The 72,089-nt window shown below is 43.3% G+C and overlaps 1 protein-coding gene, 1 long non-coding RNA gene and 1 other non-coding gene across 4 annotated transcripts; 2 read left to right on the top strand and 1 right to left on the bottom strand.

Moving 5' to 3' along the window:
- Window positions 1-37,628: 37,628 nt before the first annotated feature.
- Window positions 37,629-49,452, bottom strand: LOC106581346 (galactose-3-O-sulfotransferase 2). Its single transcript, XM_014163348.2, has 4 exons — window positions 49,246-49,452; window positions 42,583-42,693; window positions 39,549-40,353; window positions 37,629-39,194 (listed from the first exon to the last, which is right to left on the bottom strand). The coding sequence occupies exons 1-4, from the start codon at window positions 49,317-49,319 to the stop codon at window positions 38,166-38,168; spliced, it is 2,019 nt and encodes a 672-aa protein (XP_014018823.2). The 5' UTR covers window positions 49,320-49,452; the 3' UTR covers window positions 37,629-38,165.
- Window positions 49,453-49,547: 95 nt separating this feature from the next.
- Window positions 49,548-50,705, top strand: LOC106581347 (uncharacterized). Of its 2 annotated transcripts, none has more exons than XR_001323082.2 (3): window positions 49,548-49,622; window positions 50,236-50,347; window positions 50,475-50,705. It is a non-coding gene; the product is annotated as an uncharacterized lncRNA (long non-coding RNA). The 2 variants fall into 2 exon arrangements; XR_001323081.2 differs by having other exon boundaries at window positions 49,560-49,711.
- Window positions 50,706-68,285: 17,580 nt separating this feature from the next.
- On the top strand, window positions 68,286-68,358 carry trnaa-ugc (transfer RNA alanine (anticodon UGC)). Its single transcript has one exon. It is a non-coding gene; the product is annotated as a tRNA-Ala (tRNA).
- The last annotated feature ends 3,731 nt before the right edge of the window (window positions 68,359-72,089 follow it).

The raw sequence follows: 72,089 nt of genomic DNA, 5'->3' as shown, positions 1-72,089 counted from the left end.
ATAATTTATCTGTCAATCAGCATCATCCAGAGACACCTGAAACCCCACCTCTTTAAGGAATACCTGGGATAGGATAAAGTAATTCTTCTACCCCCCCCCCTAAAAGATTTAGATGCACTATTGTAAAGTGGTTGTTCCACTGGATATCATAAGGTGAATGCACCAATTTGTAAGTCGCTCTGGATAAGAGCGTCTGCTAAATGACTTAAATGTAAATGTAAATGTCGCTCAGTCGAGCAGTGAATTTCAAACACATTTTCAACCACAAAGACCAGGGAGTTTTTCCAGTGCCTCGCAAAGAAGGGCACCTATTGGTAGATTGGTAAAAAATCTAAAAGCAGAAGCAAGATGATATTGAATTTGCCTGAGTGGCCAAGTTACAGTTTTGACTTAAATCAGCTTGAAAATCTATGGCAAGATTTGAAAATGCTTGTCTAGCAATGATCAACAACCAACTTGACAGAGCTTGAAGAATGTTATAAAATATAATGTGCATATATTGTACAATCCAGGTGTGATTCTAACATGTATTGACTCAGGTGTGAATTAGATGTTTCTGTATTTAATTTTTTATAAATTAGCAAACATTCTAAAAACATGTTTTCACTTTGGCATTATTCGGTATTGTGTGTAGATGGGTGAGGGGAAAAACATCTATGTGATTCATTTTTCATTTAGGCACTGTATATTACATTAGCAATGAGTTGTTACTTCATACATTGATCTTTACATAAATTAGTGTGTCCATCATCCATACATGCATCAATCAATAAAATAAAACATAGTGTATATGCACAGAAACATGATCAAATATACACACTGCCCTCGTGTGGTGGAATCGAGATGCAACACCCTGACTGTCTCTTCAGTGGCGTTGCAGTGAGGTTGTGTCAGAAAGAAAAAGAAAAGCGCTAAAATGTGTGTGTGTGTGTGTGTGTGTGTGTGTGTGTGTGCGTGCATGCCTGTGTGTGTGTGCCTGTGTGTGTGTGTGCTTGCATGTTTGAGAGAGACACTAAAATATGTGTGTGCGTGTGTGTATTTTTGGATTTACTATCCTTGTGGGGAACAGAAGTCCTCACAAGTGTAGTAAAACAAGGAAATTTCGACAGGTCCCTACAAGGAAAAAGGCTATTTTAGGCTTAGTGGTTAGGTTCAGGGTTAGGGTTACAAATAGGGTTAGATTTAGGTTTAGGGTTAGGGGTTAAGGTTAGGGTTAAGGGTTCAGGATTAGGGAAAATAGGATTTTAAATCAATCAATTAATTGCTTGGTCCCATAAAGGATGGTAAAAAAAATGTGTGTGTGTGTGTACTGTAGCTCATCCCCTGTGTGTGTGTGTGTGTGCGTATGTGTGTGTGTGTGTGTGTGTGTGTGTGTATGTGTGTATGTGTGTGTGTGTGTGTATTTGTGTACTGTAGCTCATCCCCTGTCTGTGTGTGTGTGTGTGTGTGTGTGTGTGTGTGTGTGTGTGTGTGTGTGTGTGTGTGTGTGTGTTGTGTATGTGTATGTGTGTGTATTTGTGTACTGTAGCTCATCCCCTGTGTGTGTGTGTGTGTGTGTGTGTGTGTGTGTGTGTGTGTGTGTGTGTGTGTGTGTGTGTGTGTGTGTGTGTGTGTGTGTGTGTGTGTGTGTACTGTAGCTCATCCCCTGTGTGTGTGTGTGTGTGTGTGTGTGTGTGTGTGTGTGTGTGTGTGTGTGTGTGTGTGTGTGTGTGTATTTGTGTATTTGTGTACTGTAGCTCATCCCCTGTGTGTGTGTGTGTGTGTGTGTGTGTGTGTGTGTGTGTGTGTGTGTGTGTGTGTGTATTTGTGTATTTGTGTACTGTAGCTCATCGTGTGTGTGTGTGTGTGTGTGTGTGTGTGTGTGTGTGTGTGTGTGTGTGTGTGTGTGTGTGTGTGTGTGTGTGTGTGTGTGTGTGTGTGTGTGTGTGTGTGTGTGTATTTGTGTACTGTAACTCTTCCCTGGCCTACCTCAGACAGGTATATGTCCTCATCACTCAGTGCTGAGTCGACACAAATGTGTCAGATTCATCTTCCCCCTACATAAAGCTGTCTTCAGGGGACGGGCCCTGTCTCTATACCCTACACCAGACAGCTGACTGTCTGCAGGCGGTTGGCCTCAGCCCTGTAAATATACACCCTTCTTAAAGGGAAACTTCGGAATTTCCCCAGAGTCAGAGGAATTCATGGATACCATTTTTATGTCTCTATGTCCAGTATGAAGGAAGTTAGAGGTAGTTTTGAGAGCCAATGCTAACTAGCATTAGCAATATCACTGGAAGTCTATGGGTATCTACTAGCATGCTAGTGCATACCCATAGACTTCCAGTTCTGGACACAGAGACATAAAAATGGTATCCACGAGTAAACACAACATGCAGCATGCATATAAACATGCATATAAACACAACATGCAGCAATTTCAAAGATTTTACTGAGTTACAGTTCACAGGAAATCAGTCAATTGAAATACATTCATTAGGCCCTAATCTATGGATTTCACAAGACTGCGAATAAAGATTTGCATCTGTTGGTCACGGATATCATTACAAAAAAAGATTGGGGCTTGGAAATCCGGTCAGTATCTGGTGTGACCATCATTTGCCTCATGCAGCGTGATACATCACCTTCGCATAGAGTTAATCAGGTTGTTGACTGTGGGCTGTGGAATGTTGTCCCACTCCTCTTCAATGGCTGTGTGAAGTTGCTGGATATTGGCGGGAACTGGAACAATCTATCACACACGTCGATCCAAAGCATCCCAAACATGCTCAATGGGTGACATGTCTGGTGAGTATGCAAGCCACGGAAGAACTGGGACATTTTCAGTTCCCAGGACTTGTGTACAGATCCTTGCGATATGGGGCTGTGCATTATCATGCTGAAACATGAGGTGATGGCGGTGGCTGAATGGCACAACATTGGGCCTCAGGATCTCATCAAGGTATCTCTGTGCATTGAAATTGCCATCGATAAAATACATTTGTGTTTGTTGTCCGTAACTTATGCCTGCCCATTCCATAACCCCACCGCCAACACGACGGCATACACACACATGTCTGAGGATGTGAGGCCGGTGGGACGTACTGCCAATTTCTCTAAAACGACGTGCGAGGCGGCTTGTACTGTAGAGACATTAACATTAAATTATCTGGCAACAGCTCTGGTGGACATTCCTGCAGTCAGCATGCCAATTGCACGCTCCTTCAAAACTTGAGACATCTGTGGCATTGTGTTGTGTGACAAAACTGCACATTTTAGTTTGGCCTTTTATTGTATAATATGGGGCACCTGTATAATGATCATGCTGTTATATCAGCTTCTTGATATTCCACACCTGCCAGGTGCATGGATTATCTTGGCAAAGGACAAATGCTCACTAACAGGGATGTAAACAAATTTGTGCACACAATTTGAGAGAAATAAGATTTTTGTGCATATGGAACTGTGATCTTTAATTTTAGCTCATGAAACACTTTACATGTTGTGTTTATATTTTTGTTCAGGGCCTCATTGCCAAAATCCCAAAGTATCCCTTTAACATCCTACACCAGTCTTCCCTCTTCTACCACTGTCTCAGCTGACACCCTGAACCAGACTCCTACCGTTCTGTCTCAACTGACACCCTGCACCTGGCTCCTACTGTTCTCTGTCTCAGCCTACATCTGTCCATATCACTCTCTTGGCTATCTATCTCTCTGTCTGCCTGTCTGTTGCTTTCTTCTGTCAATCTCTCTGTCTGCCTGTCTGTTGGTCTCTTCTGTCAATCTCTCTGTCAACTGTCTGTTGGTCTCTTCTGTCAATCTCTCTGTCAACTGTCTGTTGGTCTCTTCTGTCAATCTCTCTGTCAACTGTCTGTTGGTCTCTTCTGTCTTTTTCTCTGTCTGCCTTTCTCTCTACAATTAATTAGCTGTGTGTTTGTATGCATGTGTGGTAAGATGCAATGTTCACTAAATCAGGCCTAAAATAATTACTGTAGGTATTACCCCTAGAGAAAGGGTCTTCATTCAATTCATTCTGGTCCTTAGCAGACAGAGAGAAGGACAGCAGCAGCAAAGCTGTGGTAGAATAATGGCAGGAATCATTCTGGGCTGGCAGACACTGGGAGGTTGGAGGAACTCACCTCTTAATCTATACACCCCTAAATCACCCAGCCAGGGAGTGTTCTCCAGGGTTCTACTGTGTGAGCAGAGGATTGAGACTACATAAGAGAAAGAGAGAGGTCACATATTTAACCCAACAGAGAAAATATGTATGCAGACTTTTACACACATGAACCACTGTGTTGATGTAAATTAAAATCTACTGTATATACTGTAGATTATAATAATTATCATGTGCATTATGATCATTATAGAGTAGGAGACAGAGAGGAGAGATGTGAGAAAGACATGGAAACGGAGAGACATGGCAACGGAGAGAGGAGACATTGAGGAGAGATGTGAGAAATACATGGAAACAGAGAAAATATGAGGCAGAGCGGAGAGATGTGAGAAAGACATGGAAACAGAGAGAATATGAGGCAGTTAGAGTAGGATGATAGAGACATTGTCACGCTCTGACCTAGAGAGCTGTTTTTTTCTCTGTTTAGTTAGGTCAGGGTGTGATAGAGGGTGGGCATTCTATGTTTATATTTCTATGTTTTGGCCGGGTATGGTTTCCAATCAGAGGCAGCTGTCTATCGTTGTCTCTGATTGGAAACCATACTTAGGCAGCCTTTTTTCCTGTATGTTGCATGACGGAACTGTTTGCTGTCGTTTTGTTTCTTTTGGATAAGTGTTCGTTTTTCATTAAAATATATTATGAGCACGCAACACGCTGCGCCTTGGTCTCCTCTATATGATGTTTGTGACAGAACTACCCACCACCAAGGGACCAAGCAGCGTGATATGAAGCTATGGACAATTAAGGAGATAAGGAGGAGTATGTCTGGGTTTTGGAGGAGTTAGTGGCAGGAGAGGAGCGCCTCCCAGGGGAACAGGTATTGGACAAGTGTCGTGGCCTACCGGGGAGGAACGCGAGGCACCCCCAAAACATTCTTTTGGGGGGGCACACGGGTAGTTTGGCTGGGCCAGGGGTGAGACCTGAACCAACTACCCGTGCTTATTTTGGTGAGCATATGCCTGCCTCTTGCACTCTCTCTCCAGTGCACCTCCATAGCCTGGTACGTCCTGTGCCTGCTCCTCGCACTCTCCCTCCAGTGTGCCTCCATAGTACAGTACGTTCTGTGCCTGCTACTCGCACTCTCCCTCCAGTGCGCCTCCATAGTCCAGTACGTTCAGTGCCTGCTCCTCGCACTCTTCCTCCAGTAAGCCTCCATAGCCCAGTACGGCCAGTGCCTGCTTTGAGCACTCGGTCCTCAGTGCGTCTCCCTAGTCCGGTGAGACCTGTTCCAGCTCCACGAAGAAAGCCTCCAGTGATAATTGATGGTCTGAAGCCTGTAGAGATGATCCATGGCACAAAGCCTCTAGTGATGATCCATGGCCCAGAGCCTTTAGGGATGTTCCATGGCAAGGAGCCTGCAGAAACGGTCCCTAGTCCAGAACCTACAACGACGCTCTCCAGTCCGGAGCCTCCGGTGACGCTTCTCAGTCCGGAGCCTCCGGTGACGCTTCTCAGTCCGGAGCCTCCAGCGACGCTCCCCAGTCCGGAGCCTCCAGCGACGCTCCTCAGTCCGGAGCCTCCAGCGACGCTTCTCAGTCCGGAGCCTCCAGCGACGCTCCCCAGTCCGGAGCCTCCAGCGACGGTCTGCAGCCCAGAGTCTTCAACGGCGGTCTAAAACCCAGAGTCTTCAACAGCGGTCTGCATTCCAGAGTCTTCAACGGCGATCTGCAGCCCAGAGTCTTCAACGGCGGTCTGCAGCCCAGAGTCTTCAATGGCGGTCTGCAGCCCAGAGTCTTCAGCGGCGGCCTGCAGCCCAGAGTCTTGAGCGGCGGCCTGCAGCCCAGAGTCTTGAGCGGCGGCCTGCAGCCCAGAGTCTTCAGCGGCGGCCTGCAGCCCAGAGTCTTCAATGGCGGTCTGCAGCCCAGAGTCTTCAGCGGCGGCCTGCAGCCCAAAGTCTTCAGCGGCGGCCTGCAGCCCAGAGTCTTCAGCGGTGGCCTGCAGCCCAGAGTCTTCAGCGGCGGCCTGCAGCCCAGAGTCGTCAGTGGCGGTTGGTGTCCCAAAGCCTCCGGCAATGATCCACGGTCTGGTTCCTCCCGACACATAGAAGTGGGGGGATCAGTGGGCGGTGGGGGTGCTACGCCCTGAACCAGAGCTGCCGCCAATTATAGATGCCCACCCGGACCCTCCCCTATAGGTTCAGGAGTCCGCACCTTTGGGGGGGGTACTGTCACGCTCTGACCTAGAGAGCTGTTTTTTCTCTGTTTAGTTAGGTCAGGGTGTGATAGAGGGTTTTCGTTTTTATTTAAAATATATTATGAGCACGCAACACGCTGCGCCTTGGTCTCCTCTATACGACGCCTGTGACAGATGTAACAGTGTAGGTTCGGTCCCTCTCTTCGCCCCAACCTGGGCTCGAACCAGGGACCCTTGCACACATCAACAACTGACACCCACGAAGAATCATTACCCATCGCGCCACAAAAGCCACGGCCCTTGCAACGCAAGGGGAAACCCTACTTCAAGTCTCAGAGCGAGTGACGTCACTGATTGAAATGCTATTAGCGCGCACCACCACTAACTAACTAGCCATTTCACATCGGTTACACTCACCCCCCCTTTGACCTCCTCCTTTTCCGCAGCAACCAATGATCCGGGTCAACAGCATCAATGTAACAGTGTAGGTTCCGTCCCTCTCTTCGCCCCAACCTGGGCTCGAACCAGGGACCCTTGCACACATCAAGAACTGACACCCACGAAGCATCGTTACCCATCGCGCCACAAAAGCTGCGGCCCTTGCAACGCAAGGGGAACAACCACTTCAGGTCTCAGAGTGAGTGACGTCACTGATTGAAACGCTATTAGCGCGCACCACCGCTAACTAACTAGCCATTTCACATCGGTTACACAGACATAAGCAGAGTGAGCAAGGTGTATGATAGAAAAATGGAAAAAGAAGGAGGATGGGGGTTGTAGCCTTGTAGTACAGATGCTATCTTAATTTGACACTGCTTCTCACAGCAGGAAAAGAATCCTGCAGCAACAGGAAATGTGAATTATTATGTGGATTATAATTATTAGACTTTTTTGGATGGGTTGATACATTTTTCGTTAGGGATAGTCTGACATTTTAAAGTGAAAATTACAAACTTTAGAAGCCTTTTTAAACCTTGAATACACTACAATTCGCATTTCCTGCAGCGCAGGAACATTTTCTAAGACAACAGAGTGATCAAATTAGGATATCAGATCTGTTCATGGAGAAATGAAGAAAGCTGAGCAGAGGAGGACTTGTCAAAACAGAAAAAGACAGTGATCTATAAGAGACAGAGAGAGAAAAGACAGAGAGAAGGCTGGTATAATGTGATGTGTTGTGTTGTATCGTCCTCTGACTGGTGTTGACGGGGTGAGAACACCAGGCTCCAATTGATCAATCCTGCCAAGTGTGACAGGAAATATAGAACAGAATGGACACCTCTAACCCCATGACAGAGAAGATGACAAGGTCTCTCTGTCAACAGACAGGACAGTAGGGTGAATGTGTGTATGTGCTCGCGTGCCAGTGTGTGTGTTTGTTTGTCTGCGTATGACTGTGTGCACGTGCAGTATTTGTTTGTGTGTGACCATGTCCGTATCGTAACGGTGTCTGTACACCAATATGTGTGTATATCTCTGTATGTCGCATAATAACATTGTATTTGTGCTGGAGTGGCAGAGTATAATCCCCATGGACCGGTATGCTCCTCCACTCTGCTTTCAATCACCCATTTCACCCCATTTCCATGTCCCTTCCTGCATGGCCACCATTTGGAGAGATGCCGGTGCTTGACAGATGACTCCCCCCCCCCCCGCCTGCCTCCGTAAAGCAGCTGGCGAGGAGAGGGAGACTGCACGGTGGGCTAACGCTAATTTAAAGCTTTCTCCCATCTAAACAGCTGGGGTTAGCAGCCCTGCGGTACGCTACACTAGCTCTATCACTGGGGCTGACAGACTGAGACAGGAACCACAGAATATTCTTCCTCTTAAAATGAAAGGGATGAGAGGAATAGCCTGCTGAAGCGTGCATACTGTGTTGTAAAGAAAAGCTTTAGCCTCACTGTTCCTACGATATACTGTGCTGTTAGAATCTGCTGTGGTATTGACATTGGAAAGCTGTGAAGCTTCATGGGTTAGTGTAATCACAGACATGGGGTTCAACTCATACAGCTAGTGACAGACGACGTGTTTTAGTGGGGTGTTTTAGTTTACTGGGTTGCAAGGGCTTAGATGTCACTTGAACATGGGGGGGTCACAAACAGAAAAGTGTACTAGCTATTTTACAATCGTAATGTTACAATGTAATCAGTTTAATGCAAACAGTGAAGTGGTTGGTGAGTGGTTAATAAAGTAACCAGGTCAGACCTGTATAGAATGGATCCACTGGTCTGTAATGATCCATTATGCTGCAGCAGGTTGAGAGTGAGATAAGTAGTGGGTGGCTGGGTGGGTATCCTGATGCTCGTCAGGTCGCCTTATTATGGTTGGGATCAGAACAGTGTGCAGCTCAGTCCTCAATGCCTCTGCACCTCACATCATCATCATCATCCTCAGCAGCAGCAGCAGCGGATGGTAGGTTGAGGCTGAGCATATAGCTGCTCCATGAGGAAGTGTTTCGCACCCTAAAAAGCACAGCTATTTTAAGCACCACACTCATAAATAATGCAATAATGCAGCTAGGAACCTTTGATCTTGGCTTGTGTTCCCAGGGGACATTATTGTGTGTTACACCAATGGAAAGTTCAGAGATAATAATGTGCAGTTGAAGTGTGGTGTGTGTGTGTGAGAGAGAGAGAGATTGTACGAGTCTCTGTGATGTGGTATATTTGAAAAGAGCATTGTGATGTGTGTGAGTATGTAATTATTATATTGTAATATATGCACTGTATTTCTGAGAGAGTGTATGCACAGCATGTATGTAATGAATATGTAATGGGTGGGTATGTATTGTATGTTTGTGCACGTGTGTGTGTATATATGTGTGTGATGTAAGCAGAGTCCTGGTTAGGTAATGGTAGCTCACTCAGCCGTCAGTTCTCTGGGGAGCAGTTTAATTTAAGTAATTGAATCTACATGCTGTACGCATAACAAGAATAGAGAGAGATAGAGTATGAAATAAAAACCTGACTTGAGAGTGAATTACACTCCCCACCAGTCTTGTCTTTACAAGAGTCCTTAACAGCCTGGCTAGATTGTTCAAGAATGGCAACACACACACACCTCCACCATTTTTCAATTACAGACTTGGCCACGTCCAGTCTCTCACAAAGGAGCCAATTCATCAGTCCATTAGAGAAAGGGCTTCTCTCTCTCTCTCTCTCTCTCTCTCTCTCTCTCTCCTACTGGGCAGCGCCACACCATACACTGACCTCAACACAAAGCAATCAGCCAGAGTACGGAATCAACACTAACCTGAGGGATAAACCCACCTTAACACCGGACTCTAACCTAAAGAGAGAACCCATTAGTGATGTGAACACCACAACACCGGACTATCACCTAAAGAGAGAACCCATTAGTGATGTGAATACAATAGAAGACAGCTATAAACATTGAATAAAAATATCCTTATAACTCAGATTGCCATTGACCATTTTGGCTAAGCCAATTGAATATTTTCCTTAACAATAATCACTCACATCACACTAACCTTGACTATTCAGCTTACGTAACACCACACACTCAAAATATGGACTTATGTGCTTGCCTAAACTCCATATACAGTACCAGTCAAAAGTTTGTACACACCTACTAATTTTTCTTTATTTTTACTATTTTCTACATTGTAGAATAATAGTGAAGACATCAAACTACGAAATAACACATATGGAATCATGTAGTAACCAAAAAAATATGTTATATTTGAGATTCTTCAAAGTCATTTTCGTTAACTACAATCCTCCCTGTATATCCTCCTTAACCACCAACCTCCATGTATATTCTCATTAACCACCAAACTCCATATTAACCACCAAACTCCATATTAAACACCAACCTCCATATCTACCCTCATTAACCACCAACCTCCATATATACCCTCATTAACCACCAACCTCCATGTATACCCTCATTAACCACCAAACTCCATATTAACCACCAACCTCCATATCTACCCTCATTAACCACCAACCTCCATATATACCCTCATTAACCACCAACCTCCATGTATACCCTCATTAACCACCAAACTCCATATTAACCACCAACCTCCATATCTACCCTCATTAACCACCAACCTCCATATATACCGTCATTAACCACCAACCTCCATATATACCCTCATTAACCACCAACCTCCATGTATACCCTCATTAACCACCAAACTCCATATTAACCACCAACCTCCATATATACCCTCATTAACCACCAACCTCCATATATACCCTCATTAACCACCAACCTCCATGTATACCCTCATTAACCACCGACCTCCATGTATACCCTCATTAACCACCAACCTCCATGTATACCCTCATTAACCACCAACCTCCATGTATACCCTCATTAATCACCAACCTCCATGTATATTCTCATTAACCACCAACCTCCATATTAACCACCAACCTCCATATATACCCTCATTAACCAACAACCTCCATGTATACCCTCATTAATCACCAACCTCCATGTATACCCTCATTAACCACCAACCTCCATATTAACCACCAACCTCCATATCTACCCTCATTAACCACCAACCTCCATGTATACCCTCATTAATCACCAACCTCCATGTATATTCTCATTAACCACCAACCTCCATATTAACCACCAACCTCCATATATACCCTCATTAACCAACAACCTCCATGTATACCCTCATTAACCACCAACCTCCATATATACCCTCATTAACCACCAACCTCCATGTATACCCTCATTAACCACCAACCTCCATATTAACCACCAACCTCCATATCTACCCTCATTAACCACCAACCTCCATATATACCCTCATTCACCACCAACCTCCATGTATACCCTCATTAACCACCAACCTCCATGTATACCCTCATTAACCACCAACCTCCATGTATACCCTCATTAACCACCAACCTCCATGTATACCCTCATTAACCACCAACCTCCATCTATACCCTCATTAACCACCAACCTCCATATATACCCTCATTCACCAACAACCTCCTTATCTACCCTCATTAACCACCAACCTCCATATATACCCTCATTCACCAACAACCTCCTTATATACCCTCATTAACCACCAACCTCCATGTATACCCTCATTAACCACCAACCTCCATGTATATGGTCATTAACCACCAACCTTCACATATATCCACATTAACCACAAACCTCCATGAATACTCTCATTAACCACCATAGATGGAGGTTGGTGGTTAATGAGGGTATATATGGAGGTTGTTGGTGAATGAGGGTATAGATGGAGGTTGGTGGTTAATGAGGGTATATAAGGAGGTTGTTGGTGAATGAGGGTATAGATGGAGGTTGGTGGTTAATGAGGGTATATAAGGAGGTTGTTGGTGAATGAGGGTATAGATGGAGGTTGGTAGTTAATGAGGGTATACATGGAGGTTGGTGGTTAATGAGGGTATACATGGAGGTTGGTGGTTAATGAGGGTATACATGGAGGTTGGTGGTTAATGAGGGTATACATGGAGGTTGGTGGTTAATGAGGGTATAGATGGAGGTTGGTGGTTAATGAGGGTATATAAGGAGGTTGCTGGTGAATGAGGGTATAGATGAAGGTTGGTGGTTAATGAGGGTATATAAGGAGGTTGTTGGTGAATGAGGGTATAGATGGAAGTTGGTGGTTAATGAGGGTATACATGGAGGTTGGTGGTTAATGAGGGTATAGATGGAGGTTGGTGGTTAATGAGGGTATACATGGAGGTTGGTGGTTAATGAGGGTATATATGGAGGTTGGTGGTTAACCACCAACTAACATATATCTACACTCATTAACCACCAACCTCCACCTCACTGCCTGCCCTTACTACCTGTGTATACATTCAGACTGCAGAAACACACACACCACACACACACACACACACACACACACACACACACACACACACACACACACACACACACACACACACACACACACACACACACACACACACACACACACACACACACACACACCTCAACCCCCTTCACACATCCTCATTGGATTCCACAGGAGAGCAGATTATCATCTGTGGTCCTGCTGATGCTGTGTTCACTCTCTCCTCTCCATTCGTCCTCTACGTGCTCCGCTCTGGGCAGGTTTCCAGAGGTTTCCAGAGGTGGTGGGAGGACGGGGGGGGGGGGGGGGGTGTTGTCTGAGCCTTCCCCATCTGTGTTTCTCTTTTCTGGGGTTGAGATGCGGCGTCTCTCCCCCTGACCAGCCAGGGCCCTAGTAATGACTGTGTTTACTGCAGTCCAGGGGGGAGCAGATGGCGACAGATGGACCACAGTATCAATCAAGGTGTTGTAGCTACACACGCAGGCAGAGCGTTCTGGACCAGCACGAATGCTATTAAACCCCCTATTATGATAATTGTGTTGTGCGTGAAAATGGAGAGTGGGGAGTAGGGGGATCTGGGCGTTGACACTGGTGGTTACCATACATTGCTGACTGGAGAATCTTAGCATACTGACAATATATGATAATGTGGAGGGTGAGTGTGTGTGTGTGTGTGTGTGTGTGTGTGTGTGTGTGTGTCTGTGTGCGTGTGTGTGTGTGCATGTGTGCTCTCAGTCGCAATTCAATGGCTCAGACATGAGACTATAGGAAATCACGGACTACAAAAAGAAAATCAGCCACGTCACAGACACCGACGTCACGCTTCCAGACAAACTAAACACCTTCTTTGCCTGCTTTGAGGATAATACAGTGCTGCCTGTCGCGGCCCGCTAACAAGGACTGCGCCCCCCCCCCCCAGTCCTTCTCCGTGGCCGACGTGAGTAAAACATTTAAACGTGTTAACCCTCGCAAGGCTGCTGGCCCATACTGCATCCCTAGCTGTATCCTCAGAGCATGTGCAGACCAGCTGGCTGGTGTGTTTACGGACATATTCAATCGCTCCCTATCCTACTCTGCTGTCCCCACATGCTTCAAGACTGCCAAAATTGTTCCTGTACCCAAGAAGGTAAAGATAACTGAACTAAATGACTACCGCCCCGTAGCACTCACGTCTGTCATCATGAAGTGCTTTGAGAGACTAGTCAAGGATCATATCAAATCCAACTTACCGGCCACCCTAGACCCACTTCAGTTTGCGTACCGCCCCAACAGGCCCACAGACGATGCAATCGTCATCACACTGCACCCTGCCCTATCCCATCTGGACAAGAGGAATACCTATGTAAGAATGCTGTTCATTGACTACAGCTCAGCATTCAACACCATAGTCCCTCCAAGTTCATCATCAAGCTGCAGGCCCTGGATCTCAACTCCGCCCTGTGTAATTGGGTCCTGGACTTTCTGACGGGTCGCCCCCAGGTGGTGATGGTAGGAAACAGCATCTCCACTTCGCTGACTCTCAACACTGGGGCCCCACAAGGGTGTGTGCTCAGCTCTCTCCTTTACTCCCTGTTCACCCACGACTGCGTGACCATGCCTCCAACTCAATCATCAAGTTTGCAGACGACACAACAGTAGTGGGCTTGATTACCAACAACGACGAGAGGAAGTGAGGGCACTCGGAGTGTGGTGTCAGGAAAACAACCTCTCAACAAAACAAAAGTGATGATCTTGGACTTCAGGAAACAGCAGAGGGAGCACCCCCCTATCTACATTGAAGGGACAGCAGTGGAGAAGGAGGAAAGTTTCAGGTTCCTCGGCATACACATCACAGACAAACTGAAATGGTCCACCCACACAGACTGAAGAAGAGGCTGAAGAAATTTGGCCTGTCACCCAAAACCCTGACAAACTCTTACAGATGCACAATCAAGAGAATCCTGTTGGGCTGTATCACAATTAATCTCAGTCCTAAATGTACAGTAGGTGTGTAAATCTGCCAATTCATCTTTTTGTAGTTTGAATATTACTATTATTATTATGTCTCAGTTGCCATACCTTACACAGGTTTCCACTGGGTTTGGTTTTCCTTGTACTCCAACCACCTGAAAGCCTTCAAAACACAAACAATCCATTTATTTCATTCAGCAAGCAGTCATGCTGGCAAACCTAATTACCAGAAAACATGCAATGAAAAGAAAATACAGTCGAAAGGAAAAGGTTTTGGTCCAAACAAAAGCTCATGTTGGACGACAATCATCCTCTATACACTTCCATTTCTCTACCTCCCTCTGTGAAGCGCGGAGCAATGAAATATAATCAAACTATTCCAGCCGTTCAGGAGAACTGAATGGCCTTTAAACGTTCCTCAAACTTTCATTACATAAGTGTCTCTTTCAACCCAAACACCGGTGTAGTACCAAAAAACACTCTGCATCTCCAATTTCCCTTAATTAAGCCCCAGCAGTAAACACAAGCACTTCATTTTCCCTCTCCAAAGAGGTAACGGCATGGCCTTGTGAAATTGCCTTCCCGTTGAGATAATGATTTGAGCCCCCCCACCCCCAACCCCCCTCCCTCCCACCCCCCTTCTAAAGTCACACTGATAGCTAATGGCACCCATGAAATACTGTTGTTGTTGTTGCTGTTGTTGGTTTTTCTATTTGGCTGAAATAATTTGCTAAGTACAATAGATCCTCTGTGAGAGTTGATAGTGGCATATGTAAATGACAGTGTGCTGTCACAGCAGCAATATGGTTTGAGACGAGGTGTTGAATAATTCAAATTAGACAGACCTCAGACTATAAACTGACATTTCCAGATGTCCTGCTGGTTTACTGGCCATCCCTGGTCCTAGATACACACACACACACACACACACACACACACACACACACATAGGCACACACCCTTGCAGACAAGAGTTAATCCAACCTTACTCACTATTTTTGTAGGAATGGAGGCAGGGTTTTGCAGCTGAGAGTTTCTTCAGAAGCTGAACCGTGCCCTAGATATAAAACAACCACATGTTACACAGGTCATTTAAATAACTTTAGAATCGATAGCTAGTAACTAGACTGACCACGTAATAGATCACTTAACTGATTTAACAACAAAGACGAAAGCAGAAGATCTTGTGTCCTTTGATATGACTGTGTTCCTCCTGAAGGTGAGGAAAACAGAATTCAATAAGGGATAGAAAAGGTCAATACAGATGTAGGATTTTATTTTGATCACTCTTTTGTTGCTGAGAATGATCCTGCAAAGCAGGAAATGCGAACTTGTATTGTATTTTACTTTTTAAAGTGCTTATAAAGTTTGTAATTTCCACTTTGAAATGTGTATCAACCCTTACAAAAATGTCCATTAATTATAATCCACACAATCCACACATTTCCTGTTGCTGCAGGATTATTTTCCTGCCGTAGCATACTGGCTCAAATTAAGATCCTACATCTGTACTCCACAAAACCCAAAGTAAACTGCTTTAACTACCTTAGCTCTCTCATTACTCTTTCTGTAACAGTAATTTCATTAATATAAAACCGCACCAAACTGAATGAATTTTCCAAATAACATAAAAAGCAGTGGTAAATTCAATAGTGCTTTCCTGAGTTCCACGCCAGAGAATACTGAGTCAGCCTCCAGAACAGTGAATGTGTTTTCCACAGACCTCCTCGGTTTCTGCCTGCTAGCCTGTGGCTACATTATTTTCATTATTAGTTAGCATGATTCTGTTCAATATCGCCATTAAGTAGGCTTCATTGGAGTTTTTATGTTTATTTTATATTTCCCTCCCGGCTTTATATTGACTTAAATAGTTGTGTAAGTAAGTAAATTAGCTATCTGTTGTGTGTTCCAGTGAAAGGGTAGCCTTGGGAGGAAGTAGATAAGTGTCCATTTACATGATCTCAGCAAAGCCAATCAGAGTACAGCCAGTATAGCTGCCCTCAGACAATAAGATGGAAGACAATGGTTCTCCCAAGTTTTAGGGCCGGTTTCCCAGACACAGATTAAGCCCAGTCCATCTAAAGCCTAATGGTATTCTTATGACCTTCTGGATGACCTTAACAATGTTTCAAGCGGTCGGTTTCACTGCCCAGTCTAGAGCTATGACCCACCATGTTGGGAAGTGCTTCTCTGGGGCTCTTAAACATATATAGTGCCCCCTACTGTGTAAAGGACTGTCAACCCGCCAGTTCAACTGTATGACCAGATCCACCCACCTGAAGAAAGCATGCAGACACATCCCTGTGTTGTTGGTTGGGAGCTTGTCCAGGGGCCAATCCCTGAATATCTCAATCTTTTGTAGGAAGTCAAGGAATTCTGGCCCATTGCTACATTCAACACTCACAAAATGTATGTGTCTTTGAAGTCCTTCGGAATGAGGTGAGGACAAAAAGTATTCAGAATAACTCAGTGAGATTTAGTCAGTTATTCATTAATTCATTCAGTCATTCATTCACTCAGTGAGACATTCATTCAGCTGGGGAGACAGTGTTGAGACAGGAGTGAAACAGTGTGAGACTCACCTGACGAGACACCGCCAGCAGCGAGACGGTGTTGTGACAGACCATCATGGCATTCCTCCTTGCACCATTCAAAATGGCCACCTCCTGAAACCATTCCAGTCAGGTTACAATAACAGTGCAATAAGGTTATAATTACGTTTATTATAAGGTTATAAAAATAGTCAATATAATATCATTTTTGGTCAATGTAAAGAGGTGCAGAGGTCATAGTGATAGTAAAACTGACCCCGAAGCTCCTGCCAGTCTTGAGGAAGGCAGCAGTCTTGTGGCTGATCTCTCCTGTGTGCTGGTCCACACACCTCTGAGAGACTGTTTATATTCAGCCATATCTCCAGACCTCTTTCCATGGTTAAATGCGGTGGATTGCGCTTTCAGTTTCACGCGAAAGCTGCCATCCATCCATGGTTTCTGGTTAGGGTAGGTTTTAATGGTCACAGTGGGTACGACATCTCCAATGCACTTCTTTATAAACTCACTCACCGAGCCATCGTATAGGTCAATATTGTCCTCTGAGACTGATCGGAACATATTCCAGTCCGCGTGATCAAAACCATCTTGGAGCGTGGCTTCCGATTGGTCAGACCAGCTTTGAATGGTTCTCGTCACTGATACATCCTGTTTGAGTTTCTGCCTATAAGCGGGATGAGCAAGATGGCTTCGTGGTCGGATTTGCCGAAGGGAGGGCGGGGGAGGGCTTTGTATGCATCGCGGAAGTTAGAGTAGTAGCTGTCGAGAGTATTAGCCCTACGTGTCGTGCAATCAATATGCTGAATAAATTTAGGTAGCACTGTTCTCAAATGTGCTTTGTTAAAACCTCTTACATCTAGGCGTTCCGCTAGCGGAACCCCGTTCCGCCAGCGGAACCCCTAGCCAACAGCCAATGGGATCGCATGGCGCGAAATACAAAAATCTCAAAAATCCAATAATTTCAATTTTTCAAACATACGACTATTTTACACCATTTCAAAGATAATCCTCTCCTGAGTCCAACCACGTTATCCGATTTCAAAAAGGCTTTACAGCGAAAGCAAAACTTTAGATTATGTTAGGAGAGTACATAGACCAAAATAACCACACAGCCATTTTCCAAGCAAGCATATATGTCAATAAAACCCAGAACACAGCTAAATGAAGCACTAACCTTTGATGATCTTCATCAGATGACACTCCTGGGACATTATGTTATACAATACATGTATGTTTTGTTCAATCAAGTTCATATTTATATCCAAAAACAGCTTTTTACATTGGCGCGTGATGTTCAGAAAATGTATTCCCACCAAAAACTTCAGGTGAATTTACAAAAATACTCATCATAAACATTGACAAAATACATAACAATTATTTTAAGAATTATAGATACAGAACTCCTTTTTGCAATCGCTGTGTCAGATTTTAAAATAGCTTTTCAGCGAAAGCACATTTTTCAATATTCTGAGTACATAGCTTGCCATCACGGCGAGCTATTCAGACACCCGCCAAGTTCGGGGCAACCTAAACTCAGAATTAGTATTAGAAATATTGTATTACCTTTGATGATCTTCGTCAGAATGCACTCCCAGGACTGCTACTTCCACAAGAAATGTTGTTTTTGTTCGAAATAATCCATAGTTATGTCCAAATTCCTCTGTTTTGTTCGTGCATTCAGGTCACTATCCAAAGGGTAACGCGCGAGCGTAATTCAAGACACAAAAAGTCAAAATGTTCCATTACCGTACTTAGAAGCATGTCAAACGCTGTTTAACCTCTATGGGCTAGGTGGGACGCTAGCGTCCCCCCCGTGGTGCACTCCATCAACAGCAGGTGCATTTCAAGAGCGGCAAATTTGAAACCAAATAAATGTCAAAATTCAAATTTTTCAAACATACAACTATCTTACACCCTTTGAAAGATAAACATCTCCTTAATCTAACCACGTTGTCCGATTTCAAAAAGGTTTTACGGCGAAAGCATAAAGTTAGATTATGTTAGGAGAGTACATTGACAATAGCTGTGTGTAATGTTTTGTCAATTCAAAGACAGGGTCACCAAAACCATAAAACCAGCTAAAATGATGCACTAACCTTTTACAATCTCCATCAGATGACACTCCTAGGACATTATGTTAGACAATGCATGCATTTTTAGTTCTATCAAGTTCATATTTATATCCAAAAACAGCGTTTTACTATGGCATTGATGTTGAGGAAATCGTTTCCCTCCAATAACCGGCAGTCAAGTCAGCACCACAAATTAAATAATTAAAATTAGAAAACATTGGTAAAATATTATATTGTCATTTAAAGAATTATAGATTTACATCTCTTGAACGCAATCAACTTGCCAGATTTAAAAATAACCTTACTGGGAAATCACACTTTGCAATAATCTGAGCACTGCGCCCAGAAAAATATGCTTTGCTATACAGACAAACGGCCATGTTGGAGAGATCTAAAATCGAAAATACTATGTAAATAATCCATTACCTTTGATTCTCTTCATCAGATGTCACTTCCCGGCTTCCCAGGTCCATAACGAATGTAGTTTTGTTCAAAAAAGCTCATCATTTATATCCAAAAAGATCCGTGTTGTTAGCACATGATCTAAGCCAGCCGGACTTCTCGTCATGAACGAGGGGAAAAAATATATTTACGTTCGTTCAATCATGTCAAACGTTGTATAGCATAAATCATTAGTGCCTTTTTTAACCAGAACATGAATAATATTCAAGGTGGACGAATGCATTCTCTTTTATAACTTATTGGAGTCTAATCAGAGTCTAATCGGCCATCACCGTTCCATGGCTCTTGTTCGGTCAGATCTCACAGTAAAAGACTCAAAACACTTTGTAAAGGCTGGTGACATCTAGTGGAAGCAATAGGAAGTGCCAAAACATTAATCAACCTCTGTGTGTTTCAATGGCATAGGCTTAAAGGTAATTCAACACATCAGGTATCCACTTCCTGTCAGAATATGTCTCAGGGTTTTGCCTGCCAAATGAGTTCTGTTATACTCACAGACACCATTCAAACAGTTTTAGAAACTTTAGGGTGTTTTCTATCCATATATAATAAGTATATGCATATTCTAGTTACTGGGTAGGATTAGTAACCAGATTAAATCGGGTACGTTTTTTTATCCAGCCGTGAAAATACTGCCCCCTAGCCCCAACAGGTTAAAATCAATTTTTATGGTATTTTTTACATAAAATTGCGATAATATTCCAACCGGACAATAGTATATTCATTCAAGGAGGAAAAGAAAAAACAGCGTGCTCGCGGGAACGCACACATCCAATCTCTTTGTCCTCAGGCAGACCACTCAGTAACTGAGCTCCTATACTCTGCCCAGAGACAGGAGAAGTCTCAATCCACTTTCTGAAGGCTTTAGACAGCCAATGGAAGCCTTAGAAAGTGCAACGTAACAGCACAGATACTGTAGCTTCGATAGAGAATCAAAAGAAGAACTACAATTCTCAGACTTTCCACTTCCTGCTTGGAATTTTCTCAGGTTTTTGCCTGCCATATGAGTTCTGTTATACTCACAGACACCATTGTAACAGTTTTAGAAACTTCAGCGTGTTTTCTATCCAAATCTACTAATAATATGCATATTCTCGTTTCTGGGCAAGAGTAGTATCCAGTTTAAATCGGGTATGTTTTTTCATCTGGCCGTGAAAATACTGCCCCCTATCCATATCAGGTTAATATCCCCAGCTAAAATAAATTCAGCCTCCGGATATATAATTTCCAGTTTACATAGAGTCGAGTGAAGTTTCTTTAGGGCCGTCTTGGTGTTCGCTTGAGGGGGGGGGGGTGTACACAGCTGTGACTATAATTGACGAGAATTATCTTGGCAGGTAGAATAGCCGACATTTGATTGTAAGGAATTCTAGGTTGGGTGAGCAGAAGGACTTGAGTTCTTGTATGTTGTGATGATTACGCCAAGAGTTGTTAATCATAAAGCATACACCCTTCCTCTTCCCAGAGAGGTGTTTATCTCTGTTGGCGAGATGCACGGAGAGCCTGTGGCTGAACCAATTCTGAGAACATATCACGAGAGAGCCATGTTTCCGTGAAACAGAGAATGTTACAGTCTCTGATGTCTCTCTGAAAGGCAACCCTCGCTCGACTTTTGTCTACCTTGTTGTCAAGAGACTGGACATTGGCGAGTAGTATACTTGGGAGCGGAGAGCGATGTGCCTGTTTTCGAAGCCTGACCAGAAGACCGCTCCATCTGCCCCCTTCTGCGTTGACGTTGTTTTCGGTCAGCTGCTGGGATTAGATCCATTGTCCTGGGTGGTGTTCCAAAGAGAGGATCTGCTTCTGGAAAGTTGTATTCCTGGTCGTAATGTATTCCTGGTCGTAAGTTGACGTTGCTCTTATAGTTCTTCCCGGCTGTGTGTAATAAGACTTAAGATTTCCTGGGGTAACAATGTAAAAAATAATACATAAAAATACAAAATACTGCATAGTTTCCTAAGAACGCAAAGCGAGGAACCCATCTCTGTCGGTGCCATATCAATCAACAATCAACTATCTGTGTGAAAGAAGGCAAGGGAGAGAGACAGACCAAGAGAAAAACAGAGAAGTGGTTCAAAAACCATGCCTCCATCTTCCCTCCAGATCTTCCATCAGTCCAGAGGGGGGTTACGGTGGTTAAGCTGCCCAGAGAGGGTGAAGCTGTGTGGGGTTGATGTGCTCCAGCACTCATACCTGCTTGCTGGCTCTGTACCAGGACACATCAAACAGCAGGTTGTGGTTCCGGGTAGTAACAGCCCGGGTGGTGAGCTCAGCAAAGGACAGCTTCTCTGCCTGGGACACAGCATAGTCTCTGGGTGGTAATGCACATTTGCAACAGTAAACGCACACATATACAAACATTGCATGAGATTTGATGTGTGTGTGTGTGTGTGTGTGTGTGTGTGTGTGTGTTTGGTTTTACTATCCTTGTGTTTACCAGAAGTCCTCACAAGGATAGTAATACAAGGACAATTCGGACACGTGGGTCGTTCCGTCGGTCCCCACAAGGATATTTTGTGTGTGCGTGTGGTGTGTGTGTGTGGTGTGCATGTGGTGTGTATGTGTGCATGGTGTGTGCGTGGCGTGTGTGGCGTGTGTGGCGTGTGTGTGTGTGTGTGTGTGTGTGTGTGTGTGTGTGTGTGTGTGTGTGTGTGTGTGTGTGTGTGTGTGTGTGTGTGTGTGTGTGTGTGTGTGTGTGTGTGTGTGTGTGTGTCTGCATATCTTACAGCTACATTAGAGACATCTGGAACAACAGACTCACATCGTTTAAAAAACACATCTGCCTTCCCGCTTCAATAATTTCCAGACAGACAGCAGCAGTTATCCCTCCCTCCCTCCCACTCCTCCTATCTTCTCTCTCACACATCCACCTGCTCACATACTGACACAGTCATTTGGGACAGAAGCCAGCTGAGTATATCATATCTCATGTCCAACACTGGAGATAGCTGCCAGCTCCAACCAGGCTGGGCCCAAACCGATGGAGAGGGAGGGATGGATTGAGAGAGGGATGGATGGAGGGGGTGCAGTGCAATGAGGCACAGCCAGGGGCGGAACAGCCTCAACGTGGGCAGTGAGGTGTGAATGTTTTAATCAGGTCAGGAAATCCTGGTAAGCAAACACAGATTAGAGAGAGCTGTCTGATATCAATCCTCAGCAGTCCAACCCTACAGAGACCATGGTTGTGTGTACCAACCAGCAGCTTGATAAACTACACCACGTTCACCTGAAACTAGAGGCACTTCACACAGTGAATGGATCTGATGCACTGCAATACCAAGGTGGTAAAAAAGAGTGTATGCCAGGTGGTACTGTAGCGATACTTGCTTTGTACATTATTATGATGTTACAGACAAACTGCACAGCGAGAACTGCTCAGCGAAACTTCTGATGTCTCTGTGGATGGACACACACATACACACACACGCTAGAGCAGACCGTGTCAGGGCGACATTGGTTCACATTAATATGAGTGATATCTGGAGTGAGGTTGTCTGACTGGCATGAGACTGAGGAAATACCGTAAGGTCTAGCAGGCTGTTAAGAGAACAGAACAGAGTAGGGCAGAGTAAAGCTAGCAGGGTGTTAAGAGAACAGAACAGAGTAGGGCAGAGTAAAGCTAGCAGGGTGTTAAGAGAACAGAACAGAGTAGGGCAGAGTAAAGCTAGCAGGGTGTTAAGAGAACAGAACAGAGTAGAGCTATCAGGCTGTTAAGAGAACAGAACAGAGTAGAGCTAGCAGACTGTTAAGAGAACAGAACAGAGTAGAGCTAGCAGGCTGTTAAGATAACAGAACAGAGTAGAGCTAGCAGACTGTTAAGAGAACAGAACAGAGTAGAGCTAGCAGGCTGTTAAGAGAACAGAACAGAGTAGAGCTATCAGGCTGTTAAGAGAACAGAACAGAGTAGAGCTAGCAGACTGTTAAGAGAACAGAACAGAGTAGAGCTAGCAGACTGTTAAGAGAACAGAACAGAGTAGAGCTAGCAGACTGTTAAGAGAACAGAACAGAGTAGAGCTAGCAGACTGTTAAGAGAACAGAACAGAGTAGAGCTAGCAGACTGTTAAGAGAACAGAACAGAGTAGAGCTAGCAGACTGTTAAGAGAACAGAACAGAGTAGAGCTAGCAGACTGTTAAGAGAACAGAACAGAGTAGAGCTAGCAGACTGTTAAGAGAACAGAACAGAGTAGAGCTAGCAGACTGTTAAGAGAACAGAACAGAGTAGAGCTAGCAGGCTGTTAAGAGAACAGAACAGAGTAGAGCTAGCAGACTGTTAAGAGAACAGAACAGAGTAGAGCTAGCAGACTGTTAAGAGAACAGAACAGAGTAGAGCTAGCAGGCTGTTAAGAGAACAGAACAGAGTAGGGCAGAGTAAAGCTAGCAGGGTGTTAAGAGAACAGAACAGAGTAGGGCAGAGTAGAGCTATCAGGCTGTTAAGAGAACAGAACAGAGTAGAGCTAGCAGGCTGTTAAGAGAACAGAACAGAGTAGAGCTAGCAGACTGTTAAGAGAACAGAACAGAGTAGAGCTATCAGGCTGTTAAGAGAACAGAACAGAGTAGAGCTAGCAGGCTGTTAAGAGAACAGAACAGAGTAGAGCTATCAGGCTGTTAAGAGAACAGAACAGAGTAGAGCTAGCAGGCTGTTAAGAGAACAGAACAGAGTAGAGCTAGCAGACTGTTAAGAGAACAGAACAGAGTAGAGCTAGCAGACTGTTAAGAGAACAGAACAGAGTAGAGCTAGCAGACTGTTAAGAGAACAGAACAGAGTAGAGCTAGCAGGCTGTTAAGAGAACAGAACAGAGTAGAGCTATCAGGCTGTTAAGAGAACAGAACAGAGTAGAGCTAGCAGACTGTTAAGAGAACAGAACAGAGTAGAGCTAGCAGACTGTTAAGAGAACAGAACAGAGTAGAGCTAGCAGACTGTTAAGAGAACAGAACAGAGTAGAGCTAGCAGGCTGTTAAGAGAACAGAACAGAGTAGAGCTAGCAGACTGTTAAGAGAACAGAACAGAGTAGAGCTAGCAGACTGTTAAGAGAACAGAACAGAGTAGGGCAGAGTAGAGCTAGCAGACTGTTAAGAGAACAGAACAGAGTAGGGCAGAGTAAAGCTAGCAGGGTGTTAAGAGAACAGAACAGAGTAGAGCAGAGTAGAGCTATCAGGCTGTTAAGAGAACAGAACAGAGTAGAGCTAGCAGACTGTTAAGAGAACAGAACAGAGTAGAGCTAGCAGGCTGTTAAGAGAACAGAACAGAGTAGAGCTATCAGGCTGTTAAGAGAACAGAACAGAGTAAAGCTAGCAGACTGTTAAGAGAACAGAACAGAGTAGGGCAGAGTAGAGCTATCAGGCTGTTAAGAGAACAGAACAGAGTAGAGCTATCAGGCTGTTAAGAGAACAGAACAGAGTAGAGCTAGCAGGCTGTTAAGAGAACAGAACAGAGTAGAGCTAGCAGGCTGTTAAGAGAACAGAACAGAGTAGAGCTAGCAGACTGTTAAGAGAACAGAACAGAGTAGAGCTAGCAGGCTGTTAAGAGAACAGAACAGAGTAGAGCTAGCAGACTGTTAAGAGAACAGAACAGAGTAGAGCTAGCAGACTGTTAAGAGAACAGAACAGAGTAGAGCTATCAGGCTGTTAAGAGAACAGAACAGAGTAAAGCTAGCAGGCTGTTAAGAGAACAGAACAGAGTAGGGCAGAGTAGAGCTAGCAGGCTGTTAAGATAACAGAACAGAGTAGAGCTAGCAGACTGTTAAGAGAACAGAACAGAGTAGAGCTAGCAGACTGTTAAGAGAACAGAACAGAGTAGAGCTAGCAGACTGTTAAGAGAACAGAACAGAGTAGAGCTATCAGGCTGTTAAGAGAACAGAACAGAGTAGAGCTAGCAGACTGTTAAGAGAACAGAACAGAGTAGAGCTATCAGGCTGTTAAGAGAACAGAACAGAGTAGAGCTAGCAGGCTGTTAAGAGAACAGAACAGAGTAGAGCTAGCAGACTGTTAAGAGAACAGAACAGAGTAGAGCTAGCAGGCTGTTAAGATAACAGAACAGAGTAGAGCTAGCAGACTGTTAAGAGAACAGAACAGAGTAGAGCTAGCAGACTGTTAAGAGAACAGAACAGAGTAGAGCTAGCAGGCTGTTAAGAGAACAGAACAGAGTAGAGCTAGCAGACTGTTAAGAGAACAGAACAGAGTAGAGCTAGCAGACTGTTAAGAGAACAGAACAGAGTAGGGCAGAGTAGAGCTAGCAGACTGTTAAGAGAACAGAACAGAGTAGGGCAGAGTAGAGCTAGCAGACTGTTAAGAGAACAGAACAGAGTTGGGCAGAGTAGAGCTAGCAGACTGTTAAGAGAACAGAACAGAGTAGGGCAGAGTAGAGCCGGACAAATGGGAGGAGGCAGTCAAGCCTGACCTTGGAACAGCTTCAAATCTGATCCTGGTCCAGCAGTAAAACCACACACACACCGCACACAATCACAAGCAGGTACATGGTGATTTTCCTCTGACTGTTTGATAGGTTCTATACGTTTATAGGAGCAGAAAATTAGAAAAGGAAAAAGAACATGAGAGAAAAATGTAGTTTAGTACCACATACTTGTCATGTTTAAGTATATAATAAATTATGTCAGACAGATTTCATTTGCTGCAATAACAGTTGTGAGGGGCTTTAATTCTTGCCTTTACCTTGGGATGTCCAACATTTCCAAGCTCTCCTCTCTCCATAGTATTGTCCCCCCCAACGGCCTCCTCTGCATCAAAGGAACCAGATTAAACCAAGATGCCATTCGTCCGTTTGAAATTAAAACTCATCGACCAATTAAGATCATAAGTGACACCAAATACGTCGACCAGGAAAACAACATGGTAATTGGTTTTAACAAGTGAACGCACCACTACACGCAACATCATTGCGGTAAATGGCCATCTAAATGCGGTTTATGTGTTACCAAGGCTTTCCTTGAGGATGTACTGTACAGTTGAAGTCAGAAGTTTACATACACTTAGGTTGGAGTCATTAAAACTCGTTTTTCAACAACTCCACAAATTTCTTGATGACAAACTATAGTTTGGCAAGTCAGTTAGGACATCTACTTCATGCATGACACAAGTAATTTGTTTACAAACAGATTATTTCACTTATAATTCACTGAATCACAATTCCAGTGGGTCAGAAGTTTACACGCACTAAGTTGACTGTGCCTTTAAACAGCTTGGAATATTCCAGAAAATTATGTCACGGCGTTAGAAGTTTCTGATAGGCTAATTGACATCATTTGATTCAACTGGAGGTGTACCTGTGGATGTATTTCAAGGGCTACCTTCAAACTCAGTGCCTCTTGCTTGACATCATGGGAAAATCAAAAGAAATCAGCCAAGACCTCAGAAAAAATGTATAGACCTCCACAAGTCTGGTTCATCCTTGGGAGCAATTTTCAAATGCCTGAAGGTACCACGTTCATCTGTACAAACAATAGTACGCAAGTATAAACACCATGGGACCACACATCCGTCATACCGCTCAGGAAGGAGACCCATTCTGTCTCCTAGAGATGAATGTTCTTTTGTGCAAATCAATCCCAGAACAACAGCAAAGGCCCTTGTGAAGATGCTGGAGGAAACAGGTACAAAAGTATCTATATCCACAATAAAACGTGTCCTATATCGACATAACCTGAAAGGCTGCTCAGCAAGGAAGAAGCCACTGCTCCAAAACCGCCATAAAAAAGCCAGACTACGGTTTGCAACTGCACATGGGGACAAAGATCATACTTTTTGGAGAAATGTCTTCTTGTCTGATGAAACAAAAATAGAACTGTTTGGCCATAATGACCATCGTTATGTTTGGAGGAAAAAGGGGGAGGCTTGCAAGCCGAAGAACACCATTCCAACCTTGAAGCACGGGGCTGGCAGCATCATGTTGTGGGGGTGCTTTGCTGCAGGAGGGACTGGTGCACTTCACAAAATAGGTGGCATCATGAGGCAGGATAATGATTTGGATATATTGAAGCAACATCTCAAGATATCAGTCAGGAAGTTAAAGCTTGGTCGCAAATGGGTCTTCCAAATGGACAATGACCACAAGCAGACTTCCAAAGTTGTGGCAAAATGGCTTAAGGACAACAAAGTCAAGGTATTGGAGTGGCCATCACAAAGCGCTGACCTCAATCCTATAGAAAATTTGTGGGCAGAACTAAAAAAGCATGTGCGAGCAAGAAGGCCTACAAACCTGACTCGGTTACACCAGCTCTGTCAGGAGGAATGGGCCAAAATTCACCCAACTTATTGTGGGAAGCTTGTGGAAGGCTACCCGAAAAGTTTGACCCAAGTTAAACAATTTAAAGGCAATGCTACAAAATACTAATTGAGTGTATGTAAACTTCTGACCCACTGGGAATGTGATGAAAGAAATAAAAGCTCAAATAAATCATTCTCTCTACTATTATTCTGACATTTCACATTCTTAAAATAAATTGGTGATCCTAACTGACATAAAACAGGCAATTTTTACTAGGATTAAATGTCAGGAATTGTGAAAAACTGAATTTAAATGTATTTGGCTAAGGTGTATGTAAACTTATGACTTCAACTGGATTAGGCCATATTTTGAGGACAACCTTACCTTTGTAAATGTGGTCCATTTTGTCATTCCATATCAATTAAATAGCTACATAGTCATGAACAATACAGTATTCCAGCAAGCCTAGGTTATTTTATGGCTGGCTCAAGATAGCAAGGCTTGTGACTGGATCGCCTGGCAACAGTTTCTCACGCGCACATTGAGGTGTGACCGCACACGCCAAACAGGCTATTTGTCAAACCCTGTTGTGGGTGTGTGATAGATGCGAGGCCAGACATTGGCTTTGTGTGTTTCTGTTTGCTTAAGCCGCTACCCTTTAGAGCAGATTTGATTGATGAGTAAATATTAAACATGTCCTGTCAAGCCATTCCTGTACCACAAGGTTTGGTGATTAGGCCTGCCTGCTGCCATGCATGCTTACACTGACACACAAACACACACACACACACACACACACACACACACACACACACACACACACACACGCACACAGAAACATTCTGGTACAAATCTACTCAAGTAATTTGCATAAGCACACATACAGCACACACACACACACATCCCTACTAACAACAGCACACACACACAACCCTACTAACAGCAGCACACACACACAACCCTACAAACAACAGCACACAGATACAAACACATGTTCACCCATCATTCATGTTCTAGTGTAAACAAGTCACAGATTGACACATGCATGCTCATGTATGTTGTTAGCCACCTTGTTAAATGAACAAATGATCTTCTCTGTGATCATGAAGAAAACTATTCGGTTCCCTCACAGATTCTGATTGGATCTCGGCACAGACTAATAATGAACACTAGGTGGAGCTGTTGATGTACTGTAGAAAAATAACTATTGTCTGAAAAGCTGATGACAGAGGGATCAAGGGAGAGATAATGATGTATATATATAAACCCTGGATTGCTGATGCTATGAAGCCACCTGCCGCCATATTGATATTCCCCAGAAGGAGCAGTCCTCCATTTAAATGTTTCAAGGACATAGTTACATATATTTAAGTATTTCGTTGTTGTAGTGGGGACAGTACCATTAGTACTCTCTGAAATAAAGAAAGGGGGGAGAGAGAGAGAGGGGGGAGAAAATAATATTTTAGCACAGGAGTTTACTCTCTATCATGTAGTTGTCATCGAGCAAGGCTGAGAGGAAAATGATGAAGACAAGGCTGCCACCTGTTGTCTGATCTGCAAAGTACAACCCCACTGTACAGACACTTTTACCCAAGACCAAACAAAATACTGCTCAGGTTAAATTGTTTTATCGTGCAAAAGTGGAAACAGACACGAAAGTAAGAACCAGTTATAATACATCACCCTTTTATTTGACCATTTCAGTTTTGGAATCTGTGCTTACCGAGTCAGTGGCAACATCACTGCTGACAACAATGAGAAAAATAAACGTACAGTGTGTTTGGAAAGTACTCAGACCCATTGACTTTTTCCACATTTTATTACATTACAGCCTTATTCTAAAATTGATTAAAACGTTTTTTCCCCTGATTAATCTACTCACAATACCCCATAAGGACAAAGCAAAACAGTTTTTTCGAAATTTTTACTTAACTTTTTATAAAAATAAACTGAAATACCACATTTACATAAGTTTTCAGACCCTTCGCTGAGTACTTTGTTGAAGCACCTTTGGCAGTGATCACAGCCTTGAGCATTCTTGGGTATGACGCTACAAGCTTGACACACCTGTATTTGGGGAGTTTCTCCCATTCTTCTCTGCAGATCCTCTCAAGCTCTGTCAGGTTGGATGGGGTGCATTGCTGCACAGCTATTTTCAGGTCTCTCCAGATAGGTTCGATCGGGTTCAAGTACAGGCTCTGGCTGGGCCACTCAAGGACATTCAGAACCTGCATTGTCTTGGCTGTGTGCTTAGGGTCGTTGTCCTGTTGGAAGGTGAAACTTTGCACAGGTCTGAGGTCCTGAGCACTCTGGAGCAGGTTTTCATCAAGGATCTTTCTGTACTTTGCTCTGTTCAACTTTGCCTCGATCCTGACTAGCCTCCCGGTCCCTGCCGCTGAAAAACATCCTCACAGCATGACGCTGCCACCACCATGCTTCACCATAGGGATGGTGCCAGGTATCCTCCAGACATGATGCTTGGCATTCAGGCCAAAGAGTTCAATCTTGGTTTTATCAGACCAGAGAATCTTGTTTCTCATGGTCTGAGAGTCTTTAGGTGCCTTTTGGCAAACTCCAAGTGGGCTGTCATGTGCCTTTTACTGAGGAGTGGCTTCCGTCTGGCCACTCTACCATATAGGCCTGATTGGTGGAGTACTGCAGAGATGGTTGTCCTTCTGGAAGGTTCTCCCATCTCCACAGAGGAACTCCAGAGCTCTCTCAGAGTGACCATCGGGTTCTTGGTCACCTCCCTGACCAAGGCCCTTCTCCCCCAATTGCTCAGTTTGGCCGGGCGGCCAGCCAGCTCCAGGAAGAGTCTTGGTGGTTCCAAACTTCTGTGTTCTTGGGGACCTTCAGTGCAGCAGACATTTTTTGGTAAGCTTCCCCAGATCTGTGCCTCGACTTAATCCTGTCTTGGAGCTCTACGGACAATTCCTTCGACCTCATCGCTTGGTTTTTGCTGTGACCTGCACTGCAACTGTGGGACCTTTTATAGATAGTTAAGTTCCTTTCCAAATCATGTCCGATCAATTGAATTTACCACAGGTGGACTCCAATCAAGTTGTAGAAACATCTCAAGGATGATTGTTAACAGGATGCACCTGAACTCAATTTTGAGTCTCATAGCAATGGGTCTGAATGCTTATGTAAATAAGGGATTTCTGTTTTCTATTTGTAATACATTTTGTAAAATTTCTAAAAAACTTTTTTCGCTTTGTATTTAATCACTTTTAGAATAAGGCTGTAACGTAACAACATTTGGTAAAAGTAAATTTGGTCTGAGACCTTTCCAAAGGCACTGTACATACCAGACAATTTTTAAATATTGTGATCTAAGAAATCACATCACAAAATCATCTCTAAATACAAAATCTACATTTCCATTTTACGATCAATTCTTTACAATATATATTTACTCTAAAGTGCAGTATGATTTACAGTTTTTAACAATCACGTTGGCACTAATTTCAGAACCTTGTGGTCATTTTTCAAAACCCTAGACACAAAACTCATTACGGTCATCACTTGTAACACAGGCTGTCCAATGTTCAAAACATTGCATTGTGCATTCATATCTTTAAAGAAACCTTGCACTTGCAGAATCATAGGTTCAAATAACTAATTTATCATGAAATACCATAGGAACATTCATTTAGATCACCCACACACAAGATACCGATAGTTTCACTGTGTAGTTGTTCGTACAATCATTAAATATTGTAGTACAAAATATGTGAAATGTGTTTCATTATGCTACTACACGTAAATATATCACTGTAAAAGGACTAGTAGAGAGAATTGTCACAAGCGTCGTATAGAGGAAACCAAGGCGCAGTGAGTTGCGTGCTCATAATATATTTTACTTATACAAAAGAAACAAAACGACAGCAAACAGTTCCGTCAGGCAAACTACAACTAAACGGAGAACAACTACCCATGAAAATGAAAGGAAAAAAGGCTGCCTAAGTATGGCTTCCAATCAGAGACGATAGACAGCTGCCTCCGATTGGAAACCATACCTGGCCAAAACATAGAAATACAAACATAGAATGCACACCCTCTATCACACCCTGACCTAACTAAACAGAGAAAAAACAGCTCTCTAGGTCAGAGCGTGACAGTACCCCCCCCCCCAAAGGTGCGGTCTCCCGGCCGCAAACCTGAACCTATAGGGGAGGGTGCGGGTGGGCATCTATAATTGGCGGCGGCTCTGGTTCAGGGCGTAGCACCCCCACCGCCCACTGATCCCCCCCGCTTCTGTGCGTCTGGAGGAACCAGACCGTGGATCATTGCCGGAGGCTTTGGGACGCCAACCGCCACTGACGACTCTGGGCTGCAGGCCGCCGCTGAAGACTCTGGGCTGCAGGCCGCCGCTGAAGACTCTGGGCTGCAGACCGCCGCTGAAGACTCTGGGCTGCAGACCGCCGTTGAAGACTCTGGGCTGCAGACCGTCGCTGGACGCTCCGGACTGAGGAGCGTCGCTGGAGGCTCCGGACTGAGGAGCGTCGCTGGAGGCTCCGGACTGAGGAGCGTCGCTGGAGGCTCCGGACTGAGAAGCGTCGCCGGAGGCTCCGGACTGGAGAGCGTTGTTGTAGGTTCCGGACAAGAGACCGTTTCTGCTGGCTTCTTGCCATGGAACATCTCTACAGGTTCCGCGCCATGGATCATCACTGGAGGCTTCGTGCCATGGATCATCTCTACAGGTGCCGGGTCATGGATTATCCCTACATGCTTCGTGCCACGGATTATCCCTACAGGCTCCGGACCATGGAAATCTCTACAGGCTTTTTGCCATGGATTATCTCTACAGGCTCCGGGCCATGGATCATCACTACAGGCTCCGGGCCATGGATCATCGTGGAGCTGGAACAGGTCTCACCGGACTGGGGAGACGCACTGAGGACCGAGTGCTCAAAGCAGGCACCAGCCGTACTGGGCTATGGAGGCTTACTGGAGGAAGAGTGCAAGTAGCAGGCACTGAACGTACTGGACTATGGAGGCGCACTGGAGGGAGAGTGCGAGGAGCAGGCACAGGACGTACCAGGCTATGGAGGCACACTGGAGAGAGTGCGAGAAGCAGGCACAGGACGTACTGGGCTATGGAGGCGCACTGGAGAGAGAGTGCGAGATGCAGGCACATGCTCACCAATATAAGCACGGGTAGTTGGCTCAGGTCTCACCCCTGGCCCAGCCAAACTACCCGTGTGCCTCTCGTTCCTCCCCGGTAGGCCACGACACTTGTCCAATACCTGTTCCCCTGGGAGGCGCTCCTCTCCTGCCCCTAACTCCTCCAAAACCCAAGATATACTCCTCCTTATCTCCTTAATTGTCCATAGCTCCATATCACGCTGCTTGGTCCCTTGGTGGTGGGTAGTTCTGTCACAAACGTCATGTAGAGGAGACCAAGGCGCAGCGTGTTGCGTGCTCATAATATATTTTAATGAAAAAACGAGCACAAGAAACAAAACGACAGCAAACAGTTCCGTCAGGCAAACTACAACTAAACGAAGAACAACTACCCACAAAAACGAAAGGAAAAAAGGCTGCCTAAGTATGGCAACGACAGACAGCTGCCTCCGATTGGAAAACATAGCCGGCCAAAACATAGAAGTAGAAACATTGAATGCCCACCCTCAATCACACCCTGACCTAACTAAACAGAGAAAAAACAGCTCTCTAGGTCAGAGCGTGACAAGAATACTACAGACACTGAACAAAATATGACATTTATTGATGAAATACAATAAAATCACAACATAGGTTTCTTTGAATCAAAGCAAAAATAATTAGCTACAAAAAAAGAAAACAGTTAAAGGTCAACTGCAGTGTTCCTCACCTGGCTTACTGTAAAAAGCAAAACAAAAGATTGATTACTGTACTTCTATATTTCCATCAACCCTGTTTTGTGGATCTGGCCATAGGTTCTCATCCACATTACAATGGATGTTTCATTAGCCAAACATCTTGGGAAGAATCTTCGGGCATGGTGAATCCAGGCCTGACACTGGTCTGCTGTGATGTCATTGCATGCGTCATCCATGGCCTGGAGAAGGGGGGCTTGTTCGTGAGGGCACCTATTATATACCTTCCACCTCCATGTGGAGAAAAATTCCTCAATCGGGTTAAGGAAAGGAGAGTATGGGGGTAAGTACAGGTTGGTAAATTGTGGATGGGCCTGAAACCATGCTTGCACCATTTGAGCATGGTGGAACCTGACATTATCCCACACAATGACATAGGTCACGCCATCAGCTCTACAGACCTGATTTAGCTCAAGGAAGGTTATATTCGAACAGCGAATCATGTGGCTGCCTGCAACTAAATATATAGAGTATATAGAGTAGAGAGCTTTAGATGTTGTTCGACCAAACATTAGAACGGGCAAGATGCGTAATATAAGCAACTGACCGTAGTATGATTGTTGATGCCACACATGGTGATTCCAGCATCTCAGAAACAGCTGCCTTCCTGGGATTTTTACGCACTACAGTCTCTAGAGTTTACAGAGAATGGTGCGATAAACAAAACACATTCAGTGAGCGGCAGTTCTGTGGGCAAAACACCTTGTTAATGAGAGAGATCAGAGGAGAATGTCCAGACTCCTTCAAGCTAACAGAAAGGCCACAAATGCTCAAATAACAGCTGTTTAAAACAGTGGTGCAGAAGGGCATCTCTTAACGTACAACACCGTGAATAATTCAGGCTGTTGTGGAGGCAGAAGGGGATTCTACCCAGTACTAGATAAATGGCCGGATAGTGTACAATAATGTCAAATCTGAAAACATGGTCTGGAAAAGTGGTACATGGGACCATAGAAACAGTGTCTGATAAAGAATGATGATGAAATATTACATCCATAGATAATGTAGTCCAATTGGTTCATGTTCCACGGTAATTGGTGTCAATGGATCTCGTTATCCTGAAACTTTCATGATCTAAACATGGAATACTGTTTGTCAGTTTCCATAAAACTATGCATTAAGAGTAATGCAACAGTTACTTATCATTTTGAGCAGTTGTATCAATTGATAGTTAGATCATTGTAATGAAATGAATAGACAGTCATTTCAGATGTAATGTGTGAATTGCATTTTGAAATGGTAATACTTTGATGTTAAGTTGTGCCATTTTGAACAGGTGATTTTAGTTCAATGAACAAATGATCTTAGCTTTATGTGTATTGTATCCAAGCAATTGGAAAAAGTTTTCGAGTTTTGAAAAATTTGCATTTTGTGAGTTTTGTGTCTAGTTTTGAAAAATGACATCAATGTTCCGAAATTAGTGCCACAGTGATTGTAAAAAGCTGTAAAAGCACACTTTAATTTAAAGAGACTAATTATTTGGTCTTCTAAGAAATACAATATTTTAATGTGATTCCCATCTCGGTGAGGAACGAGAGCTGTCACAAGCGTCAGAATGAGTAGACCAAGGTGCAGCGTGGAATATGTTCATCTTGATGTTTAATGAAAGAATGAACACTTACAAATTAAACAAAAATGACAGCAGACAGTTCCGTCAGGTACTCACAACTAAATGGAAAACAACTACCCACAAAAAACAAAGGAAAAACAGGCTGCCTAAGTATGGCTTCCAATCAGAGACAACGATAGACACCTGCCTCTGATTGGAAACCATACCCGGCCAAAACATAGAATGCCCTATCACCTATCACCTATCACACCCTGGCCTAGCTAAACAGAGAAAACACAGCTCTCCTAGGTCAGAGCATGACAAGAGCTCCATTGCTACGTCTTGGTAACTGAATTTTTTTTCTCCATAGTGGCCTACTGAATGTCTTTCAGTTACTGAATAACTTCAGTAACTCAATCTCTCTCAGTTACTGAATTACTTTTAGTAACTGAATCTCTCTCAGTTACTAACCTAAAAGGATGATAAAATTCTAGGAACTTTCTGCTATCTGCATTTGAGTTTATGTACAAATCTATTATTACAGAATGTTACAAGCTCTTGCTCTCTTTTGGTGGTATCAGAAGAGCTGACATGTGCTCTTAAGTTAAACATTCTGGAATTGTATTTCGATTACTATATCTTGACGAAAACCAATTTCCCTTAAATCTCCACCAGAGGAGGCTGGTGGGAGGAGCCATAGGAGAATGGGCTCATTCTAATGGCTGGAATTGAATCAATGCAACGGAGTCAAACACATTGTTTTCATGGGTTTGATGTGTTTGGAACCATTTCATTGATTCCATTCCAGCCATTACAATGAGCTCGTTCTCCTCCTATAGCTCCTCCCACCAGCCTCCTCTGATGTCTACATGTTTACCATACCATCATGTATTTTATTCATCTCCAAATTGAGCCACCTTATCTCTGAGTAAAGTTTAGATCAACTCAGAGAAATGAGACCTGAGATATTTCCTGTCTAAATGAGAGACCACATGGTAAAGTGGAGGTATTTGCTTGTCTTTTGATGTTAGCAGACAGACTGTACTGCAGGTCTTACCCAACCCCAATCAATTTAATCAATGTCGTGGCCATCGTGGCCAAAAGTTTTGAGAATGACACAAATATTAATTTCCACAAAGTTTGCTGCTTCAGTGTCTTTAGATATTTTTGTCAGATGTTACTATGGAATACTGAAGTATAATTACAAGCATTTCATACGTGTCAAAGGCTTTTATTGACAATTACATGAAGTTGATGCAAAGAATCAATATTTGCAGCGTTGACCCTTCTTTTTCAAGGCCTCTGAAATCCGCTCTGGCATGCTGTCAATTAACTTCAGGGCCACATCCTGACTGATGCTCAGCCCAGTCAAAACTGTTCGGTGCTCTGGCACCCCAATGGTGGAACAAGCTCCCTCACGATGCCAGGACAGCGGAGTCAATCACCACCTTCCGGAGACACCTGAAACCCCACCTCTTTAAGGAATACCTAGGATAGGATAAAGTAATCCTTCTAACCCCCCCCCCCACCCCTTAAAAGATTTAGATGCACTATTGTAAAGTGGTTGTTCCACTGGATATCATAAGGTGAATGCACCATTTTGTAAGTCGCTCTGGATAAGAGCGTCTGCTAAATGACTTAAATGTAAATGTAAAAATGTAAATGTAAATTCTTGCATAATCAATGCTTGGAGTTTGTCAAAATTTGTGGGTTTTTGTTTGTCCACCCGCCTCTTGAGGATTGACTACAAGTTCTCAATGGGATTAAGATATGGGGAGTTTCCTAGCCATGGACCCAAAATATTGATGTTTTGTTCCCCGAGCAACTTAGTTATCACTTTTGCCTTATGGCAAGGTGCTCCATCATGCTGGAAAAGGCATTGTTCATCACCAAACTGTTCCTGGATGGTTGGGAGAAGTTGCTCTCGGAGGATGTGTTGGTACCATTCTTTATTCATGGCTGTATCCTTAGGCAGAATTGTGAGTGAGCCCACTCCCTTAGCTGAGAAGCAACCCCACACATGAATGGTCTCAGGATGCTTTACTGTTGGCATGACACAGGACTGATAGTAGCGCTCACCTTGTCTTCTCCGGACAAGCTTTTTTCCGGATGCCCCAAACAATCGGAAAGGGGATTCATCAGAGACAATGACTTTACTCCAGTCCTCAGCAGTCCAATCCCTGTACCTTTTGCAGAATATCAGTCTGTCCCTAATGTTTTTCCTGGAGAGAAGTGGCTTCTTGACACCAGGCCATGCTCCAAAAGTCTTCGCCTCACTGTGCGTGCAGATGCACTCACACCTGCCTGCTGCCGTTCCTGAGCAAGCTCTGTACTGGTGGTGCCCCGATCCCGCAGCTGAATAAACTTTAAGAGACGGTCCTGGTGCTTGCTGGACTTTCTTGGGCGCCCTGAATCCTTCTTCACAACAATTGAACCGCTCTCCTTGAAGTTCTTGATGATCCAATAAATGGTTGATTTAGGTGCAATCTTACTGGCAGCAATATCCTTGCCTGTGAAGCCCTTTTTTTGCAAAGCAATGATGACGGCACGTGTTTCCTTGCAGGTAACCATGATTGACAGAGGAAGAACAATGATTCCAAGCACCACCCTCCTTTTGAAGCTTCCAGTCTGTTATTCGAACTCAATCAGCATGACAGAGTGATCTCCAGCCTTGTCCTCGTCAACACTCACACCTGTGTTAACGAGAGAATCACTGACATGATGTCAGCTGGTCCTTTTGTGGCAGGGCTGAAATGCAGTGGAAATGTTTTTGGGGGGATTCAGTTCATTTGCATGGCAAAGAGGGACTTTGCAATTAATTGAAATTCATCTGATCACTTTTCATAACATTCTGGAGTATATGCAAATTGCCATCATACAAACTGAGGCAGCAGACTTTGTGAAAATTAATATTTGTGTCATTCTCAAAACATTTGGCCATGACTGTACACCCCAAGGGTTCAAATTGTAAACCTCAGTGTGTAACAAGATCAAGGGGAAATATTAGATGAGAGGGTTTAGGAGTTGTGTGCCATAAAAGGCTACTTCCAGTCCAACCAGTTAAGGCAGGACAGTCACCCCAGGTGCACTCTCCTTCTCCTTCCTACTCTTCCTCCTCTTCGTCCCCCAACTCCATCCCCTCCACCCACACAGGTCCAGCATCGTTGGGCAGAAACACTAGAGCTTATCCTAGTGCCGCCAAAGTCAGCCAACTGGCCCTGTGCACTGCAGCCAGCCAGAGTGAGCATAATGTGCAGCGAAAGGTCCTCACTGTACAGACAAAACAGCTTAAAAAGACCCCAGTACGCAGCAGCAATGAGCTCCTGTGGACCGTCCCACTAGTCTCCAGTCTGTGTTGAAAGAGCCCCCCCTTATTAAGGCATGTTTCTGTCACTTCTAGCTGCAGTGATTTTAGACAGGGCACTTGAGGGGAGGTCATTTTGTTTCTGAGCATGAGGGTTTCTATGTCCACTCCTGGCTGTCCTACTGTGTCGGGCCTCTCTCGCCCTCACCGGCCCAGTCATGGCTGCTTTGTTCGGGTTGACCTTAACTGAACTAGGCTGACGCTGTGAGGAGGCCAGTTTGGCAGCCTGTCTCTGCCTGGCGGCAAGCTCAGGGAACTGCTTGGTGTAGAGAGTGTCTGTGTACTGCAGCTCTGGAGTGACCAGGTTCTGACAGTGTGTTTTGGTGGGCCCGACCAGCCCAGGGTTCAGGTTGTAGCCCTGGATGATGGCCGCCCCGTACTGGAAGGGCTTCAGCCCAGCGTCCTTCACCTGCGAAGGGTCCACTGCACCACCATCCTTCAGGCAGGTTTTGGCTAGTTCGGCACGTCGCTCCTGCAGCCGAGTCACCTCCCGCCTCATCTCCTCACGCCCCACAGTAGTGTCCACGCGTCGCCAGAAGGTGATGTTAAAGTGCAGGTAGAGCTGCCAGTCAAGGGCATTCCAGGCTCTGATCTTGTCGGCGGTGTGCGGGGAGAGCATGTGCCGTGTGCGCTCGCTTCGGCTGTTCAACTTAAAGGAGACGACGTCGTCCAGAGACCAGCAGAGGGCGCGCTTGAGCAGGATCATGGACTCGTCAAAGTACTCTGAGATGAGGATGAGGTGGAAGTCCTGCTCGATGGCATCAATGGCTTTGGCGCCCCGTGTCTCCAGGCCTCCGGGCGTCTCTGTTGCGACGTTGTTGTCGAAGCCAAAGTCAAAGGTCAGGATGTTACGGGCATAATGGTTATTGGGCAGGGAGGTGTTGTATCCACGCCAACCGTTGTCAAGGAAGTCATCCAGGCTGCGGGCCTTGTGGAAGGCGGGGATGCTCTTGTAGTAGATGAAGATGGACTCCATCATGGCAACGGGGTTCTTCAGGATGGAGAAGAAGAACGTGTCCTGGGGCATCACTTTCCTCACCTGAGACACAACAGGAAAAAAACAAAACAAGAACAAAATGTGTTAGTGGGATGCCTTGGTGGTGTATAATAATTTAACATTTATTGGCTAAAAAAATCTAGTAAAATGAATCTTGTGTTAGTCTGAACCTCAATATGATGCAGTAGAGGCTGCTTAGGGGAGGACGGCTCATAATAATGGCCGGAACAGAACAAATGGAATGGCATCAAACACATGGAAACCATGTGTTTGATGGAAACAATGTGTTTGATGTATCTGATAGCATTCCACTGATTCCGCTCCAGACATTACCACAAGCCTGTCCTCCCCAATTAAAGTGCCACCAACCTCCTGTGCTATGATGATACAACTCACCTCTGATGGTCTGAACCTCATGTGGTTGCACATGATGTTGAACTCTTTGACACTGCGGCTCCTCACTCCCTCCACAAAGTGTGAGGCGAAGAAGAAGGGATAGAACAGCTGGCTGTGCTTGTTCAGTGGAAGGGCGAACGTCAGATTGCGGCTGTCGCCATAGCGATATAAGATGTTCAGGATGGTGCTGCTGGCCGTTTTGTGCGTCTTGAGAAAGACGATGTGGTTCTTCGGCCGACAGGTGGCGCTGGCTACCTCCGATTTCACCTCGTTTACCACCCCTGCAACTACAGAGTTGGTGCCTAAAGGGGCAGGGCTGTTTCTACTCTTCAGCTGATTGGTTGAGGGGAGTTCGGGAGGTTTGTAAGGTAAGGTGGATACCACTCTGATAGATGGGTGGCCCAGCTGGAGAACTACAGACCCAGGAACACCCAAATGCAACTCATCATCACCCAGTGTGACTTTGGGCAGGGCTGCCTTTACTGCTGAAACTTTACCCCTTGCCTCTTTCCTAGAGTCTTTGACCTTATTGACAGTGTATGAGAGCTTTAGATGTTGGTGATTCTCCTGGACACGCCTCTCCACCCCTGGCTCATCTCTGCCATGTTGATGTTCTGCTACCTTCTGGTTCCCTTTGGCCCGTTGTTTAAGAGCTCCTTCCTCCTGTGACCTCATTTCCTCTTCTACGACAGGGGCGTGCGAAGAGCGCAAGCGTACCCAGTCCCTCTGCTCCGTCGGGAGCGTTCTCTGGATCTTGATGGTGAACTGCACATTCAGCAGCTTCTCGCTTAACATCTTATCGTTCCTGAAACCAAACAGTGTTAGACTACAGTTAGCCAATCACTGTCAGCCTGTTTCAAAACAAAACAATTATCCAGAACAGTTAAGTGGAGTGTAAAAGCTTGTTAGTTTCACCAAACATGATCTATTATATTGACAAGTTAGGAGAGTGACCACTCTAACAATCAAAATACATGTCCTCAATGATTGAAGGCAGGTGCGATCGGGTGGGACTATTCTAGCCAATGAAAGGGCAGATACGCGTGTGAACAACAGTCATTTTTCTCAAAGTTGTCAGAATTCCAAGTGCATTCACTTATATCAGTACATTTGTAACAGACTAAAGATTGCGAAACTTACAGTGCATTCAGAAAGTATTCAGACCCCTTTACTTTTTCCAAATTTTTGTTACGTTACAGCCTTATTCTAAAATGTATTAAATTACATGTTTTATATGTTAAATTACAATACCCCATAATGACAAAGTTAAAACAGTTTTTTAGAAATGTTTGCAAATTTATTAAAAAAACTAAAACAGAAACCTTATTTACATAGGCATTCAGACTCTTTGCTATAAGATTTGAAATTGAGCTCAGGGCCACCCTGTTTCCATTGACCATCCCTTAGATGTTTCTAAAACTTTAGATGTTTCTACAACTTCCACCTGTGGTAAATTCAATTGATTGGACATGATTTTGAAATGCACACACCTGTCTATATAAGCTTCCACAGTTGACAGTGCACGTCAGAGCAAAAACCAAGCCATGAGGTCAAAGGAATTGTCCATAGAGACAGGATTGTGCACATATCTGGGGAAGGTTACTAAAACATTTCTGCATCATTGAAGGTCCCCAAGACACAGTGGCCTCCATCATTCTTAAACTAATGAAGTTTGGAACCACCAAGACTCTTCCTAGAGGTGGCCGCCTGGCCAAACTGAGCAATCGAGGGAGAAGGGCCTTGGTCAGGGAGGTGACCAAGAACCCAATGGTCACTCTGACAGAGCTCCAGAGTTCCTCTGTGGAGATGGGAGAATCTTCCAGAAGGACAACCATCTCTGAAGCACTCCACCAATCAGGTCTTTATGGTAGAGTGGCCAGACGGAAACCACTTCCCAGTAAAAGGCATATGACAGCCCGCTTGGAGTTTGCCAAAAGCCACCAAAAGGACTCTCAGACCATGAGAAACAAGATTCTCTGGTCTGATGAAACCAAGATTGAACTCTTTGGCCTGAATGCCAAGCGTCACGTCTGGAGGAAACCTGGCACCATCCCTACGGTGAGGGACTGGGAGACTAGTCAGGATCGAGGGAAAAATGAACGGAGCAAAGTACAGAAAGATCCTTGATGAAAATCTGCTCCAGAGCGCTCAGGACCTCAGACTGGGGCAAAGGTTCACCTTCCAACAGGACAACGACCCTAAGCACACAGCAAGAGAGGCTTCGGGACAAGTCTCCGAATGTCCAGAGCCCGGACTTGAACCCGATCTAACATCTCTGGAGAGACCTGAAAATAGCCGTGCAGCGACGATCCCCATCCAACCTGACAGAGCTTGAGAGGATCTGCAGGGAAGAATGGGAGAAACTCCCCAAATACAGGTGTGCCAAGCTTGTAGCGTCATACCCAAGAAGACTCGAAGCTATAATCGCTGCCAAAGGTGCTTTAACAAAATACTGAGTAAAGGGTCTGAATACTTATGTAAATGTAATTTTTCTGTTTTTTTATTTTTATAATTGTTTGCTTTGTCAGTATGGGGTGTTGTGTGTAGATTGATAAGATTGAAAAATAACTATGTAATCAATTTTAGAATAAGGCTGTAACGTAACACCATTTTGAAAAAGTAAAGGGGTCTAAATACTTTCCGAATGTATATTCGATCAAACAAGCCTCACTCAATTCGACATTCTCTCATAGAAAAATCCTCTCGTTTCACCCATTCCTCTCTGGTTTCACTGCCAGTAATATCAATCCAGGTAGTATGAAGATCTGACCTAATAGCTACAGATGTAGGATCTTAATTTGAGCCACTTTGCTACAGCAGGAAAATGATCCTGTAGCAACAGAACATTTTAATTAAGTGGATTATAATTAAAGGATATTTTTGTAGTGGATGTTACATTTTTCATAATTTAAAATCAAGCCTAAAATGTCTAAATGGAAATTACAAATCTTTAAAAACCTTTTATAACCTAAAATAGACTAAAAGTTTTCAAATAAAGATCCTACATCTGTATGTACAGTAGCACCAGACTCACCTGGATTGCCAGACGACTCCTAGGATCTGGATGGCCACACAGAGCACAGTGAGGGCCATGAGCACCATCCATAGATTGCGCATGTGGCTGCACAGAACTACGTTCAGCCACCTGCAGGGGGAAACCAACCACAGGAACCACATTAGAGACTGCAGCAGCATCAGGTACAGAAATACTACAGACAACGGGACTGATTCTATGACTATAAACTCGTTTAAAGAATCTCAGGAATATCCTGTGTCTTTTACGAAATTATTTCATACCAACCTGCTGATATAATCTCATTCCAAAGCTGTAACTTCATTTTGAAATCGAATTTTGAAATCATAACCATGACACATTTGGATTAAAATGAGAATTGATCTATGCTAGACCACAGAAATGATCTCTGTACTGCTTGCTAGCTATAATTAGGATGACTGCTGCGCAAATGTTTGTATACACATGGTGTGTGTGCGAGAGGGAAGAGATAATCTCAATGATTTACAAGACAATCCAACAGCATCTCAATGAGTGGAACAGTGATTCACAGAAACTCTTCCAACTGTAGAGGAAATGTCACTATGACTGTTGGATTGGAATGCCTGTGGCGTAGTGGTGCATTGACCTTTCCCATCTGTTTGTGGGCTTCATGTTCTAATCAGAGCAATTAGCTGCCCTGTTTGATTCGGCCCATTGAACTGGCGTTGGCTAAATTAGAAGAAGAAAAACAACAATCCTCAATACACCCTCTGGGCCACTCTGTCCATACTGTGTGTGTGTTTCTGCTTCTGTTACAGCTACATCAGAGACATCTGGAACATCTGCCTTCTGCCTGAATGATTTCCAGACAGTTCTACCTCTCTCCCTCCCCCCTTTCTCCATCTCTTCCCCTTCCTAATTTCCTCCTTCCCTATATCTCCCACTCCTATCATCTCTCTCACACATCCACCTGCTCACATGCTGTGTATGTTCGTGCATGTTGTGTGTGTGGTGCGTTTGTGTGTGTGTGTGTGCTCGTGCATGCTGCGTGTGGTGTGTCTGTGTGTGTGTCTGCCTGTGGATGTGAGTGTGTACATATGAGTATGTGTGTCCCTGAGCACAATCTATAAGTGCATGGCACCACTATCCTGTTCGTCAGCTGCCCCCAGCTGTTTGTCAGTGTAATACATTAGTCTGGCCACCAGGGGGTTAAAGCATGACACACACAGAGCCAGATGCAGACATCCATCACTGATGGGTCATCATCAAGACATGGGATGATGATGTCACTGTGGAGCTAGTTGATTGACTCAAACAGGCATGCCACCACCATGACTAAACAACACTACACATTACCCATGATCCTCTAGTTCAGTTGCCCCCCTGGAAGCAGCTAATAGGCAAACTCTGATTGGCCCGTGTCACAAATGGAGTAAAGGCAAGGGAGACAAACATGAAAATACCAGGCAAAGTAGATGCTAGGGACATGACACAACATGTGCCCTTAATATACCATTATATACCATCCTCCCTGTTTGTAGTGGTTTTTCATTGAACTCTGTTGTAACTTGCTTATGCATTGTGGCACTGACTAAATATGTCCCTGTGGTTGGGTGCTAGCAACATGGGTTGTGTGGGTTCTGGTTTGCGTTTGATCCGTTTTTTTACTGTACTTTCCCATGTGCATGGATAACTCCACTACGACACAAACGGAATAGGGATGACGTTCCTTTTTAACATGAATGAATAATGGAGTGAAACACTATGAAAGAGTTGGCTGTTTGAACTGATATTTGTCAGGAGTGAGAGAGAGAGAGAGAGAGAGAGAGAGAGAGAGAGAGAGAGAGAGAGAGAGAGAGAGAGAGAGAGAGAGAGAGAGAGAGAGAGAGAGAGAGAGAGAGAGAGAGAGAGAGAGAGAGAGAGACTTTTATTCTAGATACATCACTGATCTACATACAATGCCTTGAGATAGTGTTCACACCCCTTGACTTTTCCACATTTTGTTGTGTTACAGCCTGAATTTAAAATGGATTAAACACAAAACCCCATACACACAATACCCCATAATGTCAAAGAGGAATTATGTTTTTAGAAATGTTTACAAATAAATTTTAAAAAAATAGCTAAAACGTCTCGAGTATCCAACCACTTTGTTGTGGCAAGCCTAAAGTTCAGGGGTAAAATGTTGCTTAATTAAGTCACATAAGTTGCATGGACTCACTCTGTGTGCAATAACAGTGTTTAATGACTCCCAAAGCTAATGAATCTAACCTCTGTAAAAAAAAATATTTAACTAGGCAAGTCAGTGTGACTTGACGCCTCTAGCACTGAGATGCAGTGCCTTAGACCGCTGCGCCACTCGAGAGCCCACACATAAAATTAGCTTTAAGATCCCTAAGTCGAGCAGTGAATTTCAAACACAGATTCAACCACCAAGACCAGGGAAGTTTTCCAATGCCTTGAAAAGAAGGGAACCTATTGGTAGATGGGTCAAAATAAAAAGCAGACGTTGGATATCCCTTTGAGCACGGTGAAGTTGTTAATTACAACTTTGGATGGTGTATCAATACACCCTGTTGCCGGAGAGAAAGGAAACCGCTCAGACATTTCACCATAAGGCCAATGGTGACTTTAAAACAGTTACAGATGGCTGTGATAAGAGAGAACTGAGGATGGATCATCAACATTGTAGTTACTCCACAATACTAACCTAATTGAAAGAGTGAAAAGAAGGAAGCCTGTACAGAATACAAATATTCCAATACATGCATCTTGTTTGCAACAAGGCACTAAAGTAATAGTGAAATAGATTTTTGGTCCCGAATACAAAGTGTTATGTTTGGGGCAAATCCAATGCTACACATTACTGAGTACCACTCTTCATATTTTCAAGCATAGTGGTGGCTGCATCATGTTATGGGTATGCTTGTAATCATTTTTCAGGATACAAAATTTACGGAATGGCAAAATCCTAGAGCAAAACCTGGTTCAGTCTGCTTTCCACCAGACACTGGGAGATGAATTCACCTTTCAGCAGGACAATAACCTAAATCACATGGCCAAATCTACACTGGAGTTGCTTACCAAAAAGATCAACAACCAATTTGACAGAGCTTGAAGAATTTCAGAAGAATAATGGGCAAGCATTGCACAATCCAGGTGTAGAAAGCTCTTAGAGACCTACCCAGAAAGACTCACAGCTGTAATTGCTGCCAAAGATGCTTCTACAAAGTATTGACTAGGGAGTATGAATACTTGTGTAAATGAGATACAGTATTTCTGTATATAATTTTCTTTAAAATGGCAAACATTTCTACAAACATGTTTTCACTTCGTCATTATGGGGTGTTGTGTGTAGACGGGTGAGATAAAAAACTAAAATGTAATCCGTTTTGAATTCAGGCTGTAACACAACAAAATATGGAATAAGTCAAGGGGTATGAATACTTTCTGAAGGCACTGGATAGGTAAAAGTAAATTAATCCACAAATATAGATTTACATTTATCTTAAATGACCCCATTTTCATGAATTTGATGATATACGCTTGAAGCTCATTAAAAAACAGCATGTGACTTGAACCAGGAAGTAGGCAAGACTTTCATAGGGTATAGGACATAGGAAAGGATACCACAGTAGAAGAGAGAGTATTTGCAATTGAAATCTGTCCAAAGTCATGGTAATTACAACTGGTTAAGTTGCTGTACATAAGTCAAAGAAAACAACATTGTGGTGACCTTGTACCCTGAAGACATTCCTGTCTCTGCCTCCTGCCTGCCATCTCTCTCTCTCTCTCTCTCTTTCTCATTCTCTGTCTCGCTCTCTTTCGCTCACTCTGTCTGTCTGTGTCTCTCTCTCGCTCTCTGTCTTTCTTGGATACAAATACTCTGCCTGACTCCACTCACATCCCCTACCACACACATTCTCTGCATACAAACCACACTCAGATACACACACACACACCTTTTATACACTCAGAACACGTGCATGGACACACACACACAGACACAGACACACACACACACACACACACACACACACACACACACACACACACACACACACACACACACACACACACACACACACACACACACACACGCACAGTCTAGCAGCTCATTTGGATGTGGCAGTTAAAGGCTTAGACGCTTATATGAGGAGATCATATCAAAGGTTACCTCTAAAGAAAGAAATAGAGCCAACTAATTTAGATGTACTTAATAAAAACAGCCAACTGGTTTTGTCATGCTCTGTGGTCACATCCAGTTCCACTGCACTGAATAAAAACAGACTTTCCAAAAACCTTCCTCAGCCCTGCACCACAAACTATTGCCGGTCAAACAGAAAATGGAGAGGGACTGGGGTTAGTTTGAGTCTAACTGGAGGACCGTGGCACCCCCGAAATCCCTTCCACATGAAGAGAGAGGGAGAGGAAGAGAGAGAATAGTTGATTTAATAGTCGTGATACTAATAGCTGAGTTTGATGACATTTCTACATAAGTCACATACATGTAAGTCACTGAAGACTACCGACATCCACGTGTCACTGAGGACCCCTACAGCGCAGCACAGTCGATAATAATCAAACTACGGCGCTACAATTCAGCACAGACCCAATACAAACACAGCTTAGAGAAGGAAACCTCATTCATGATTAGCAGACGTATGCACACACACACACACACACACACACACACACACACACACACACACACACACACACACACACACACACACACACACACACACACACACACACACACACACACACACACACACACAATGACAATACTTCTATTGTGATATGAGCAGTAATAACAGTCATATTGCCAAGGTATTAAATTGAGCGGCAGCAGCCTACAGAGAGATAGACAAACACCAGGAGGCCATGGAGCCCATGGACATGAGGAATGAATAAAAGGGCTTTTTAACAAAATGCTTCAGGTTTTCCCAGGCTATGGAGACATCTGGAGAATGGCCTGCCATTCCCTGCCTGCTGCACAGTTACACTCCTGCATGCCAGCCGACACATATACACAGTACACAGTACACAGTACACACACACACACACACACACACACACACACACACACACACACACACACACACACACACACACACACACACACACACACACACACATACTTTCCCACAGGCATTTAAGGTACATCAGATTCTCTCATATACTACTTTGGACGCTACACACACACACACTCAGACAGGATCATGCATGCACAAAAGCATAGATTCACACAAACATAGCCTACATACACTGAGCATTTTCCGTCACTCTCCCTCCCTCTAACTTTCTACCTGGGGTTGAACTTTTGGTCACAAGGGATGGAAAGGCCCTGAACCCAGTCCTACTGTATATGATGGATTGCATTCTTGCATGCTTTCCTAGGTCACATTTATGTCTTTAATAACATTTCCCAACTCCTACCTGGCTGGCCCGGACTTGGCCAGTTAAACAGGGAGTTGTGGTAATCTCACTGGATGTTGATCCCTAATCATGATATACAACCCTACAGAATGACTTCTAGGTCTTTTTCGTAGGTGTAAAATATTTGTATTAGATTATACAGTAGTAGCTACTTGTGTAAACAGTAAGATTATGCAGTCTGTACATAGTAATATAGCTATTATCTGTAACAGTAAAAGGAAAACGTACAGTGGTTGATTCTGTGTCCTTGTGTGGAGTAAGGTCGGGCAGACCGGTTTATTATGGTGCTGATATCTGCTGTATTAGGCTGTACTAGGCACTGACATCCTACAAGTTTTCCATCTTGTTCTTATCGGTTCCAAATGAAAAGCCAATGATCTTTAAGCTGAATTTCAGGACTGTTTTTCATCCATGTTCTTGAACACTATTAGGGGTTTGACTATTGGACGATTAGAAATTGAACTTTGGGTCACTTTATTACTCATCTGGTCTTGCCTGACATTTAGATTTGTACCTGTTTATGACCTGTTCACCATAATTTGTGTTTGCATTGAAGTTGACTGTTTTAAAAAGTGCTCTCAGTGCAGTTTAGGCTTTAAATGTATGTTTTAAGAAAACGAGGATTCCCCTCAGTTTTACTGAGAAGAGCTATTTTTATTTCAGTAGGACCCCCCAAACACGCCAATCTACGCCTGCGGCATCTAAATGTTAAAGTTAAATAATTGATGAATTTTGTGGATCTATTCTGCATTGCTTGTTGTTGCAATTAAATCTCATTGTCTTTGAAACGTGTCATCTTACTTCTATTAGAATGGTAATAAAAATCATTCTGGACCAAAAGATTTACAAAACCATTACAATAACTGCCGATTTGCTTAAATGCCAACAGTGCCATTGTATTATTTTCTCTTCTTAGTCTACAGTTTGTGGTCAGTTTGAATGGGAGCAATCGCTATTTAATTAAAGTGAAGAATTTGCGTCTGACTTTTATTTTCCCAAAGTATGGGCAAGTTGGCCTAGGCTGTAGCAACGAGTACTCTAAATCATTTCTAAATAAACATCTCATCGTATGGCACTCCACTGTTAGATTTGGTTCTCTGCCAGCGCATATGAATAACGTAATGTATCTGTAGTCCGCTGTTTCGCCTGTTATGGACTATTGTGGGCAATAGCATCACCGACCAACAGCTTTCCAATGAACTATCGCTAAAGGAATGTAACGCAATACAAAAGACCAGAAGTCACAATTAATTCACTTACGAGCAACATGGTAGAGACGAGGTCAGGGAGAACAGCTCGCGCTCCTTGATAGATTTCCTTGGCGAGGGTGGCATCTCGCGTGTCTGTCCCAGGAGGGGGATGCTCAGGAACCCCGGTCCTGCATGCAACTCCGACCAACCCAAGTCACTCTTCCAAGACTCCCCGTTCCCAAGCCACAGATTCCCTAGTCCCCTTTTAGAGTAGGGTTCCCCCCGCTCTCAGTTTATAACTCCTCCCGCTGCCGACTCATTGGCTCGACGCGCAGACAAACCAAATAAAGGGAGTCCGAAAGGGATGGAGAAAGGTGTGAGAGAGGGGCAGGAGGTTACAGCGGATGAAATCGAGAACAAAGGCAGGGATTCTTTGTCACCAGCTAGGTAGTTGTCACACCGTTCTTCACAAAGATAAAGCAGTTACATGCAACCTTGCTCAGCGTCAAGTGGAATTTGTAGCATTAACAGTTTGGGTAAATTCACATTAATGTCGAATTATACTGGAAGTGTGAGTAGGTTTGTCTTTTGTGTGAAATATCTAGGAGCATATTACATTTATGAGGTGATGGTTGTTAATATTATAGCCCAATAACACTTTACTGTAACAGGCTTATAACCATAAAACCGCCTGGCTGTTTACTCCTTTTTGGAATAAATCCGGTAATATAATAGCGGCAACATCCATAATGAGTTTTCCAGCTGAGAGTCTGCATTTAAAATGGCACCAAATACAAAAAGGTCCAGAAATGTGCTCCACTGTCCCAAAATGCTATCTACACCTGCAGGGAAAATCTTCAAGAATAGCTATTTTCACAGGTTGTGACAAAAATAAGTGTGAGAGTTTTGCAGCAGTGACAGGCAGGGGCGTACTGGGACAAAATTCAGCCCTGGCATTTTAGCCACACCAGCCCACATTCCTGCGTGCGCTCCAAACAAGAGAGCATTTATTTTTCTCGCAATATGTTTACTGAGTGATGATATTTTATTTATTTCACAGGCTTCTTAGAAAACCTGGTGGATTTGTTGTTCAGCAATGTCGTGGGAACCCCCCAGCACATCAGGAGAAGAACGCTGAGGCAGTATGTGGCCAGGCACCAGTCCCACTTCAGGTTGGTTACATTTGATCTGGTCATAGGTCAAAATACTATCACTTCTTGTCTGTCCTGGAATTCACCCAACAACCATTGATAATGTAATCAGTACTGTGTGTATCAACTCTATCTTGTTTTTCTACAGATCGAGGACAGGAGGGATGATTTGTCATGGAGTGCCCTGACTAAAAGACAGGTTGATACAGATTTTCTGAACTGGAAGAGACACTCGGCATTCAAATTATACAAGACACATCTATTACTTTTCATAATATTTTGTTATAATTTAATTGAATGGTGGGGGCTGTGTATTCTTCAAACATGTTAGGGAGCTGTTTAACTGACTTGCCTAGTTAAATAAAGGTTAAATAAAATAAAATAAATATAATTAATATGGGACACCATACAAAGGGACGGCAACTAACATGTACCAACAGACAAAATGCTGATAGGTACCCCCCCCCCCCCTTCAACTCGGAAAAAGACATTGAAAACTAATCTGGATTTGTAAATTAGGTAGCTAGCTATTTTTATGAGAACAGGCATGTTGTTTGGGTCAGTACTTGAACAATATTTAACATAAACACATTTAGCATCTCCTGGCTTCCGCACATAGCCTACAAGCCACTGATGCAGACCTTTGGAGCATCTACATTTTCAAAAGTCTAATAAATCCATTATTTCTTTTAGACAGGTCTAAAGAAGCATGATATGAATAAAATGTAGTCTATTTCAGAAGAACAGAATAGCATACTCTGAGTTGTCCTTATGTTAGGTCCTGATCTGGCTATGCCAAATGGCTGTGGGCTACACTACTTTGTTTAGCAGACAAGATTTGCTTAGAATTCCATGGCATTATTTTATAGTATGAAGAATACAATTGAACAAAGCTGAATAAAATAGAAAGAATATTTTTACCAAATGATTTGAGGGTGGTGCACACAAATCAAATCACATCAAATTGTATTTGTCACATGGGCCGAATACAACAGGTGTAGACCTTACAGTGAAATGCTTACTTACAAGCCAACAATACTTTAAGGACAACGCTTTAAGAAGTTTTAAGAAAAAAAACTAATAAATAAGTGTAAAATAAGTAAAAAATAGAAAATAAAAAAATTACAATTTAAAATAAAAGTAACAAATAATGATACAGCAGCAGTAAAAGGGGTTATACAGGGGTTATCGGTACAGAGTCAATGTGCGGGGGCACCAATTACTTGAGGTAATTGAGGTAATATGTACATGTAGGTAGAGTTAAAGTGACTATGCATAGATTATATAAACAGAGAGTAGAAGAAGCATAAAAGAGGGGTCTGGGTAGCCCTTTGATTAGCTGTTCATGAATCTTATGGCTTGGGGGTATAAGCTGTTAAGAAGGCTTTTGGACCTAGACTTGGCACTCCCGTGTAAAGGTGTAGAGGTCCTGGATGGCAGGCAGCTTAGCCCCAGTGATGTACTGGGCCGTACGCACTACCCTCTGTAGTGCCTTGTGGTCAGAGGCCGAGCAATTGCCATACCAGGCAGTGATGCAACCAGTCAGGATCCTCTCGTTGATGCAGCTGTAGAACCTTTTGAGGATCTGAGGACCCATGCCAAATCTTTTCAGTCTCCTGAGGGGGAATAGGCTTTGTCATGCCCTCTTCACAACTGTCTTAGTGTGTTTGGACCATGATAGTTTGTTGGTGATGTGGACACCAAAGAACTTGAAGCTCTCAACCTGTTCCACTACAGCCCTGTCGATGAGAATGGGGACGTGCTCGGTCCTCCTTTTTCTGTAGTCCACGATCATCTCTTTTGTCTTGATCACGTTGAGGGAGATGTTTTTGTCCTGGCACCACACGGCCAGGTCTCTGACCTCCTCCCTATAGGCTGTCTCGTTGTTGTCTGTGATCAGGCCTACCACTGTTGTGTCAATGACAAACTTGATGATGGTGTTGGAGTCGTGCCTGGCCATGCAGTCATGAGTGAACAGGGAGTACAGGAGGGGACTGAGCACACAACCCTGAGGGGCCTCCGTGTTGAGGATCAGCGTGAAGGATGTGTTGTTCCCTACCATTACCACCTGGGGGCGGCCCATCAGGAAGTCCAAGATCCAGTTGCAGAGGGAGGTGTTTAGTCCCAGTGTCCTTAGCTTAGTGATGATCTTTGAGGGCACTACGGTGTTGAACGCTGAGCTGTAGTCAATGAATAGCATTCTCACATAGGTGTTCCTTTTGTCCATGTGGGAAAGGGCAGTGTTGAGTGCAATAGAGATTCAATCATCTGTGGATCTGTTGGGGCTGTATGCAAATTGGAGTGGGTCTAGGGTTCCTGGGATAATGGTGTTGATGTGAGCCATGACCAGCTTTTCAAAGCACTTACAGACGTGAGTGCTATGGGTCGGTAGTCATTTAGGCAGGTTACCTTAGTGTTCTTGGGCACAGGGACTATGGTAGTCTGCTTGAAACATGTATCTATTACAGACTCAGTCAGGGATAGGTTGAAAATGTCAATTAAGACACTTGCCAGTTGGTCAGCGCATGCTCGGAGTACACATCCTGGCAATCCGTCTGACCCTGCGGCCTTGTGAATGTTGACCTGTTTAAAGGTCTTCCTCACATCGGCTATGGAGAGCGTGACCACACAGTCGTCCAGAACAGCTGGTGCTCTCATGCATGTTTCAGTGTCACTTGCCTCGACGCGACCATAGAAGTAATTTAGCTCGTCGGTAGGCTTGTGTCACTGGTCAGCATGCGGCTGTGCTTCCCTTTGTAAGCCCTGCCACATCCGACGAATGTCGTAGCAGTTGTAATACAATTCAATCTTAGTCCTGTAATGACGCTTTGCCTGGTTGATTGTTCGCCGGAGGGTATAGCGGGATTTCTTATATGCTTCCAGGTTAGAGTCCCACTCCTTGAAAGCGGCAGCTCTACCCTTTAGCTCAGTGCGGATGTTAGCTTTAATCCATGGCTTCTGGTTGGGGTATGTACATATGGTTACTGTGGGGATGACGTCATCAATGCCCTTATTGATGAAGCCAGTGACTGATGTGGTGTACTCTTCATTGCCATCGGAAGATTCCCGGAACATATTCCATTCTATGCTAGCAAAACCGTCCTGTAGCTTTGCATCTGCTTCATCTAACCACTTTCTTATTGACTGAGTCACTGGTGCTTTCTGCTTAAGTTTTTGCATGTAAGCAGGAATCAGGAGGATGGAATTATGGTAAGATTTGCCAAATGGAGGGTGAGGGAGAGCTTTGTACGCGTCTCTCTGTGTGGTGTAAAAGTGGTCTAGAGTTTTTTTCCTTCCCTCTGGTTGTACATTTAACATACTGGTAGAGATTAGGTCAAACGGATTTGAGTTTCCCTTCATTAATGTCCCCGGCCAGTAGGAGCGCCGCCTCTGGATGAACGTTTTCCTGTTTGCTTATGGCTCTATACAGCTCAATGAGTGCTGTCTTAGTGCCAGCATCAATCTGCAGTGATATTTAGACATCTACGAAAAATATAGATGTAAACTCTCTTGGTAAATAGTGTTGTCTATAGCTTATCATGAGATACTCGTCCTCAGGTGAGCAAAACCTCGAGACTTCCTTAGATTTCTTGCACCAGCTGTTGTTTACAAATATACATATGCCGCCCCTTGTCTTACCAGAGGCCGCTGTTCTAGCCTACCGAAAAAGCTTAAACCCAGCCAGCTGTATGTTAATCATCTCATCATTCAGCCACAACTCGGTGAAACATTAGATATTACAGCTTTTATTGTCCCGTTGGTAGGATATACATGCTCATAGTTTGTCTATTTTATTATTGATTTATTGTACGTTGGCTAATAGGACTGATGGTAAAGGTAGATTACCATCTCAGCAACGGATCCTTACAAGGCACCCGGACCGTCGTCCACGATATCTCCGCCTTTTCCTCCTGCGAATGAAGATTAAGAATTCCTCCAGTACGGGGTGAGTAATCGCTGCCCTGATATCAAGAAGCTCTTTTTGGTCATAAGACACAGTGGCAGAAACATTATGTAGAAAATAAGTTACAAATAATGTGAAAAAACATACACAATAGCACAATTGGTTAGGGGATCGTAAAACGGCAGTCATCTCCTTCAGCGCTATTTTTCCACATTATTCCACATGCGGCTATTCTGTGTTGAGCGTTAACAAATAAATAGGTATTCCTATATGCTTCATTTAGAGTTGTTAATGTAACTTTAGGTGTTCTATATGTTTTCATTGTTAATACATTGTAAGGCTGCATGATGAGACTAATGATGATTCGAAAAAAAGTTGCTTGAAAGGCATGAGCTCTGCTTTGTTTTTTTGCGCAGGCTGTACACACAACATCAGTCACTTATTCACAATTTGACAAGCACTTGATAATGCCTAGAATTTCATGGTGGCATCCCCTTTGTGTGGCTGCAATGCACCCTTTTTGCGGCCAGTGTCCGTTGTGCCCTTCTCCCTGCACTCCGAATCACCTCTCCCTCTCTGGGACAACTGTGGGATGCGATAGATCCTAAATGAATACAACCACTAGCATCAAAAAAACTTGTTTTACTCAATGTGGCTGACGCAACAGATCAGAACATTTAGCTTAAAATGTTGATAAACTATTAGGCTATTTCTTCACATTATAAGCGCAGCAATGCTCAAAGGGTAGTAGGCTAAAAGCCCGACTGTTCCATTAGTGGAAAACACCATTATCAAAAGTGATCACAAATGCAATTATGCATGTAATGCTTTTATTATAAAGGTGCATTTTATGGTGAAAATTATCTTCCCCAAACTTGAAAGTCACACACTGCTTATGTATGCCAGTTAGGCTCTACACCCCTTGTAAAGCGGATTAATGTGCTTAATTTAAAAAAGTTATTTGGTCACTTTAGTTGTGATACAAACCTTATCAAAACAAATAGGCCTATGGGCTAGGCTACATGAGGTGTGCGACTATGATTAGAATAGCCTAATATTGTCACCCATCAGACTATTCTTGATTTAATCTTGTCTTTACTTTTACTAAATAATATATGTGCTAAATTTGTTTTGATTTAGAATGGACCATTATCATGCACCTGTATAGAAACAGGGGCAGGGGGAAAATACATGTCATCTATGCACTTAAAGAGCGAAAGGAGGAAGCTTTTCCCATGGTTCGTTTTCATTCCAGCCAGGTACTGTAGGCTATACTCCTGTTGTAAATATAAGCAATGTGCTTAATATTAGGAACGTTGAGAAATAAATATAGTAGGCTTAGCCTATAGAAAGCTGATGGGATCATCCTATTTTTGGTAGAGGCCATCACTCTGTTTTCTCGCACAATTGCATAGCCTATAAAAATGTTGCGCAACATGAGCTCATGGGCTCTCATGAAGTGTTTGATTAGATTTTCAATTCCGTTTGCATTGATGTCAGAGTGATTAGAGGGACAATAGAGTGCTGAGTACCAGGCAGTTAGCAAGTTTGGTAGGCTACTAATGACCAGCAGCAGCATCAACGCTTGGAGAAGCCTTATTACCATGACTAAATGGTCACGTGGAATTTGACTGCCTTCATGACTCGTGACCGCTGATATGGTGGTAATACTGTCTCCGCAACAGCCCGATCTGCTACTACAGTGCTTTCAGAAAGTATACACACCCCTTGACTTTCTCCACATTTTGTTGCGTTACAAGGTGGGATTAAAATGGATTTAATTGTCATTTTTTTGTCAATGATCTACACAACATACTTAGTAATGTCAAAGTGAAAGAAAAATTCTAACATTTGTTCAAAAAGGTCCAGGTATGTACTCCAATGTTCCAAAAGGCTATCTTCACCTGCAAGGAAAATCTTCAAAAATACCTGGACCTTTTTGAACGAATGTTAGAATTTTTCTTTCACTTTGACATTACTAAGTATGTTGTGTAGATCGTTGACAAAAATATGAGGGTGAGAATTTTGCAGCAGTGACAGGCAGGGACGTGCTGAGACAAAATTCAGCCCTGGCATTTTAGCCACACCAGCCCACATCACTGTGTGCGCTCCAAACTAGAGTACAGTTATCCCCCCCCTCCCAGAACGCTGAGGCAGTATGTGGCCAAGCACCAGTCCCACTTCAGGTTGGTCACATTTGATCTGGTCATAGGTCAAAATAATATCACCTGTTTGTCCTGGAATCCACCGAACTACCATTGATAATGTAATCAGTGCTGAGTGTATCAATTCTATCTTGTTTTTCTACAGATAGAGGACAGGAGGGATGGTTTGTCATAGAGTCCCCTGACTAAAAGAGAGTTTGATACAGATGCCTGAACTGGTAAAGACTTTGCACTCCACATTCAAATTATACAAGACATATCTATGACTTTTTATCGTCTTTAGTTATTATTGAATTGAATGGTGGTGGTGGGGTGTATTCTTTCAACATGTAAGGGTTGGAAATCCCTTTGGTGGGCAAAGAACATAGGAAGAGGTGGAAACAGAAGAAGACTCCGATGTTAAAGAACCACAAGAAGCATGATGTTGAAACTTCCCACATTTTCGATGAAAATCCCCTGATAGAAATTCAAATACTTGGCCAGAAGATTCCATTCCTAGTAGAAACTGGGGCTGCTATTTCAGTGTTGAAACAATCTGCCTTGAAGGTCACTCCCTCTAGAAAATCCCTCCACGCTGATGGAGTATCAGGAATTAACCTCTGAAGAATGCCTCACTTACCCCCAACATGTTACATGGGAAGATGGAAGTTGGAAACATTCATTTATGTACTCCACCTGCCCTGTAAACATCCTGGGAAGAGATCTGATGTGCAAGATGAATCTGACTGTTGCATGCACTGCTGAGAGTTTGTCCCTCCATTCCCCTACAAACGGGATATACCTGTGCATGTTATTATGCCTGGCATTTGAATGATCCTGAGGTGGATGGTGGACTGTGCATGGGTGGTCCTGGAACATCTTCACTGCACAGCAGCTGTCCCCTCGTGTGAAGAAGACCCTGAATTTCAACAAAGATGGACAAAGCAGTGACAATTGCTGGAATATACTACGGTGAGGAATTTACAGCGGCCGGAGTTGTGCCGTCTGATGTACAGAGGTCTCTGTATGAAGTACTGGGTGCTGTCCCACACTGTAGTATGTCGAAAACCCCCAATCGAGAATGGAATGAAGATGAAGACGGTGATGACAGCCTCTGATTTGGTGGCCTGGGAGGGGAATGGGAAGTGTTCTCCATCAACAGCGACCTTTTTCTCCCCTTTCTGTGTTACTACTCAAATGATACCAATGAAATAACCTATTCCTACCGAAAGTATGATGGTCGTGTCCCAAGATAACTCCCACATACCATGGCTGGATGAAGTGCCAGAACAGCTCTGGGTTGTCTCCTTAGACCCATATTGGGAAGATGAGAGGTGCCACCCTGGTGAAAGTTGTGCCGAAGAATAATCACAGATCATAGACTGTACATTCGACATACTATAATAAAGCTTGAGAGGGCAAATCAAATCCAAATCGAATATAATCTTATTTCTCACATGCTTTGTAAACAACAGGTGTAGACTAATAGTGAAATGGTTACTTATGGAATAAATACACAATGAGTAACTTTAACTTGTCTATACACACATGGTACCAGTGCCGAGTTGATGTGCGGTGGTACGAGATAATTGTACCTGTTGGTTCCAGACTTGGTGCATCGGTACCGCTTGCCGTGTTGTTAGAGAGATAATTGTTATTTAAAAAAATGATTTAACCTTTATTTAACTAGGCAAGTCAGTTAAGAAAAAATTCTTATTTACAATGAGGGCCTGCCCCGGCCAAACCCGGACGATGGTGAGCCAATTGTGCACCGCCCTATGGGACTCCCAATTACGGCCTGATGTGAAACAGCCTGGATTTGAGACTGTAGTGACACCTCTTGGACTGAGATGCAGTGCCTTAGACCGCTGCGCTACTCGGGAGCGGTCTATGAATTAGGTGGCTGGACTGACAATTTTTAGGGCCTTCCTCTGACACCACCTGGTATAGAGGTCCTGGATAGCAGGGAGCTCGGCCCCAGTGAGTTACTGGGCTGTTCGCATTACCCTCAGCAGAGCCTTGCGGTTGGATGCCAATCAGTTGCCATACAAAGCGGTGATGCAGCTAGTCAACATGCTCTCAATGGGGCAGCATATAACTTTTTGAGGATCTGAGAGCCCACGCCAAATCTTTTCAGCCTTCTGAGAGGGAAGATGCATTGTACCTTCTTCACGACTGTGTTGGTGTGTGTGGACCATGTTAATTCCTTAGTGATGTGGACACAGAGGAACATGTAGCTCTCGACCCGCTCCACTACAGCCCTGTCAATGTGGATGGGGGCGTGCTCGGCCCGTTTCCTGTAGACCACGATCAGCTTATTTGTCTTGCTGACACAGCACTGCTGAACAACAAATCTAGCTGGTTTCTAAGTAGCCTGTGAATGAAATAAAATATCAGTCAGTAAACATATCGCGAGAAAAATAACTTCTATAATCTGCAAGTAATTATACTAATAGAGTGACTGTAAGTACAGAATAGATTAAGCTCAGTGACGCTGTCACTGTTACTATGAAACCTGCTGTGTAATTTGACATTGCTGAATGCTTGTTGACATGTATTTGTAGCATGTTACCTAAAAGACTGGTACTCAGACTAGACAAGTACTATCCTTCATTTATTTTTGCCCTAGAAAATACACAATAGACTTTTATGAGAACAGGCATGTTGTTTTAGCACTAGTTGCAGACGAAGACCCTGAATGCTAGCTAGCTAGTTCTAACCTTGTTCTTGATCTTGAGTCCCAGTTCCATTACAGTAAAGGCAGAATGCCCCCAGGGCCTGAGTTATCGATAGCAAGTACTAAACCAAACAACATGCCTGTTCTCATAAAAGTAGCTAGCTACCTAACTTAGTTATCAATATCTTTGTCTGATTTTAAATTAATTGTCTAGATAGCTACTGTTCTCTTTTGTTTTTGTAACGGGTTACCAAACAACCTATGGGAACTCCTTGGGCCAGTAACCGAAAGGTTGCTAGATCGAATCCCCGAGCTGACAAGGTAAAAATCTGTCGTTCTGCCCCTGAGCAAGGCAGTTAACCCATTGTTCCCTTCACACGACGTGATTGAGATGCTTACATTATCGATAGCAAGCTGGCTAACTCTCCTATCGAACCTTATTGTCAATGTCAGCTATGCAAATCTTCCTTTCTATGACATTACATTACGTTACACATTAGGTAGAGGCTACGTATTTAGCTTGTTACATCACAGTATCACAGTATAATAGCCAGCTAGCTAGATAGCTACTCTCCACACACCAGTCACAGCCATCATGTTGTACGTTTGTTGTATGTAATCCATTCCTTACCATCTTGCGCAGTATTGTTGAATGCATTAGAAGTTCGCACCAACTTTATGAAAGCCAGTTTTTACTCTAATGCTGAGCAAGTGTGTGTGTGTTGCAGACTTGACAGCATGTCCACAACACATGGCAGCTGGGGGCGGACCACAACTTCTCTCTGGGCAATTGGACATCATTTGCAAAAGTGGGCATGTAAATAATCCATACACAACCCATCCATACCCGTCGTGACACACTCACTTCCATATCTCGTTTTGGATAAGGCTGACTTTATAACCAAAATTATACTATTTGCACTTTGTAGTCAATTTTAAGACTATAGTTAATGTTTCTGACTCATATCGATGCCACATAGGCCATTTATAACCAGATAAGTTGCTTCTAGGAGACAGTTTCCCTTTAATTATATGTTGCTTAATATTTAAACACTTAGCTAAGTGGGCAGGGAGGAACTCTTGAAATGCACTAATTTGAAATATGGAGTTAGGCTGTTATAAGTATTATATAAGTCAATGGTTATCTTCAAGGCATTTATTCAGTGACTTTCTACTTTGTCTAATATATGTATTTATTCATTCACAACTAGAATGGGTAACACTTTATTTAAAGGGGCCACAACAAACCATTAAATAAGGCATTTATAAATTGTGTTTATAAATTAATCATTACTTCCACATTAATAAACAATTAACTGATCATTAAAGTATTTTTGCAGTCACTAATCTTAAGTGAGTGCTGTTTATACTTTACAAATGTTTTGAGTGACCAGTGTGATTTCTCACAAAAAGATGGGCATGCCATTAGTAGACATTCCTGCAGTACCTGGTAATAGAACAAGCACACGACACAGGATGTTTAATGAACCTGTCGAGGTAATTACCACTAAGGACTCCAAGTCAAAGTTGAATTAACCTATCTTTATTATCACGTCTGTCAGGGCATCTCTGCTCTCAGGTTGCAATAGGCTGATCATGACCTTGCACACATAGTTAGTAGGCGCTGGGCCAAAGTAACAATGTGTTCCCTTATTTCTGTTCTTCTATCAGTCTGTTCCTGAGAGCAAAGTCACAGAACATAATAACAAGAAACAATGTGTTCCATGTAGTTCCCTCCTTTTATCAACATATGCCATAACAAAATGAATTGCACTTTTTAGCATCAGGAGTACATTTAGTAAATACTGATTCTTGCATACAATAGGCATAACAATAGACAAAAATCCATCTTCATATTTGATCCTTTTTCCATTACCCTTTACATTATAAGGTTGCTGTCATTTAACAACCTAACTTAAAACCTTCAGTTACTTAATCAAACATGGATACTAACTCATTATTGCATATTATCATCCATTATAGGGGGGAAGGGGAGTTCCTGGACAGACAGCAGGTTATCAGTATCATCTTCTTTAGTAGCATTGAACATGATCATTTCTGAGACTCGAGTTGCCAGGGAAGTACAAATGGCCTTACAACAAGAAAGCAAAATGATCAAACACATTAAACAAAAGATTCCAGTTATCACCCACTGAGCTATCTGGGAGCCCCAAGCTCCAAAGAGGCCTTTCAGCCAACCTGTAAACACCCACTCTGATTCTCCAGAATGAGACTTTGCAACAGTGGCAATGTAGTTAGCAAGATCAGTCACATTTGATGACACATCTGGGACAAAAGTGCAGCATTCGTCACCAATGAGAGCACAAGCACCCCCTTAACCAGCCAATAAGTAGTCAAGTGCCTCCCTGTTTTGCAGGGCCACCTTGCGGAGTGATTTCACTTCCTCATTCAGAGCAACCAAGGCGTCTCTAGTAGCATTTCCCATTTCTCATCTTTAATAGCCAAATCTCGAATTTGATCTAATGCACATGCAACTCCATATTGAGGCAGCAAAACACCAGCGAATTACCTATTCTAAGATCTTGCACAAAACGATATTCACCAGATGGCTTCCTGACAGGTAAAATAGGGGTGTTACAGGGAGAATTTGGGCATGGGTTCAAAGCCCCATTTTCAACCAGGGCCCGATGGATGGGAATTATGCCCTTTTCTGCTTCTTTGCTAAGAGGGTACTGAACTTTACAGTTGAAGTAGGAAGTTTACGTATGCTTTGGTTGGAGTCATTAAAACTTGTTTTTCAACCACTCCTCAAATTTCTTGTTAGCAAACAATAGTTTTGGCAAGTTGGTTAGGACATCTACTTTGTGCATGACACAAGTAATTTTTCCAACAATTGTTTACAGACAGATTATTTCACTTATAATTCACTGTATCACAATTCCAGTGGGTCAGAAGTTTACATACACTAAGTTAACTGTGCCTTTAAACAGCTTAGAAAATTCCAGAAAATTATGTCATGGCTTTAGAAGCTTCTGATAGGCTAATTTACATCATTTGAGTCAATTGGAGGTGTACCTGTGGATGTATCTCAAGGCCTATCTTCAAACTCAGTGCCTCTTTGCATGACATGATGGGAAAATCAAAAGAAATCAGAAAAAAAAATGTTAGACCTCCACAAGTCTGGTTCATCCTTGGGAGCAATTTCCAAACGCCTGAAGGTACCACGTTCATCTGTACATACAATAGTACTCAAGTATAAACACCATGGTACCACGCAGCCGTCACACCGCTCTGGAAGGAGAAGCGTTCTGTCTCCTAGAAACGAATGTACTTTGGTGCAAAAAGTGCAAATCAATCTCAGAACAACAGCAAAGGACCTTGTGAATATGGTGGAGGAGACAGGTACAAAAGTATCTATATCCACAGTAAAAGGAGTCCTATATCGACATAACCTGAAAGGCCGCTCAGCAAGGAAGAAGCCACTGCTCCAAAACCGCCATAAAAAAGCCAGACTACAATTTGCAACTGCACATGGGGACAAAGATCATACTTTTTGGAGAAATGTTCTCTGGTCTGATGAAATAAAAATAGAACTGTTTGGCCATAATGACCATTATGTTTGGAGGAAAAAGGGGGAGGCCTGCAAGCTGAAGAACACCATCCCAACCATGAAGCATGGGGGTGGCAGCATCATGTTATGATGGTACTTTGCTGCAGGAGGGACTGGTGCACTTGAGGCAGGAAAATGAGGCAGGAAAAATGAAAATGAGGCAGGAAAATGATGTGGATATATTGAAGCAACGTCTCAAGACATCAGTCAGGAAGTTAACGCTTGGTTGCAAATGGGTCTTCCAAATGGACAATGACCCCAAACAGACTTCCAAAGTTGTGGCAAAATGTCTTCAGGACAATAAAGTCAAGGTATTGGAGTGCCATCACAAAGCCCTTACCTCAACCCCATAGAAAATTTGTGGGCAGAACTGAAAAAGCGTGTGCAAGCAAGGAGGCCTACAAATCTGACTCAGTTTCACAAGCTCTGTCAGGAGAAATGGGTCAAAATTCACCCAACTTATTGTGGGAAGCTTGTGGAAGGCTACCCAACATTTTTGACCCAAGTTAAACAATTTTAAGGCAATGCTACCATATACTAATTGAGTGTATGTAAACTTCTGACCCATTGGGAATGTGATGGAAGCTGAAATAAACAATTCTCTTTACTATTATTCTGACATTTCACATTCTTAAAATAAATTGGTGATCCTAACTGACCTAAGACAGGGAATTTTTACTCGGATTAAATGTCAGGAATTGTGAAAAACTGAGTTGAAATGTATTTGGCTAAGGTGTATGTACAATTCTGACTTAAACTGTATGTAGCAGACTTGCTTGTATATGAGGTAGACATAGTATGGCTCTTACTGATTTCATTGTCTCTTTTTCTCTTTTACTTCTTTCTCTAGTTTGCTCTCTCTCCCTCTTACACAAATCCCTCCTCCTGCCATAGAGAAAGCAGTGAAAGCTACTCTCCCTCTCTTCATAATTCAGTCTTCTTTGCTGACGCTGGAATGCATTTCTAAACCAGGGCAAAAAGCCTTTCTCTAGTCTCGACCTACTCTCCAGTCTCTATGAAACTTTAATACCTAGCAAGCCTTATTCAGCCTTACGACAACTTCTCTAACATAATTTACCCAACACAACAACACACCATGACAACATCTTGCCTCATTCCTCCCCTGAATTGAGCTGTGTAGAGAGGAGAGTAGAGAAACTCTTGATTGTCTCATTGTTTTTTTAAATTTTTTACATCCTATGACTTGTTGGCTGGCCCTGTTTCAGTTTTCTTTGTTACAGTGCTATCAGAAATAATTCATACCCCTTGACTTATTCCAGATGTTGTGTTACAGACTGAATGTTTGTATTCATCTACACACATACACCATAATGGCAAAGTGAAAACGTTTTCAGAAATGTTAGCTAATTTATTGCAAATGAAATACAGAAATACGCATTCACACTTCTGAGTCAATACTTTGTAGAAGCACCTTTGGCAGTGAATACAGCTGTGAGTCTATCCATACCCGGATAGTGCACTTGGATTGTGCAACGTTGGCCCATTATTCTTTTAAAGGTTTTTCAAGCTCTGTCAAATTGGTGTTGATCATAGCTAGACAACCATTTTCAAGTATTGCCATAGATTTTCAAGTAGATTTAAGTCAAAACTGTAACTCGGCCACTCAGCAACATTCACTATCTTCTTGGTAAGCAACTCCAGTGTAGATTTGGCCTTGTGTTTTAGGCTATTGTCCTGCTGAAAGGTGAATTAATCTCCCATTGTCTGGTGGAAAGCAAACTGAACAAGATTTTGCCTGTGCTTAGCTCCATTCCGTTTTTTTTTTTATCCGGAAAAACGCCCCAGTCCCTAACGAATATAAGCATACCCATAACCTGATGCAGCCACCACTATGCTTGAAAATATGGAGAATACTACTCATTAATGTGTTGTATTGGATTTGCCCCAAACATAAAAAGTTAATTGCTTTGCCACATTTTTTGCAGTGTTGCTTTAGTGCCTTGCTGCAAACAGCATGTTTTGGAATATTTGTATTCTGTACAAGCTTCCTTCTTTTCCCTCTGCCAATTAGGTTAGTATTGTTGGCCAACTACAATGCTGTTGATCCATCCTCAGTTTTCTGCTATCACAGCCATCAAACTGACTGTTTTAAAGTCACCATTGACCTCATGGGAAAATCCCTGTATCTTTGTAGTGACTGGGTGTATTGATACACCATCCAAAGTGTAATTAATAACTTCATCATGCTCAAATGGATAGTCAATTCAATTTTTTATCCACCAATAGGTGCCCTTCTTTGCGAGGCATTGGAAAACCTCCCTGGTCTTTGTGGTTGACTCTGTGTTTGATATTCACTACTGGACCGAGGGACCTTACAGATAATTGTATGTGTGGGGCACAGAGATTAGGTATTCATTGAAAAATAACATTAAACACTATTATTGCACACAGAATGAGTCCATGCAACTTATTATGTGACTTGTTAAGCAAATGTTTCGTCCTGAACTTATTTAGGCTAGCCATAAGAAAAGGGTTGAATACTTATTGACTAGAGACATTTCAGCTTTTCGTTTTTAAATTAATTTGTAAATATTTTGAACATAATTCCACTTTGACATTATGGGGTATTGTGTGTTGGCCAGTGACAAGAAAATTTAACCCATTTTAACTGCAGGCTGTAACACAACAAAATGTGTAAAAAGTCAAGGGGTGTGAATACTTTCCGAAGGCACTGTACATGTGACCTGTGTGAAAGATTGGCTGTCTGGCCTGGGTTCAGCTGTTATATGAACTGAGATGGAGACGGAGCACAGAGGTCCTTCAGCTCAGAAGCACCTGAAAGCTGAGCTGCACTCTGTTGCACAGACTAGCCAAGAAAAGGACAGACAGATGGATGGACAGATGGACAGAAGAAGGGATTGACAGACGAATCGGCTGACTGACCGCCTGATGGACGGACAGGCATATGCATGCACACATGGATGCACACACACACACACACACACACACACACACACACACACACACACACACACACACACACATACACACACACACACACACACACACACACACACACACACACACACACACACACACACACACACACCAGGGTTGTGCTTAATTCAGAATTGAATTGAGAATGCCTCAAATTCCAATTTAAATTCTTGAATTTGAATTGAATTTGAGTTTAAGTAGTAAACAGGATACAGAATTGCAATTCAAATTTGAATGAAAGGAAATATAATTGAATTCAGTGTAGTCTATACAAATATGCATCTTGTACCTAAAACATCAAATATGTCATTATGTACATGTATATAAAATATTTATGAAACAATAGATTTTCAGGGCAAACTTAAAATGAATGATCAAGGAAAACAAAACCTGTATGCAAATATTCATTCAATATGGGGGAAATACTACATTTCCCTGAATGCAATGGTTTAACCCTCAAGTTGACCCAAAATACTTGTTTCCAGATAAAACAAATATATTCCTTGTAACTGGAAGTGTGACCTATCAGATTAAATGAAACTCAAATTTTCTATGACAGTGGAATTTCTTTGAATTACACTGAATTAAATTCTACTTCCTGTCACTCAAACTCCAAATCATATTCTAAATCCTGTGAGGTATGGCCAATTCAATTCGAATTTCAACTCATGAATTGAATGGGAGTCAATTCCAAAATTCTGATTTGAGCACAACCCTGACACACACACACACACACACACACACACACACACACACACACACACACACACACACACACACACACACACACACACACACACACACACACACACACACACACACACACACACACACACTGCCATCCATCAGTGTAATATGTTAACTCCCCAACTTCATGGAGAATTTGGGGAGTTAGTCTGGCACATTCCTGAGTTGTGTATGATGTCATGACCAGCTGGGGTCCACGGGGGCTTGTGGGATTTGCAGTCTGAAATACAGTAGAGACATCAAATCATGATAATGACATCACAATTTTGGCACTGAAGACAGGCTAAATTATTTTCAATAAATGTGATATAGTCCTCCCTACATTCTTAATAAAAGGGTTTCAAAAGGGTTCTTTGGCTGTGGAAAGGGTTCTACATGGAACCCAAAAGGAACCAAAAGGGTTGTCCTATGGGGACAGCCAAAGAACCCTTTTAGGTAGATGTAAAAATGTTTTTAAAGAGTGTACAGTATAGCTTCCATAATGTCAGCTTAAATAAGCAAACATTACTAAGAGCAAGTCCTGAATCAGTTCAACTCACACTCAAGTACCCTTGGGACCATAGCCCAATGCTGGTCTGGGATCAGCTTGAGAGTATAACAAAAACCTGACCAGGCCCACTAAAACCTGGCTCCAAGTATTGCCTGAAGTCATGAATATGTATAGGCCGTGTAATATGAGAGTTCATGCTCAGCTGAGTGCCGTGGATGGATGCTAGCTATCAAGCTAACAAGGGACCCTGGTCTCATGCTCTCGTAATCAGAACTCAGCTTGGGGATTCATTAGGATTCTCATCAGCAGTGTAGCACTGTGCGAGTCACAGCACGATGACCTGAGAGTGCTCACTGGGCTATGCACACCAATGGCACAGTGCTATGGACACTAATATAAAATCACACATACAGACACACATCATATTTCATACACACACACTGATACAGACACACATCATACGCACACACAAACATACAGTGTTGGGTATGATTCATATTTCTGTGTTCCTTGCCAACTACAGTACCAAGCAAGCTAGGATGTTTGTACCCAGTGAATTATACAACAGATATTTGATCAAGGTTTCTCTTGTTCGTGCAGGAGAAAGGAGAAGAGAGGAAACCTGAGACAAACACAAACTCAAACCCAAACCCAAATAAACACATGAATAGTTTAGTTGGAATCCATGATGAAACATTTGGAGCAGAAAGGACCCAGATATGTTGGTTGGAGGTTGTGTACAGATTCTTTAACTTGTGATTTACGCACTCAAGCCAGTGTGCACGTACACACGCACACACACACGTACTATACCCCCACACACAAAGTATTTGGATCAACTTAATTCAATTTTGGATAGTAGTTACACCTAATGGAAACAGGTTATTTTTACATGAAATTATTATTACAGATTTACTTGTTATTGAAACAGTATTGAATTTAGAAATAATAATTCAAAATGATTGTGTTATATTAACTAAATGTATTCATGTTTATCAAATGCAACTGAATCAAAAAACCTTTCAAAGTGAAGAAATTCTGTCAGCTCTTGTCACGATCGTCGTAGGAAGGAGACTAAACCGCAGCGTGGGTATCGTTCCACATCTTTTATTTTAATGTGAAACTTTGCAAAACAAACCATAAACTACAAACAAAACACAAACCGTGACGAAAGAGGTGCAACATGCACTAACTCAAAATAATCTCCCACAAACACAGGTGAGAAAAACAACTACTTAAATATGATCCCCAATTAGAGACAACGATGACCAGCTGCCTCTAATTAGGGATCATCAACAAAAAAAAACATAGAAAAACAGAATGTAAAACCAAACAACATTGAACTAAATAAACTAGATAACCCCCCCCCCCCAGTCACGCCCTGACCTACTCTACCATAGAAAATAAGAGCTCTCTATGGTCAGGGCGTGACAGCTCTAGCTATTTGACTATTTGACTTACCAGGGCCGTCCCTGTAGCTCAGTTGGTAGAGCATGGTGTTTGCAACGCCAGGGTTGTGGGTTCAATTCCCACGGGGGGCAGCACAGAAAAAAATGTATGAAATGTATGCGTTCACTACTGTAAGTCGCTCTGGATAAGAGCGTCTGCTAAATGACTAAATGACTAAAATGTAAAAAATGTTATGTTCATCCAACTCAATCTGCTTACATAAATCATAATTCAATTGCTTTTGTTTCCACCAGCCTAATGCTTTTGGCCGGTTTCTGTAGGTATGCTGTCTGGGAATTAAAAAAAATAAGAATCATCAAAAAGACACATTTCTGTAGCAAAATTAAGGTTGTATTTTGAAAACAAATCAATTTCACAATCTCTCACACACAGACATACACAATAGTGGTGCGATAGTAAAATCACTGGGGAAGCCAAGCCAGGGAAAAAATACCATATTACAACCTATGTGTTGTGATAATTGAGTTGTTCACTCGATAACCTGTTAGTCCATATGCCTTAATGGTGCCGGAGGAGATGGCTGCCATTTTACGATCCCAACAAGGCCCTCAACCCTGTCATTCGCAGGAGAAAGAGACGGCGATATCAGGAACGAAGGTCTGGGTGCCTTGTAAGGATCTGACGGCGAGTGGGTAATCTCCCTTTACCATTGGTCCTATTAACCAACGTAAAATCAATGGATAATAAAATAGACAAACAACGATCATGTATATCCTATCAACGGAACATTAAAAACTGTAATATCTTATGTTTCACCAAATCGTGGCTGAACGATGACATTCATTTTTTATTTATGTATTTATTTCACCTTTATTTAACCAGGTAGGCTAGTTGAGAACAAATTCTCATTTACAACTGCGACCTGGCCAAGATAAAGCAAAGCAGTGCAACAAAAACAACAACACAGAGTTACACATGGAATAAACAAACATACAGTCAATAATAAAATAGAAAAGGTCTATATACAGTGTGTGCAAATAAGGTAGGATAAGGGAGGTAAGGCATTAAATAGGCCATATTGGTGAAATTATTACAATATAGCAATTAAACACTGGCGTGATAGATGTGCAGATGATGAGTGTGCAAGTAGAGATAATGGGGTGCAAAGGAGCAAAATAAATAAAATAAATAACAGTATGGGGATGAGGTAGTTGGATGGGCTATTTACAGATGGGCTATGTACAGGTGCAGTGATCTGTCATCTGCTCTGACAGCTGGTGCTTAAAGTTAGTGAGGGAGATGTGAGTCTCCAGCTTCAGTGATTTTTGCAGTTCGTTCCAGTCGTTGGCAGCAGAGAACTGGAAGGAAAGGCAGCCAAAGGAGGAATTGGCTTTGGGGGTGACCAGTAAAAAATACCTGCTGGGGCACGTGCTACGGGTGGGTGCTGCTATGGTGACCAGTGAGCTGAGATAAGGCGGGGCTTTACCTAGCAAAGACTTATAGATGACCTGGAGCAAGTGGGTTTGGCGACGAATATGAAGCGAGGGCCAGCCAACGAGAGCATACAGGTCACAGTGGTGGGTAGTATATGGGGCTTTGGTGACAAAACGGATGGCACTGTGATAGACTGCATCGAATTTGCTGGGTAGAGTGTTGGAGGCTATTATGTAAATGACATCGCTGAAGTCAAGGATCGGTAGGATAGTCAGTTTTGCGAGGGTATGTTTGGCAACATGAGTGAAGGATGCTTTGTTGTGAAATAGGAAGCCGATTCTAGATTTAATTTTAGATTGCAGATGCTTAATGTAAGTCTGGAAGGCGAGCTTACAGTCTAACCAGACACCTAGGTATTTGTAGTTGTCCACATATTCTAAGTCAGAACAGTCCAGAGTAGTGATGCTGGATGGGCAGGCAGGTGTGGGCAGCGATCGGTTGAAGAGCATGCATTTAGTTTTACTTGCATTTAAGAGCAGTTGGAGGCCACGGAAGGAGAGTTATGACATTGAAGCTCATTTGGAGGTTAGTTAACGCAGTGTCCAAAGAAGGGCCAGAGGTATACAGAATGGTGTCGTCTGCATAGAGGTGGATCAGAGATTCACCAGCAGCAAGAGCGACATCATTGATGTATACAGAGAAAAGTTGGCCCGATGATTGAACCCTGTGGCACCCCCATAGAGACTGTCAGAGGTCCGGACAACAGGCCCTCCAATTTGACACACTGAACTCGGTCTGAGACGTAGCTGGTGAACGAGGCAAGGCAGTCATTTGAGAAACCAAGGCTGTTGAGTCTGCCGATAAAAATGTGGTGATTGACAGAGTCGAAAGCTTTGGCCAGGTTGATGAATACAGCTGCACAGTATTGTCTCTTATCGATGGCGGTTATGATATCTTCTAGGACCTTGAGCGTGGCTGAGGTGCACCCATGAACAGCTCGGAAATCAGATTGCATAGCGAAGAAGGTACGGTGGGATTCGAAATGGTCGGTGATCTGTTTGTTAGCTTGGCTTTCGAAGACCTTAGAAAGGCAGGGTAGGATAGATATAGATCTGTAATCGTTTGGGTCTAGAGTGTCTCCCCCTTTGAAGAGGGGGATCACCGCAGCAGCTTTCCAATCTTTGGGGATCTCAGACGATACGAAAGAGAGGTTGAACAGGCTAGTAATAGGGGTTGCAACAATTTCGGCTGATAATTTTAGAAAGAGAGGGTACAGATTGTCTGGCCCGGCTGATTTGTAGGGATCCAGAAGATTGAAGCTCTTTCAGAACATCAGCTATCTGGATTTGGGTGAAGGAGAAATGGGGGAGGCTTGGGCAAGTTGCTGTGGGGGGTGCATTGCTGTTGACCGGGGTAGGGGTAGCCAGGTGGAAAGCATGGCCAGCCAGCCGTAGAGAAATGCTTATTGAAATTCTCAATTATCGGATATGACAGTGCATCCTAGCCTCAGTGCAGTGGGCAGCTGGGAGGAGGTGCTCTTATTCTCCATGGACTTTACAGTGTCCCAGAACTTTTTGGAGTTTGTGCTACAGGATGCAAATATCTGTTTGAAAAAGCTAGCCTTTGCTTTCCCAGCTGCCTGTGTATATTGTATCCTAACTTCCCTGAAAAGTTGTATATCGCGGGGGCTATTCGATGCTCATGCAGTACGCCACAGGTTGTATTTGTGCTGGTCAAGTGCAGTCAGGTCTGGAGTGAAGAATGGGCTATCTGTTCCTGGTTCTACATTTTTTGAACGGGGCATGCTTATTTAAGATGGTGAGGAAAGCACTTTTAAAGAATAACCAGGCATCCTCTACTGACGGAATGAGGTCAATATCCTTCCAGGATACCCGGGCCAGGTCGATTAGAAAGACCTGCTCGCTGAAGTGTTTTAGGGAGCGTTTGACAGTGATGAGGGGTGGTCGTTTGACCGCAGACCCATTACGGACCCAGGCAATGAGGCAGTGATCGCTGAGATCCTGGTTGAAGACAGCAGAGGTGTATTTGGAGGGCAGGTTGGTTAGGATGATATCTATGAGGGTGCCCATGTTTACGGATTTGGGGTACCTTGTAGGTTCATTGATAATTTGTGTAAGATTGAGGGCATCAAGCTTAGATTGTAGGATGGCCGGGATGTTAAGCATGTCCCAGTTTAGGTCACCTAACAGCACGAGCTCTGAAGATAGATGGGGGACAATCAATTCACATATGGTGTCCAGGGCACAGCTAGTGGCAGAAGGTGGTCTATAGCAAGCGGCAATGGTGAGAGACTTGTTTCTGGAAAGGTGGATTTTTAAAAGTAAAAAAAAGCTCAAATTGTTTGGGCACAGACCTGGATAGTAAGACAGAACTCTGCAGGCTATCTCTGCAGTAGATTGCAACTCCG

This window comes from Salmo salar, chromosome ssa20 (assembly GCF_905237065.1).
Source record: "Salmo salar chromosome ssa20, Ssal_v3.1, whole genome shotgun sequence".
Lineage (NCBI taxonomy): Eukaryota > Metazoa > Chordata > Actinopteri > Salmoniformes > Salmonidae > Salmo > Salmo salar.
Note: the sequence above shows the minus strand (reverse complement) of the source record. Positions and strands in the feature narration are given on the sequence as shown.

Bases quoted from the DNA above. Each gene is read 5' to 3' on its own strand.
- LOC106581346 (XM_014163348.2), bottom strand. From the start codon at position 49,319: ATGCCACCCTCGCCAAGGAAATCTATCAAGGAGCGCGAGCTGTTCTCC. The intron at 42,694-49,245 runs GTAAGTGAATTA...TTCCCCCTGCAG, and splicing joins TCGTCTCTACCATGTTGCTC to GTGGCTGAACGTAGTTCTGT. The intron at 40,354-42,582 runs GTGAGTCTGGTG...GTTTGGTTTCAG, and splicing joins GGAGTCGTCTGGCAATCCAG to GAACGATAAGATGTTAAGCG.